The sequence below is a fragment of the Zosterops lateralis genome, assembly GCF_965231275.1.
Source record: "Zosterops lateralis genome assembly, chromosome: 2".
Classification (NCBI taxonomy): domain Eukaryota; kingdom Metazoa; phylum Chordata; class Aves; order Passeriformes; family Zosteropidae; genus Zosterops; species Zosterops lateralis.
In genome coordinates, this window is record NC_139763.1 from 31169410 (window position 1) to 31241498 (window position 72089).

The 72089-nt window shown below is 41.4% G+C and overlaps 3 protein-coding genes across 3 annotated transcripts; 1 reads left to right on the top strand and 2 right to left on the bottom strand.

The window, feature by feature from the left end:
• Window positions 1-34526: 34526 nt before the first annotated feature.
• Window positions 34527-40831, bottom strand: PDCL3 (phosducin like 3). The gene is made up of 6 exons (XM_083884730.1): window positions 40776-40831; window positions 39317-39446; window positions 38120-38210; window positions 37329-37472; window positions 36260-36468; window positions 34527-34928 (listed from the first exon to the last, which is right to left on the bottom strand). The coding sequence occupies exons 1-6, from the start codon at window positions 40779-40781 to the stop codon at window positions 34786-34788; spliced, it is 723 nt and encodes a 240-aa protein (XP_083740856.1). The 5' UTR covers window positions 40782-40831; the 3' UTR covers window positions 34527-34785.
• A 3422-nt stretch (window positions 40832-44253) lies between these two features.
• On the top strand, window positions 44254-44673 carry LOC310906161 (histone H2A-like; the record flags this gene model as incomplete). Its single annotated transcript, XM_083855223.1, has 1 exon — window positions 44254-44673. One exon carries the CDS (start codon window positions 44254-44256, stop codon window positions 44671-44673), a length of 420 nt encoding a protein of 139 aa, XP_083711349.1.
• Window positions 44674-52714: 8041 nt separating this feature from the next.
• On the bottom strand, window positions 52715-58371 carry NMS (neuromedin S; the record flags this gene model as incomplete). Its single annotated transcript, XM_083855224.1, has 7 exons — window positions 52715-52753; window positions 53735-53776; window positions 54147-54182; window positions 56644-56703; window positions 57804-57854; window positions 58126-58181; window positions 58299-58371. The coding sequence occupies 7 exons, from the start codon at window positions 58369-58371 to the stop codon at window positions 52715-52717; spliced, it is 357 nt and encodes a 118-aa protein (XP_083711350.1).
• Between the last annotated feature and the right edge of the window lie 13718 nt (window positions 58372-72089).

The following is a 72089-nucleotide window of genomic DNA, read 5'->3' on the forward strand; positions in this document are numbered from 1 at the left end:
GAAAACACTGCACACCTTCTCCTTGGAACAAAGGTGTTTAGTAGTCCTGCAAGGTCACCAGAGAAAGCAAAGAGCTCTGCTTTGTCACAGAACCATAGAATCACAGAATGGTTTGGGTTGGACGGTACTTTAAAGACCACCAAGTTCCAGCCTCCCTCCTATGGGCAGGGACAGCTTCTACTAAAACAGGTTTCTCAAAGCCCCATCCAACTTGGACTTGTGAAATTTGTTTTTCTCCCGGGTCTTCACCTGGAGCTCTGGGGCTCAGCTTGCCTTGAATGTGAGAGCTGTGCAAAAGTACCCTGATTTCATGAAGCACATGCTGGCTTTTCAGAATACTGCACTGAACTCTGGTCTAATAATCATCTAGCCTGACAGGGCTCCTTAGATGAGGAACTTCCAAAAGAGGCTCAGAGCGAGGGTTTGAGCTGAAAGCATTTTAGCCTCAAAGAAATAGAATTTCAAAAGACTGAATTACTGTATGATAATACCAAACATCTTCCTCTTAGGCAGAAATCTGGGAGCAATCAGGATGGATCTGCTATGCCAGTTGTTTCTGCAGAGCACAGCAGTGTTGCTGTCTCCTTGTAAGCAGGATGAAAGGCAGAGGAAGGGCTCATGTGAAGTTGGGACCCCACCAGTTGGATGCCAGCCTGCTGTTCAGCCCTAGTCCACTGCTACAGGGAAAATCCTCACAGCTGGTGGCCCAGCCATGGGTGAATCTGGCTCATCTCCTGAGTCCATACAGTTTTTTTTGGCCCTTGATACTCAGGTCTACTTCCTAAGGAAGCATTAAGTTGCCTGAGTTTGTATGAACACAGAATCCCAACATCTTGTTCATTACAGGGACGTAATCGAGGAGGCAAAGTAGGGCACCCATACTGGTAATTTATTTTTATCATCACTTCCCTAATTTTTTCTCCCTGGCAAGACTTTCTTGAGCATCTAGTTATTCTCTGACAGTGAGAGTGATAATAGAAGGATTTCTTTTTTTTTTTAAGTATGGTGCTATTCAAGATCAGAAGACTTCACATCATAAAATATCATTAAAGTGTGAATTCAAGGTTGGGAAAGATGAGGCCTTTACAAGACTAATGCAATTAATTCTGCTCATTAACTACAGACTCAAAATACATACACAGAGGCTGATCTCACTTCGGTTGTGGAGAGTTAGATCTGAAAAATTATTCTTTGCCAGTGGATTTCCCAGTGGCATGGAAAGCTCCTTCCCTGTATTACATACTGGTGAACATAAAGTTCATTGCAGGAGGAATGCTATATGCTCTAAATCTTTTGGTGTGCAGTAACATCTTGTCAAAATAAGAAGCTTAAAGAAATTAAGGTCCGATACTAAATAATTTCAGTAATTGAAATGTGTTAGATTGAAAGTGGGTTTCTTTGCCATTTTTAAAAATGTAATCCTTCTCACTCTGCAATCCGTCTCAGCACTTGAATTCTGGAAGGCCTCAGTTCTTTACAGTTTACCAGAGCTAATACCAACCTCCGTCCTTGCTTTCTTTTCACAGAGGAATTCTCACAGTGGGATATTTCCAATATAACAGAACTTTGATGTAAAAAAGCAATTTATTTTTCCAGCAGCTCTCAGTATTCCCTTTGCTATAGCTGGAGGTATAGCAATATCACCCTCATAATCAGCCTCTTCTTTCTATTTGGTGCTACAAGAAAGCCTATGCTTGTGTTTGCCCACTATCATTAAATGAACGTGTTTGTGTGCATGTGAGAGAAAGAAGAGGAGAGCAGAGAAATAAACATCCGTCCTACCAGTATACAACCTTATTTGCTGTGCCCTGGGGAGCTTTCCTTCTCTCCTTTCCTCTTTGCATACAGTCACACTGCTTTCCTTATCCCTTCCGTGATTACTCGTATTGTGTTCCTACAACTCTCTGGGAGACAGCTCCTTGGGACAGGGACATTGTCCTATAAACCAAAAAACATAATGTCACCACCATAAAGTAGCCATTCTGCAAACAGTCAAAGCAACGAAGCCTGATCTCCTATGGACATGAGGGGGAGGTGAGAAGGGGAGGGAGGCAAGAGTAAATAAAGAAGCTCTTAGTTCTGCCCTGCAGAGGGGAGAGAAGAGATGGGTGGATTTAGCAAAACAAACTCACAGAAAGATGTCAGAGCTCACTCAAATTACTCACTGAAGCTGATGATCACCAGAAACTTGATTCAGTGCAATGTATTTGGAGTTCTGCCTTGCTTGCACCAAAAATGCTGTCCTCAGTTTACTTTTTTCATTGCTTGAATGCATCTCTTCAATGCTTGTTTCATAGATTTTTGTTTCCATCTTATGGTTTTAGTGTCTATTAGAAATACAGCCTTGAGGCAAACTTTCTCACAGTAGTGCCTTACTTTGTTGTATGCTGCAGTACACGTAGTTGGCTCTGACAGCATTAGTTTTGCACTGGTACACTGTCAAACTGGCTGCAAGAAGTATTGTGAAAAAAATAAACCATCTGCTAAGTGAAAATAACATCCTGATTTGGGTTTTTATGCAACTATTTAACTCCATTTAAATATCCTCTTTTCCCACATATGAGTTTTGAAACCAAAATTTTACTGCAGCACTTGCATTTGACCTGACTGTCAATATGAGTCCAACTGATAACTGCTTAATGTGCTGTTCAAGCTCCCTCTCAGCCCTTCTCTGAACTACTCAAAACTCAAGCAAAGTCATGATCTGACTGGTTTCTTGGGCCATTCTTTAATCAAAACTCCCCGAGAAAATACATTTTGTTTGGATAATCTTAGAGGTCTTCTCCAACGTACCTAATTTTATTATTTCATCCTGAGGATGCAAACTCAGATGAATGTGAAAGTTCCTCAAGACCCAGGGGTTCTTTTAGTAAAGTTAGACCAAATATTCCTATTTAGTAATGACCCTAAGAATCAAGGAATTTTGCAGTGAAAGCTATACACTTCTTATACTGTATGAACAACTTAAACAGCTTCAACAGCTTCAAATTTGTGTCTGATTCAGCCTTCACCCAAAGTATTGGAGCCTAAATGCATCAAGCATAGAAACATTTCAGCCTGGGGCACTGGGAGCGTATCTCTAAAGGCAGATTAGATGGGAAGAACCAAGTGGTCTGCAGAGTTCTTTTAAAATATTATTATTATCATTAATTATTTTATTATTATTATTTGGTATGTGCAAAAACAAATGCAGATGTATTGCCTGCTAGGGAAAATAGTGTAACAGGTGATTCCATGCTTGCAACCCATGGCTTTTATGTGTTTGAGGCTGGTTTATAGGTCCTCCAAAGGTAAGAATTGCTCACAAGACACCACCACCTCCAAAGAAGGAAGGACTAGGATTCTTGTTATTTTCAGTTGTTCTTTTCCATTTAACAAGCAGTGAAGAGACATGATCACCATCCCAGAGTGGCTGAAGAGCAACAGGCAGCTGTAAATATAAACAAGCCTTTACATCTTGGCTGTTGGGTCAGAGTCAGTGTGGGCCAAGTAATATCCTTGATACCTTTTCTCTCTTTTCCTAGGAAGGTGTATATTTATGCAATGGGTGTAGTGGAGAATACTTCTCATTTCTCATGTATTCTTTTCTCTGGTCGCTGTAATGTTGCTCATTATTTCTTCTCACTTCACTGGAATTCTCCAGCTGGCAGAAATGTAATGAGAAATATACTCCTGTGAGGGCATTAAATAAGGAAAAAAGATTGTTTTCAGAAGGATGTCGTAGATGAGATCCTGAAACCATGTTTGCATAGCTTTTAATATTTTTGTCATATTGTTTATCCTTAGTGAAGTGTAAAACTGAAGCACATCAGTGTTGCCTGGGAATCAGTATGAGGCAGCTAAGACAATTTGTTAGTATGCACTTTTTCTCTTACAGCACTTGTATGTATTTGTGTATGGAAAAGTACAGTGAACTTTTAAAAACTGTACAATTATTTAATTGTACTGATAACATATTTTTCTTTGGAAAGAAGGAAGCATGTTTCAAACTTATATAATGACTGTCACTTGTGTCTCTTTTACTATAAGTCATTGTTCATGCTGTTCCACTGACAAAATCATTATATTTTTAAAGGTAATGTAAAATTGACAAAAGTTAATGTATGTCTCTGTATTCCTCTCTCTCTTCTTTTTACCTTAGCAAAATACTGTTTGCCATGTCTCATATCCAAAATATTTTTAGAAACATAAACAAGACCATTAACTTAAAACTGCTGTTACAAATTGTGGTTGGTTCATTTTCTTGGCTAAACTCAGGTATTAAATTGGTGTTACAGCTAGAATTACAACTGAACACAGAAATGCATAGCTAAGCCCTATTAAGTTCCTGTAAGAATGAAATAAACCTGAAATAAATAAATACTGTAATGTTGCTTGATTTTTATGTTCATTTTGTTAAGTCTCTGCTTGCACAAATGCAGAACTCTACTTCAGTCTGGTTTTAGTTTTCAGTCTGCTGGTTTATTTGGATCAAATACTGGTGAAAATCTCTTGGCTAACAATCCCAGACTCACAAAGATCAGATTCTGGATCCTCTAACAGCAGTGGGAATTTTGTCATTTAGCCTCACAGAATCCAAATTTTGTGGTTTTGCAAAACAGCACCCATTTAATAGCTATGCTGTCTTTCCACGTGGTATCTTGCTTGCTTTCCATCTTCCTCTCTATTAGTTGATCTCAAAATCATGAACCTGCTTCAGAAACACTACATGACTCTAGGTTGCCTCCTCTTGGTAAGAGTTTTGTACCCTGATGAATCATGGAAACATGCTTGCTATGACTGGGAGACTGACCCACCAGTTTTTGCATTGACTCCATAATTTCATTTTCAGCAAACTGGAAAGTTGAAATGGTGACCAAGTTGGAAAAATGTTTGTGGCTCCTCAAGCCTCTTTTTGAACATGCCAGAGTTGACACACAATTTCAGCTTGTGTGTTCACACTTGTCCTTGCAGCAGGATGTCCTTCTGGGAGCATCCTGGCAGGCATGGTAGGGATGGTGCTGGCTGTTAGATCAGCTGCAGCTGGAAGTTTCACTGAGGAATGTTTGCACCAGCCACCTTTGGGTGTTGAACTGTGCTGCTTGAGATAGGTGCTCCTTGAGCCTCCCTGCGTGGCAAAGACAGGAGTTGAACCTATGGTAAAAAGTTCTGTGGACCCACAAATATGGTCCTTCAGAGTAAAACAGTCAGTTCAGAGGCCACTTCTCCAAATTTAACAATTTTATCTCAGATTAGGCCTGGTCAGTCTTGCATGCATGCTCTTGTGGCTGTACTGCACTGTGAGTACCCTCCTAGAGTGCCTCTCCCAGTTTGGTTTCATCTGGAAGCTAAGTTGCTCTGCCGTGAAAACCAGTGTTTTAAATGGAGACAATTGGGATAGTCCCTCCTGAAGTGCACTCCTGATCTGAACTGAAATACCAGTGTAGCTCATCCAAAGTCTCTGCAAAAACTCACATCTCCTCTGAGCTGCTCTCTGGAAGTGCACTGGCTAAAGAGGAACATAAAAGAAACTATGCCTAAATGTCACTGGCCCAAGCTGGCGTGGGCTGTCCTTCCTCTTTTCCTTTCCTTCCATGTCCTGGCATCCCCCACATCCCTTAGATCATTCTTCCATTTCAGCTCTTTGTAAATGAAGAAACAGTTTTAGTTATTGTTTTGGAAGGCTTCTCCTGTCATCCATAGTCTATATTTTGTGGTGTGTATATCTGGTATCCAGCTTTTCCAAGTTTCAGTGATATATTGTAATTAGGTTGTACGGTAAAAGTTTGGGAATTAAATTACACAAAACTCACTTTTAGCTCTTGATTTTTCTGGCAAAGTTACGATGAGAAATCAAAGTTTCCATTTCCCAATTTAGAAAAAAGGATGATCAAGTAAGAGCTCAGAAAAAGAGTGTCTGAATTATTTCAATTTTTTTCCTATGGAAAATTGGAGAAGGAGTTGGATATTTGGGACACAAATACCAATTCATTGTGTACTGTCCTCATTTTCCCCATGCAAAGTGCAGTTGGGAAGAAAAGCTCTAGTGGGCTCATATGCTAATTTTTCTCATTGCCTCTTTAACTTGCACAGATTTTTCAAATATTGACTAGGCTTTGAACCTGACCTACTTAAGGCACTGGATATAGTTTTCACTTAAACAAACGCCCCTTCAGATCATGTCAGTATTATAAAGGGGCCTTGCAGCTACTGTGAATGTTGAGAATATCAGCATCTTAATACTCCTTTATACTACTAGACATATTGTGAGGGAAGTCAGCTGTCCTGTGCTTCTCAAGGCTTACACGGCTTTCAGTGGTGTTCCTCAGGACCAGTTTATGCTAATTGCTATGAACTTGAATTTATTCTCAAGCCTGGACCTGCTGATCACCTCTAGTTGAATCCCTCAGATCAACCTTCATCTTGAGCTGCGCCTGAAGCAGGAAACTCTTTCTTGAGGCAGGGTCAGAGGCTGAGGAGCCTCTGTGTCCTTTCCTTGCCTGCAGCAGCAAACTCACAACTCATCTTCCTTCTGCACTTCATCTCTCTTCTCTGCTGCCTAGCATTTGGCCTGCATTATTTACTCTTGATTGTTCAGAGAGGCATTTTGTGCTTTTCATACAATCTTCCCAGGCTTCTGATTATGCTCCATGGGCAAAGAAGCAAAATACAATTTAAAGTCAGCCTGGTGAGAAAACTCAAAGGCATCTGCTGACAGAAAGAAAGAAAGAAAAATGATACAGTGTTGTGGCTTGCATGGATTTTTGAAATGGAGACTTGCATACATTTTTGATATATAAAATTCTTTTCCTTCTACACAGTTTCACAAAGAATGTTCTTACTGTCAAGAATATTCTCAACTCACCTGAGAAGAACAAAATTAATGACCTTGGCAATCTAACATTTTCACTCACCCAAGAAGAAAAAAGCATATTTTTTCTACTTCTTCAAAATCAAAGTACTTCAGTCTAAAAAGCAAGGAGAATTTTAATGTAATAATAATAAAAGTAATATTTTACCTTTGCCCAACCAAGATTTCTGCAATGAAAATAAACATCATCTAGGAAGGTGGAGTACAAATGGGGCAGGGAGGGTGGGAAGAGACAGAGCTTTACCCTCTGCGAGTGCAGGGGTGGTTTGAGGGCTGGGAGATTGCAAAGGAAAGGAAACTCGGAGAGCCAAGGAGGGCTGTAGAAGCGGGACCTGTGCATCGGCCCCGCTGCAGAGGAAGGAGGGAGGTGGCTGTCATACAGCTCTGGCTCTCAGCTGGGCAGTGGGGAAGGGTAAAGGAGAGCTGCGGGAGAGCTGATGGACAAATTTATCTGGGGACCGGGCCATGCTGAGGAGTGACTGGCCAGCAAAAGATAGAGCAGCTCAGCAAGGGAGGTGGAGCCCGGTATCCCGATCTTCTGCGGCTCCTCAGTGCTTCTCCCAGCTGCTCAGACCGGCCCTCGCTCCCTGCAGGTCCCTCCCCAGCCGAGGTGCTGCGGTCCCGCGGGTGCCCTGCAGGGGCAGGTCCCGCAGTGCTCCAGCGGCTGTCCCGGTGCCCGCAGGGAGGGACAGCACGGCCACCGGGCCCCCGCCGCCAGGCTGTGCCCAGAGCCTGCAAACAGCAGCCGAGTGCTGTTTAATTCTTAAACTCATGCGTACTCTTACCAGATTCTTTTATTCAGCCTGATGAAAAATATTCCGTTTGATGTTTTCACAGACAGCATCTTAAGGCGTTACTTTGACTTCTCCTCTAGCGCTGCCCTTTCCGGAGTCATTATTACTCATTAGGTATATTGTGCAGAAAGCAAAGTAGGTCACGGATGAAAAGCCCCATCTTAGCAAGAGGCACCGGTATAGCACAAAGCTATTTTCAACTTTCATGAGATAAAAAATGTTTTCTGTAGGATGAAAGCTGTCACTGCCAGCTTACAATTGAATGCCAAGTATGTAAAAACTTCCATTTTGGATTCCCAGGCTTTCATATGTTAAATGCATTGTTTTAGAAATTCATTTCAAAGATAATTCCCACTATATAACCCACACTGAATTACACATACCAGCAGGGTATGTGCTGAGGACAGGTACTCAGCTGGTGTAAATCACTGTCAGCTCCATCAAGACGGGGCCATTTCAACGCATGAGGATTGTCCTCAAGGCTCCAAAGGGGGAGCAGTAGAGGAGGTGATCTCGGTGGGCACTGGGAGGCAGGATGGCCTGGAGCTTGAGCACTGGAAAAGCCCCCCATAGACCTGCCTGTCTGTGCATGGCACTGAAAGGGAGAGTTGGCACCTGCAGTCTGGGGTGGCTTCTAAAGCCAAGATGACAACTTCAGTTGCAGCACCCAAATGCACATCATTCTGCCATCATTATTGCTTTGTACTCTGACTCATTAGTTAAAACAAAGGCTTAATTTTTGTTTGACTGCTCCTCCAACTTTTATTTTTCATAATCACTTTATACTGTAATTACTTTATACTTTATACTTTTATGTAACTAGTTTCATAGTTGGAGATGTCAAATAAATACAAAGTCAGACTTCCTGGAATGATCCTTAATCTCTTTAAATTGTTGGGTGTCTCTCTTCTGGCTCTCAATTTAACAAAACAGCCAGCAAATTCTTTGTTTTATCCAGTTTCTAGTAGGACTTAAACTCTGTGTTTAAGTAGTAATTAGACTCTACTCATAGTATGTCCCTTCATCAACAGAATATGTCTAAAGTACTTTCAATTGCTAGAGAGGTTACCTTAATATAATTATACTTTCAAGTTATTACTGCGTAAAATAAGTTGACATATATGGCAACAGAAATGTTGCTAAATATGTTTTGCTGGTATAATCAACTTACTCTACTGATTTGAATCTATTGATATTTTCATTAAATTCTGTACATTACATTTGAAATGAAATCTTATTTTTCTCTTTAAAAAAATAATTGTTCAAAACTAAAATGTAAAATATAATAACATAAGGGAAATCTAAATTTATTTTCATATATTAGAATAATATCAATTACAATAAAAGTAACAAACTATATGATTGCAGCTGTGGTTTTAAAAAAAGACACCCTTCAACTAGGGAAAGTTATTTAGTAAACACTTGGAAATAGGGTTTGCTACAGTCACAAATAATTTTTTAATCAGAGATAACTTCTATTGTAAGTACAAATGGAACATTTTCTGCTTTACATTTTTTTCAAGTAGCTCTGGTCAAGGACTAGGTCATTTAAATTGAAAGCCAAGTACTCACTTAAAAAAAACAAAAACACTCCTAGTGAGTAAAAAACTAATGTGAAAGGATAAAAATTACTAGTTTTAAGATAATCAAAAGGCGAGTGGCCATAAATAATCAATTTAATTAGACAAACAGAAATGTTACCTCCTCTGTTTATTAAAAGTGTTTAGTTGCTTAAAATGCTATAGCATGTTCACTTTGGAGAAGACAGACAGTGCATCTAAGTTAGCTTTGCTGAGATCATTCAAAGAATAACAAAGTGTTGATTTCCCATCTTTTAATTAATTCCATTTTCAATTTAAATTGTAAGTAAGAAAGAATAATAATCTAATAAATAAGAGATGCTTTGTTTGGCATTTCAAAATTAAGTAACTCACAAATTAGGATATGAAAAGATGTTTGTAAACCATAACTGTGCAGATAATTTGATGTGGATTTGCTCACCTTCTAGTATTGAAAAAAAAAAAAAGCTCATCAATTATTGATTACAGGCTTTTGTGGGGGGAAAATATTCTGAAAGTATTAAGTTAAAACAAGCAGCAAAAAAGGATTAGCCATTTTCCGCTAATCATTGCAATCATAATTAGAAACAATTGATTTTTTATTTGGATTCAAACCAGTACCTATGACATGTAGGTATCCACTAGTTTATTATACAACTCTTTCAAGACATACAGAAGTAATTATCTGCTATGAAATCCAGCACTGAGGACCATGCATGGAACCAGGAGGCTTGGCCTCCATTCCTCCTGCTATAGACGTGCTCTCAGTACCAAGTGGATTATTTAATCCTTCAAAGAATCACAAGCTGTCCTGGCCAGTACAAGACTTTCAAGTCTGTGATCTCAGTAGGCACCCAGAACCACCTTGACACTGAGTAGAGTTGTTCTAATGTATACAGTGACCTGCTGATGCTGCATGCACCTATTGGCTTATTAAATCACTTGTAATTTCAGAAAAGTTTAAGCTAAACCAGGCAGGACAATATATAGAATGTGTCTGTCTTGATGTGGGTTTTTTTTAAATTATGCTATATCTGCATTTATGTTTTCCAGTTGCCCAGAAAAGATACAATGCCAGTCAAAAGGAGAGTTGAACAAGTGCAAGGAAATCAATGTAAGATAAATAAGAAATCTTAGCTCCAAATTTCTGTGCTTGCCTATATGTATTTTTGATACCTCCAACCACCAAAGGACTTTTGTTTGTCAGATGTTTCTGAGAACTAACTATCATGAAGGATTTCCAAGTTGCAGCAGATTTCTTAACCACTGACTGTGAATTTCCTGAAATGGGCTTTTCAAGGTGGGGGAGAAGCACAAAACTGATGCCAGAAGAAAGGTAAGAGAGATGGAAAAACTTGGTGCCAAAATAAAATAGCACAAAGCAAGAAATTCGGATTAAGTTAACAATATGGAAAAAAAACCCCAACAACTAAATAAAGAACAAACCAAAACCACCCAAGTGCTTGATTCCTTGATCAGAAGACAAAAATGAGTAAAACATCCAGATTTGTTTTAGAAAAAAACCCTTGGGTCTATACAAAGAAAGGTTAATGAAGTAAAGAGAAACAGATTCAGAAAGCCTGAAGGCAAAGGCTGCCATTGGTGCATCTCCTTTGGCATGGCTAGAGGAGGCAAAAGAGACTGGACAAGCAGCAGACAGGGATTCAGGGATGCAGAAGGTTTGCCAGCAGGGCACTGAGGAGCTCAGGATGGCATCCTCCACACACGGCCAAGGGAACAGGACTCGTTTTCCCTGCCCATCACATGTTCCTCACCATGTATAAGGGGAAAGCCACAAAGCAGCTAACAGTGCAAGGCCACAGGTGGAAACTCCCAACATTGCATCTATCATGTCTTCTTGGAAAATGAAATGTCAAAAATACTCCAGGCTTTTAGGAGGATGTAGAAAAATGAAAAACATTTTAAGTGATAAGTGACTTGGTCAGTAATAGAATAAGACCATAAGAGTTTCTGAAAATTATTTGCAGTAGACTCAAGCACACAGAAATTGTAATATATGTTGCTCTTTGAGTGTGAAACACATCTATGTAATGTGATTTGTGAGGTCCACACAATATGAGGGGATGAATGTATTTCAGTCTCTGAGATGTCCTCAGATCTGCATTTTGGCTTGCAGTGCTTGAACTACAATGCCTTTTTAGAGAAAATGATGTGCATGGAGTGTATCGAATGGATGACTGTGCTAAACCTCTTCCTTTTCAGCAGGTCAGGGTTTATTTCCTGTCAGGTTTGCATTAATGACCCACTGACCTACTTTTCTGATCCACCTGGCAGAATTCTGCATCCCTGAAATCTGAGACTTTGTCTGCTTCAAAGATTTGTTTTGCTTAGGTTTTGTGACAGAAACCATTAGGAGAGTGACACTGCAGATAAAAATGAAATGTGCTCTGCTCTTTGGTATCGCGTGTGTATTTTTATTTAATTGTGTAAGTGTTATCCATCATGATAGAATTGTCTGCTCTTTTTTTTTTTTTTTTTTAATGGCTCTGTGTTTTATAAGGTTTTCTTCTCCTTCCTTCATATTACAAAGAAAAAATGAGCTGTGCACATTTATCCAGTGATTTCTAACCAGTGCTGTTTCTTCGCCTGCTCTAGAGCAAGAGTAAGTGAAAAGGCAGGCATAATGGATCAGTGAGGAAAAGGCATCTTCTGCTTGTCTTAAATCATCTACTTTACAGAGAATCTTAAATTGCTAGAAATAAAAAAAAAAAAGTCCTTGGCAGCTCAACAACTGCATATAAAACAAATCATATTTTTCAGTGATTTGTAAATGTCACCATCTCAGATAACATTTATGCTTTCATAGAAATAGGAACTTAATTTTCCCCATTGATATTATTAACTTACTTTGGTGAATCAGATCACCTACATTAAAACAGAAGCAGCTGGTGACTCAGAACAATGATACGTTTAAAGATCAAGCACAGCATTTGCAAGTACGAAGCAGCATGCAGATGGAACTGCTTCTTTGAACCACCAGACAAAGATTGATCTGTTAAAATCTTGCTAAAAACGGGCACCAAATGCTTGTTGTCAGAAGTGACTGACAGTCCTTGTCCGAAGCTGAAATGAAGTTGGGTTTGCCTATTCATTCAGTGGGTGCACGGTGACAGCCCAGGAGAGAGGGAGGGCTGCGATGGGCTGTGATGTGACAAGCAGATTGCCATTGCTTTGCTGTCCTTTTATAAATTCTCCAGGCTAGGAAAAAAACCAGCAAACCAAAAAAACCCCAACCAAATAAACACCTCTGTTATTACAATACATTGTTTAACATTTCAACCTTTCTGATTTGATCCCTCTCCCTCTGGCTTCGCACTTGTATGGCCTCTCAACACCAGTTCACTACGCAAACCTGTCATGACCATATAGAAAGCCAACCTTGTACAATATAAAAGCCAGAATCTTTATTCCAGCTTGTCAGAAAGGGACTTGAGATTGGAGTTAAAGGAATTCCTAGGAAATACCAAGGCTGCACAGAAAAATTCAGATTCAGTCCAGTGCCATGACCACAACCCTCCCATCTCCTCTTCTCCATGCATGTGCACTTCATTTGTTTAAGAGCTGAAAAACAGTGACTAGAATATGCCCACAACACTTTGTAGGCAGAAGCAGCCTTGCTTTGCCTGTGCTCTAGAGCAGCCAGGTGTATGGTGGGGTGAATGGAAACAGAAGTGGCCATAGTCAGCCTGGCACCAAGCATGGACCCTTCAGCTTGCTGTATCTCAAGGTGCACTGAACTAAGCACTAAACTCATGCAGCTCCAAGGATGATCAGAGCCCTCTCAAGACTTGCTTGTTTTCTCCTACAGACATATCCTTAGTAGGGATATCCCTCCTGGGGCAAAGATTGGTCTTACAATACTCATTTAACTCATTTCCCATATGACAAACTCAAGAAATTAATATTCAAAACACTGTAAAAAGTAGATATCTACCTCAGTCCTAGCAAGTAAGGGGTTGATAGTTGCATGTAAGATGGGCTTTACTTCATTGTAATTTAATTTTTGCTTGACTCATCTCCACTTCAAAATAAAGAGATGCTTCTGGTGACACTGCCAATCTTTTTCATGCAGTTATATATTTACTTTAAAGCAAAAGAGCTCAGAGACTGACACAAATGCATTGAAAATATGAACTGCAAGTCTAACTCACACAAAAATATATGTGTGAATGATGATAGCAAATCCTGCATGCCAGCAGAAGACAGGGTGATGGTAGTATTTCATAATTATACCTAAGTGAAAGGTTCTCTGCTACTTTAGGGGTTGTGGCATCTAATCTGCATTTTCATGAATTAGTGGTTTTCACCATGTGACAAAATCATCTTGATATATTAATGAAAGCAATGTAAAGATATGTCACTGCCAGATTCCAAGCAGGAAAAAAGTGATTATATTTCTCACCATGTATATCCAAACCATTCCAGCTACATGCATATTCCATTTCATCCTAGCATCTCTTACTCATGAAAGCAAAATGAATCAGAGGGTAGACTGTACAGCTATTTGATTTAGTCCCTGCAGATTTCATTGATTTTTGTAACACAATAAGCATTCTTTTCAGCAGTATGTTTTGCTCAAAAGATGTTTATATTGCACTTATTAGACTTCAGAGCTGTTGAGTTCAGAGCTATCTTTTAAGGCAAGTCTGTAGGGGTTTATTTTTATGTTTCTGATTTTAAAGGCTGTCTTGACATGTGGCTGATTTAAGTCTCTTTTTAGGATGCTAGTGTTTAATAAAACAATTTTACAGGTGTCCCTGGATTCAACCATGGCTCTTCCAGAAACCCCTAAGGGTCCAGAGTGACATTAGAAACATGGAGACACACATGATGGCCCTATTTATTTATTTACCTGTGGAGTGTTAGAATCTGTGACCCAAGGAGCAGTCATCAAGGAAAGATACGGAATTGTTGAATGCTTGTGAGCTGACGCAGTTTGAGTATTTATTTGTATTCAGGTGTTCTATGGCTTAAAAAAATGCAGTCTAATAAAAATTTTAGGCATCTGAGATTCTTTTCACAATTTCTATTTGTTCCATCCATTTTAGTCTTCATTGCTTGCATTCATGATCTTTAGGATCAGTAATGGCTTGTTTTCCAAACTAAGCCTGTGTTGAGCTAAAATAAACACACTTTTATAGATGTTCCTTCATAAAAAATAGAAAAGTAGCAAATTCAAAATTTGCACTTGATTTAATGTCCTTGAAGCCACAGAAAATTATATTTGTAAAGAAATAAGTATTTCCTTTCCAAATGGGAGATCCATCCTACACTCCTCTGAGGGGCTCAGTGCCCTCCTTTGACAGCCCTTGAGTGGAAATGGGAGAACTCATAGAATCACAAAACATTCTGAGTCAGAAGAAACCACTAGGATCATCAAGTCCAACTCCTGGCACTGCACAGAACCATCCCCAAGACTCACACCCTGTGCCTGAGAGCACTGTCCAAATGTTTTAACTCTGTCAGGCTTGGTGCTGTGACCACTTCCCTGGGGAGCCTGTTCCAGTGCCCAACCACCCTCTGGGTGAAAAACCTTCTTCTAATATCCAGCCTGAACCTCTTCTGACACAACTTCAGGCCATTCATTTGATTCCTGTAACTGGTCATCACAGAGAAGAGATCAGTGTCTGTACTTCTTCCCCCTTCACTCCTTAGGACTGTCATGAAGTCTCCTCTCAGTTTCCCCTTCTCCAGGCTGAACAAACAAACTGACCTCAGCCACTCCTCATGTGGCTTCTCCTCAAGGCCCTTCACCAATTCCACAGCCCTCCTTTGACACTCTCTAACAGCCTTATATCCTTCTTATGTTGTGGCACCCAGAACTGCCCCCAGCACTTGAGGAGGGGCTGCCCCAGTGCAGAGCAGAGGGCACAATTCCCTCCCTTGCCTGGCTGGCCATGCTGTCCCTGATGTCCCCAGGAGAGGGATGGCCCTCCTGGCTGCCAGGGCACTGCTGGTCATGTTCAGCTTGCCACTGACCAGGAATCCCAGGGGCCTTTCTGGAGGGCTGCTCTCCAGCCTCTTGTCCCCCAGTCTAGCTGTGCATCCAGGGTTGCCCCACCCTGGGAGCAGGATCCAGCACTTGTCATTGTTAAATTTCATGTGGTTGGTGATTGCCCAGCCCTCTAATTTGTTGAGGTCTCTGCAGATTCTCTCTGCCCTGGAAGGAGTCGTCAGCTCCTCCCAGTATAGTATAGTAGGCATACTTACTTAGTAACCCTTTGAGTTCTGTGTCCAAGTAATTGATTAAGATGTTGAAGAGAACTGGTCCCAAGATGGAACCTCACTTGACTGTTCAGCAGCCTGTTGTAGCCCCATTTACTACAACCCTTTGCACCTGACCCATGAGCTGGCATGTCACAGCCTGGCTTGGCATTTTGCAGAAGCAAGCCCTTGGGCCTCTCTTCTCCATGCCTTTTCTTTCACATCTTCAGCCAAAGAGATATCTATAATTTTTGTCACTTTCATTTCCAGTATGTCACTATGGATTATGAAATGTAAGCCACCGTCTGCCCATTTAATGGAGCACATCACTGCGGATAATCTCTCTGGAATGTAAATCAGTTTACTGTTACCTGGTTACTGCTGGTACATGCACAAAATGGAGAGGAGGTGGCTCTAGCAGGCTGTAGCTTTAATATATGGTATTGAGTACCTATCAGACTCCCCTTATTTTAATAGCTGTGCTCAGAACAACACAGAGGTGTGATGAATTCATCTGCATGCAGGGGAATATGTCCATCTGTATTTAGAACATGATGATGACAAGAATCATTCCCACAAGCCTGGTTTGAATGGAAGTTGCCTATCACATCCTTTTTTCTTCCAGAGAAGCAGCTCATGGTCTTTCCAGGAGGCGGCTGAGCAGACTGCCTGAAGGGCAGGAGAGGGCATCTTCCCAGCTGGCAGGAAGGTCAGCCTGGGCCACAAACCTCCATTCCAAACATGGCATCCACCTCCACCAGTCTGAAGGAGCTCATGGCAAACAACACGGTAAGCATGGCATAGACTCTCTCATCCCTGAACTTCACCTCCAAATCGGAGAAAAACATTGCAGAAAGGAGCAAGATCCAAATTAAGCTGCAGCAGCAGCTCTGGGAACAGAAGGTGTGGGGCTGAGGAGAGCATTTGGTGCCGCTCACTTGTCTGACAATGCTGATGCCACTGTAACTTTAAATCAATTGTCACTGAAGGATCCAACATCCATTAAATCAGTTTTTCTCTTACAGACAGACTTTCTCCAATACGGTTTGAGAAAAGCTCTGCCCTTGAACTGGAGGCATTACAATAATGATGCAGACTTGCTTTTGCCCTCACAAAGTGCTGAACACAGAGATATGGGTGTTCAGTTTCCACAGTAAAGGCTTGAGAAAAGGCCCACGTGCACGTGCATACATGAATACAACACACACGTGGTCACAGAGATACTGGCACAAAAAGATACTGAACCTTTTAATAGACATCTCAAAAACTAAATCCTTTCTATTCAAAAAAGCTGGTGGTGTTTTAATGGCAGTATTCAATACACTCTCTACACTTATCCATGTAGAGAAGTGTTTGCTGCCAGAAATGAGGGCATTTCCAAGCAACAAGTGGACTATGTGTTGTTTGTTGTATGTTTTAGCACAGAATTCAATGGGCCTTACAGGGACAACCATGCATCTGACCCCTAATGACACTAAGAAAAGTCCTTGAAGACATTAACCCAAACTCTTTCTGATTTTTGCAGGGTGATGCTTCTTCAGCAGGTTGTGTATTGACCATGCCAAAGTTTTGTATGACTGTCATTTCCTATTGTGTTGCATTCCTAGATGTCGTCCTCAGAGCCCACCAGAAGGAGAAATCCCTATTGCTGAGGAAGTTCCAGGCAGAGGATGAGGAGACGGGACAGAACAAGTTTTCCTTCTTCATTTTGGGGAGAATTCAAGGGCTATCTCACAATGAAACCTAATTTGTCCCTATCTCTGCATAACAGTGTCCTGGACTGCTGATTTAATTAATTAATGAACATTTGACAGTTTGAGAGGTGGGTGCTCTAACCAGATCTTTAATTATTTAGCAACATTTAAAGGCTATTAAGTCCTCTGTTCATAATGGATCATTGCTTTTTATTATGAGCCTTTAACTCACATAATTGATCAGTGACTGATTAGTGGAATTTTATCTTCAAGTGCGAAAATATTTTGCTTTACCTCCTTCTCCTAAGTTTTCAAATTTCCTCTTTTTCTGCCAACAAAATCATTCTACAATAGTTCTGATTTTACTGCCAACATGAAAGAATTCAGAGACTATTTTTTGAATTACACCAGACAACTCATTAAACCTGCAGAGGATCTTTTACATTATCTGTTGGCATGGACATTTTTCCTACAATTGTATCTAAAGATTGTGCATATTGCATTCAGGTTCCCTTCCTTGAAATGCATAAAGTTAAAATAAGAAACATTCTCAACATCTTATTGTGTAAATCCTTCTGACACAGTTTCCACATTTCTGTAGGAGATGAGAACTGATCAGTACAAAGTAGGTCGAGAACTCCTAAGAGACACAGTGACTGCTTTTGATTTTTCTACCTTGAAGTTCAAAGAGCATTAGTAAGTTCATTGAAAGAGGAAGAAATGAGTTATTTAAAGAAATAAGGATTCCACTTTACATGCAGTGACCAGAGAACTTAAGAAAGAGGAGCAGGTCATGAACAAGGTGGCATTTGCCATGAACATGCATGTGTCTGTATGTACTTTCCAAATACTGTTTTGAGAAAACACTACCATTAATTGAGGACGAACTCTTCCTAGCATTAAAATTTGCTCTTTTAATAACAAGTTTGCTCTACTGAGGTTGATATGAAACATAGTGTATAGATGTAGCATATAGAATGAGGATTCTCATCAACTGCATCTTCAAACAATTTACTAGAGCTAAGGACTACACGGACTGAAATTTGGAAAAGACAGCAGCCACTCTATCCTTCAGCTTCTCTAAGCTGAAGTAAGTAGTCTTTCAGCATGGGAACTATATATTTATACAGGAGCTGTACCCAATAAGCCACTTGGCTTTAGAACCAGGCATTGGTACCTAATCCTCTTTCGTCTGCAGCACAGGCATTGCCTACAGGTTTATGGTGTAGAGCAATAGAAATGTTAAAGACTATCATCATGTGAAGAGTTAAAGGATTGGGACTTAGATCATCTGTGGGAGAACTATATCCATCAAGAAGAGTGACATTTTTCACTGTTCTTTTGTTCAAGGGACAAACTAGCTGGGGGAGTTTTAGGGGCATCAGTCTCAGCTGCCACATGAACGTGTGCCAATTCAGGTAATGAGGAAAGAGCTGCACCACCTCAAGGCCCTCCTGGCCACATTGTGGCTGCTTCTGACCCTTGTGAACTGACATTTAGGAGAGAAATCAGAGGAAGGTTAATGTGACAGATGGAGACAAATACCAAGAAATGATGGAGGGCTTATCCCAGAAACACTAGAGCGGTCAATTTAAAAGCTGTTACTTGGATAAATTCCCCTTTCAAGTAGTGAAAGATGTTTGATTAAAGCTATGTAGGTGGCTAAATTCTGTTCTGTACAGCTCTTTCTCTACTAGAGATATACCCTTTGTTTTGTACCAGAGGGCAAGAAAACTTGTCTGCTGAATTAGAGGTAACATGAGTAAAAATTGAGAGTAAATCATTCCAATTTAGCTTGAATTTCTTTACTTTATATATTTTTGTTAAACACTGCATATTATTGCCATATGGAAATTGTTTTTTTCAGGCTCCACACCACTGAAAAGATGTGCTATAACATGACAATGAGCTCTTGCTCACTCATGCTTTCAGTGGTTCACTCAGAAAACAGTCATAGGAGATGGTCTGTCCTTCCTATAGCTCAGGGTGGTGGTGTCTGTCTCTCAGCAAGTCCTGGATTTGCCTCAGGAAATCCCTCTTGTCCTCTTGCTTCATGCTGTGTGTCCATTCACTGCCAGGCAGGTGTGCTTGTATGGTACCTATGGGGCAAATAGGCTTTCTCTGGTGACCCAAGAGCACAACCTGTCTCATGGCACCAGTGGCATGAGCAGGCATCGCCTGTCAGACATAAGCACATAAAGCTGTTGACAGACACAAAGGTACAAAGAGTATTTTTAGAGGCTCCTAAACCTTGCAGTTGTTGAATAATAATAGGAATTAAGAGCAATGCTGCAATAGCTGTGATTGTCTGAGATAAGTGTAAGCCATCATTAATAGTGAGGTAATATTTCTTCCGAGACTCACTGATGCAGCTGGGAGAAAAAAAGACAAAACAAAACACCAAAAAAACCCCCAACAAATTAGCCCAGATGAGCCCCAGACAGCAGAAGCCCTTCCTCTGGTTGTCAGGTTCTGTTTCAGATCTTGATCACAGCCCAACAACTAATCTACTCTTTTCTAACTGAATCAGTGAATGTAAGGAGAGATGCTACTTCTGCTAACAACCCTCATCTAGCTAAAGTGAAGAAATCAGATTTGCAGCTCTGGGATAGGCTGTTTGTGAATAGCTCTGATTCTTTTTCCTGCTGTGCAGTGACCTCAGTCAACACGAAGTGCATAGCTCTGGCTCACTAACCTGTGAGTCTAATTGGTATTCTGTAAAAGTCCTCACAATGCCTTTTAGTTAAAGCAAATGTCAGAAAACACAAACTCCTTTCTTTGTGAAAATTCCTCCAAAGGAAATAGCAAGGACCCCACCACACAAACACTACCTCTCAGCACAGGCTGCACATCCAAGCACTTAATTTGGACTTTTGAAAGAAGGGCTGTGCAATACAAGCTTCAAGATGTTTACTTTCCTAAGTCTCTTTCTGGCCAAGAAGAATGACTTAATTCACAGGGTGGTCCAAGCTTTGTTTTGTGTTCCTGGAGCCCAGATGCCCATTTGGTGACTCCCCTCGTGAACTATGTGGACACAGCACCTCCCTGAGCTGAGGGTTTGGCTGCACTTAAGCACAGTAGAAACATGAGGAATTGCTGGACTTCCCCCAAGGTGCAAACAGCTGCTCTCCATCACCTCCCATCCCACCACACAGTCACGGCAGAGGCACAAATAAGACAGATGGAGTCAGCCCACAGGCTGGATTTGGCCTCCAGCTGGAGCTGTCTGACTTCATAGCTTGGAGCTAGTTAAGCTAAGGATTGATTACTGGCACTTTTTTTCTCTAATGACATTAATATCATCTGCGAAAAGCATGACAGTTTTGCTCTGATGGTTACTGTGTGTCTTACCTAACCTCAGATTCCTGCAAGTTCGGTGTTGTAGCCTGAAGTGGTCACTCAAGGCTCCCTGTATAGCTGATGCAAGGAAATGGGCATCTCCAGAGGGCCAGTACTCTTATCTGTCTCTGCCATCTCTTATTCTGTTTTTCCTACAAAGGGAGTAAAAGTCTGGCTGGCTCAGGCTTAAACACTTTAGCTTTTAGAAACCAAACTTAAGGTAGATGAATCTCCCACTCATTGAGGCAAATTAACTAGAAAGTCTCACTTGCCCCTTTCTCCAAAAACTACCCTCTCAGAAAGCTGGTAAATAAGTAGGATCCTCACTCAAAAAATCTTTCTGACCTATATGTGCAACAATAGACATTAGAGTCACTGGAATATGGTGATTTTCTGGCCTGTTTCTGGGACAGCCCTATTTTCCTGTATTCAGGAGCTTTCCTTTTATAAGGGTAGCAAGCCAGATCTTCTTTTTCCATCTCCTTTAAATAAGGAAGCAGGATGTTCAGTGAGCATGGGGATCCCTATGGCCCATGTAGTCCCTCAGCAGTCCATCACTTGCCAAGCAGGTCTGCAGTGCACCCCAGCAGAGGGGCCCACTCCTCCCAAGTCTTGTCATAGACCCTCCAAAACACTTCCCCCACCTGAGAGCTTCTTTTCAGCAATTTCAGTGGAAAAAACTGTAGAGAAACCCTGCTCACCTCAGTACTTCTATTTTTCCCCTGTTGACAAGAGAGCTTTCAGATGGTGGACAGGTATTGAATTTCTGTGTGCCTGAGCCATGTGCAGTGCAAAGCAAGGTTAATAGATTTTATGGCCAGGGGGAGTATTCTGATCACCTCATCCAACCTCCAGCATCACACAGGCCAGAGGCAGGAGCTGTAATTACACCAAGTTTCCAGTAGAAATGAAAGAACACACTCTGGACCTAATTGTTCTGCCAATCACATCACCCCACAAGTCCCCAGATTCTTTGACCCTCAGTAATTTTGCTGAGGAGAGTTTATAATCACAAGGTGTCTCAACATGCAGCTTGCATCGTGTGAGAAAGAAGACTGACGTGTTCAGCTTCAGAAAAGGAGGAGAAGAAATCCACATGTATCTTCCTGCAAGTGGAGTTTTTCATTTGCTTTTTTCTCCACACAAAGCTAAAAATGCAAAAGGTAGCTTTCTCCTTCCCTGACAGCTCTTTACAGCTCTTTACAGCTGTGCTACACTCTCTCCATCCGAGCAAGGCGGAAGGGCAGCGTTTCTTCTCCTGCCTGGCTGCAATGCAATTAATAGTGGCTGTTGGCCCCTTGACCTCTTGTCTGGTGATGTGTTTCCAAATGCATTTCTATGTAGTTCCAGGACACAAATACCCTCTAAGACAAACTCAGAAGACCTACTTTGAAAAGTATCTAGAGGGTGAGGAAACAGTTACCAGACAGATTTATTGCTGAGTTTTCCTTCTGTTCAGATATGTTAATAAAATGCCATTCTGGTATAAGGAAACTTGGACCAGATAGTGTTTAGACACGATTGCAATTATTCCTTGGAGTAGGCCTCATGTAAGCTTCTGCATTAATGAGGGATCATCTCTATTTGCACCAGTTCGCCAGAAGCACGACCAGCAAGCAATTAAATTCTAACAAGCACAAGGCTTGCAAGAAGACTCTCCTTGCACACAGACAAAGGTTGCTTGGGCTTGAAACCAAGCAGGGGGATGTAACTCTTTTTCTCACCCAGCCAGTCCCTGATAGATATGGATTTTTTTTCCAGTTAATACAGTGGCATGCCCTTATCAATTGCTATGTCATCAAGTCCTATGGAATGTGTAAATTCTCCCTCTGCTGGAGTGTAATCCTATTTGGCAGAGCATTACAAGGGCTGTACCAAGAGTGATTGAGAGGTCATAACAGAGAAACAGGAGAGGACTTTTGCCAGGGTGTTTTCAGCTGCAGGGGCCAACTTGGCAATCTTCTTATCATCTCTTTCCATTTCCATCCTCTGACATTCCAGCACAGTGCTTAGCCACCATTTAGAGCAGGTGTAACACTCCTTTCTGGATTGCCTCGATAATAGTCTCTAAACCACCTTTGGCAGTGCCAGGCTCCCTGAAGAAGGCAGGAAGTCTGCCTTCCTCACTTGGATGATCTGGGAAGAGATGAGCTTTCTGGAGAGCAATACTGCTCCAAGTGCCCCTGGGTACATCAGTGGCTCAGAGAGGCCAAGTGCAGTCCAGTACTGAAACATACAAACTCTCCCCTTTACATGGTGTTGTTTCTGTGTTTCTTTTTAATGTTTTAATATGATATGCCTAGTAAATCTTGAAAGGATGACTTTTAAAGTTTCTAAGATATAGAAAAGCATTAATAAAAACTTTATTATTTTCTTTTTAAACTTGCTGCCTTACCAGTAGCTGAATTTCCAGGTGAATTACTTTCCTATAAAATGTCATATTAATAATAAGGCCCATAACTCCCAAAGTCATCTGTTCCTTTCTTTTGTCCAAGAGGAGCAGTTACTTAATTTGGTTTTAAAGACTCCCAGTGGGGTCCATGGCATGTCTCCCCAGATGATCCTGTCCAGTGCTTCATTTTCCATCCTGTTGGAAAGCTTTTACATAATGCCTAACTTAAGCTATTCTTGCTGCAATATGAACCCATTATTTCTTTCGCTTTTCACAAAGGAGAAGAAATTTTTCCTCTTCTCTCAGCAGCAGTCTTTTGCATATTTGAGGAATATTATCATTCTCCCTTCCCCCATCCTTAATCTTCTTTCCTTTAAGAAAAGCAACCCAAATGGAGTAATTCTTTCTGGTAGGTCATGATTTCAAGACTCTGATCCTTCCTGCAGCTCCTTTCTGGATTCACTCCAGCTAGGCCATGTCTCTCTGGGATGCAGTGCCCAGTGCTACACAAAGTACTCCAGCTGAGACATTATCTCTGCTGAGTAAAACAGACAAGATGGTGTATGAGTTTCCTGTGCTACATTTAGTAATTTCCAGAGAATCTACTTTTCCACACAGGGTAATAAACTGTCCCTTTGATCCTGATCCAAGCAGACTTTCTTACTAAAAATCTAGGAGAGAGAGAAATTAATAGAAATCAAAAGTACTTTGAATATGTCTAGGAAAAGAAAACATTCTTAATCCTGTGCACGGTGCACAAGATCCTCTTACAGAAACAAATATTTGCTGAAATTACCAGCAGAACAGGTTCAGGAAGTTAAAATAAGGAGGCTTAGCTGCTAGTGAGGAATGAGGTCTTGTGTTTTCCCAGTGATCTTTGGTAAAGAGCAACCCTTAGCCTCGGTATTCATGGTCCTCAAAGTCACCACTGTTTTGGAGAACCCTGGTATATAGCACACATATCAAACTAAGCACACATCCAACGTAGTTGTTCCTTCTGTTTGAAAAGACTAGCTTAGGATCTAGCTTTTCTTCCCTTATACTTGTGTACTCCTAATGATCCTCATCAACAATAAGAGTTAACACATCCAAAACTCAAAACAGTGCCATTTCAATAGGGATGAGGTTTTACCAGAGACCCTTGCACAGCAGCATAGTGAGCTGTTTCAGCTATGGTAAAATGAGGACCAAATCCACCCCACTTGGCAAGTGCTCCAGGGCCCCCACATAAAGCCTGCATGACCCCCAGTCTCCTCTCCTGTGGAGGCAATACTGGCACAGTGTCCCTGGTGCTGCTCAGACATGTTGATAGAGGCAGTGCTGCTGAGTCTCAGGGCAGTGATCAGCCCAACCCATGTCTGCCCCACCATCCCCTGCCTCCAGCCTGAGCTGCTGGCACCCACAGCCAGATACAGGTTTCTGCCAGCAGCCTCCTGACGTGGTCAGCTCAGAGCCTGGAGCCCTGCGTGTCCCTCTGCAGTTTGTGAATGTCACCTTTTAGCAGAGATTATTAGTAGGCTTTATCTGACTGACAAGCACTTGTGTTTCGCCTCGAATCTTCGAAGGCAGCAGGCAAGGGGGCAAAGAGCATTAATAGAATTCTTCAATGTCATTTTAATAGGATCACTGCTTTGTGCTAGCTATTTTTTCCCCTCTTTATCTTTTTCTGTCCTCTGCAAGGCTCTGTGTTAATGCCCTCTGGTGATACTGAATTCTTTCCAAGTTTCTCAAAAAAAAAAAAAGAAAAAAAAAAGGTCCCACCAACATTAATTATTGTTCCAGGAGGATACCTTCCCTTAAAGATGCAAGGTTTCTCTGAAGCCGTCTGTCTGGATTTTCTTCCCTTGGGACAAAGAGAACAGTTAGAACTCAGTATTTCCATAAGGAAAACCGCAGCTCGTGTAGATAATACAGATGACCCACTTGCCCTGGGAAGGGAAGCACCGTCTCATGTGCGGTATGTTCCATATGCTATCCATCCACCTTCCTCAGTTAATGAGGCTCAGACTTCTTCATGCTGGTCAAGATAAATATAAAGCTCCCTAACCCTGAAATCACCATAGTGAGGTTGCCATGGCAAAAAAAAAAAAAAAAAAAAAAAAAAAAAAAGTTCAGTCCACCACTGATTATGCTAAAACCTGATACAAAGAGAGACACTAACAGTGCATTGAGACATGGAAACATGCCTGTGATGTTCTCCAAATTACCATGATCTTGGTACAGTTTAGACTTTATAAAACATCCTGTTCTGTTCATTTTTATAACAAGATACATTGGGATTCTGCCTTATGGGAAGATGTTCTGAGAACAGGGCTGGGATATTGGAGCTTCCGGAACATCTAACTGAAGTATTGATGTTGAGACATGATAGAAGCAGAAATACACTACTTGTATTAATGTTTTGTGACCTGACCTGCAAAAAAAAAGGATATCTCATCCAAAATTTAGATTCCTAACTCCACATTTCAGTTCTACTGTTGATAACCAGGCAGCTTAATTACCTCCCAGAGTGATTACGAGGCTGGGTTATTTAAGGTTTGAAAAGCTCTATGGAGGTTCTAATAACTGAATGTCAATCACATACAGGAATAGAGATGTATTGGTGCTCTGCCTGTGGGCACACACAGGCTTGTATGGGCACTGCACGCACCCAAACCCAGAAATTTCCTGACCCACTGTGGACATCCATGTCATGCATATGCCCTTGGAGAGCCCTTCAGCTCCATGTGAACAACATAAATTGCGTATTGTGCCTACTGCAGATGAGAAAACGAAGCTTAGAAACCTAAACTGTAGAATTTCACTTGGGCAGGGCTCTGAAGAAGAAGTGGACAGTCCATTTCAAGGAACTTCAGTTACACCTTGGTAAAATGTTTTTTTAATTCTTTCTGAGTGACTATCCACAATCCAAGCAATAAACAAAGACACAGAATCCCGAAATCTCACAGAACAACAATACAGCTCTGTAAAGCACAGCATTAGGTCCTAAGACTTGAGAGACCACACATCCTCCCTTGACTGTAAGATATGATGTCTACCCTGTCACCCTCATTATTAATGGGATGCTGTGTGCTCCAGGAGTTCTAGTTGGGTTCTCTTTGCCCATTTCTTAGTGTGCCCAGCCAGAGTCCAGCTCTCATTTCTAGACTTTATTTCCAGGTTTTATTTCTACCCTCATCATACTTAATTATGGTCTTTAGCCATAAAAAATGGGGTTTGACTTCATCTGTAAACAAAGTTTCAAAGCAATACTGTTATGAAAAAATGTGTCTTCAATAAGATCAGAGGAAGTGAATCCATGAAGGGAAGCTGAATCACCACCTGTAGCAGAGAGCTGGGAAAAAAGCGTTATAAGAGGTATCATATTAGGCACAAAATCACTCCTGGTCTGCTCATGAGAGATAGACACAGAAAAGCTCCTCAAACAATCATGCACCACTGCTCATGCAGATGGATGGTGCTTAACCCTCAATTACTGAGCAATGCACAGGACTGCACCTTGATGTGCCCTCACCAAGTCTAGCTATTAGTTTTTGCTGGAGGAGATGGCAGATTCTGCTGCTCTCCTGCAGTCCTCTCGAGTGGCTCGGCACAGCTCCCTCAGGGAGCAGAGCTGCAGTGGATGGGCAGCAGCGGCGGGCTGTGGCATCATCCCCGCAGGTGGCTCAGCTGTCGGGAGACTGGGGGAGCGCTGCTGCTCCACGGCACTGCCTGCTCAGGGGGCCGATGTCTGCAGGGACCAGGAAGGCATCTCATGCCTCCTGCCAGGGAGTCTCTCCACCGGGGTGGCACCCACCTACCCCGAGTGGAACCTGCAGTGCCAAGCCAGGGACTCTTCTGGGTCTGATTGGAAAATCAAAGATCCTTGAAGGGACCCTCACATATTTGCCTGATCAATTTGGATTGCTATTTATGAATATTCTTTGCAATCAAAACCATTATTCAATACAACCCTTTTTTGTTGTTTTTAAGTTTCTGGGTCTTTCTTAACACCACTAGCCCTCAGATTCATAACCCAAGTTGGTTTTCTCAACCATTAACAGCATTAATTAACAGCATTCACTGGAGCTGTTAGACAAGTTTACATGTGCCTGCAGTAAAACACATTTGAACACACAAATGGCATGCGTATCTCACTCTCTGTATCCACAGAGTAGTACTGAACACAATTGAACTCTGTTCAGTAGAGTAGAACTCTGTTCACAGAGTAGAACTGGACACCTTAAGTATTGCCACTGGTATTTTACCGAAGCCCGATTATGTCTCGAAGTACACAGGCAGACTTTAGCACGGAAGGAAAGGTCCTTTCCGTGGAGAACACTGCCATCTAGTGCACAATTGCATTCACTTAGTGCCCGACCTGCTTCTGAGAGATGATACTGCAGAACTTGCTCACCCTTCTTGCCTCTCATGAAAACTCCAGCAGAGTTCAAGCCCTTGAATGGAGAAGTATCCCTAAACAGCATCAGCTGTTCCAATCCTCAAGAAATGATAACAAGATCTGAACTGCTTTCTGGGCTAGCACATTTTTCCTTTTTTCTGTCTAGGAATTTCATTAAGCATATTTAATGGAAAAAGCCAGCTGTATTGCAAGGAAATCAATAAAATGGAAAACCAGGACTGATAAAGTTGTACAGAAGCTTTTGTTCTCTAAGAAATGGAATAGCAGCATTTATTCACAGACTATCTGCATGTGCTGGAAGCCATGCAGACTCACAGTAAGTACAGCAACAACAGAGAACTCCTTTGCAGAAAAACCTGGCACAGATGGACAAACACACAAACCAATGACTACTCTAGTTTAGCAATTGCCCTCACACAGTGCTTCAGGGTTCACTACAGACATGAATTACAGAAAACCTTGAAATACCAATATATGGTCAGTAAACAGTAGCATTCTCCTGGTGAGGAATATGAGACCCAGAGAAGCTACGTTTTTTATGTAGGGAAGAGCTGCCACAGCTACAACAGAAGCCAATCCCTTTTCCATGCCTCATCCATTAATTTGTCCTCCCTGAAACACAGAGCAATGTATCACAGCAGCCTGGGAGTCCTTCTGCAGAGGTATGTGACAGATTACCCCCCCCCATTATTCTCAGGATTTCCACACTATGTTGCCATCCACAGTCTTTCAATCATCTCCTTCATGCAGGAAGGTCTGCTCCAAGTAAGTTTTTGTCTCCCTGCCAGCAAAGCTGAAGGGTGAGCCAGTGACTCCAAGCATTCCCTGGATTCTGGTGGACCTGAGTACCCCACCAGCTGCTTGCTCTCTGCGAGGGTTCCATTCTTCCTCACTCTGGTTTGTATATGCTCCCCTTTTGATGGGGTAATGGAGTGAAATGCACCAACACTGGATGGGGACAATGCAACTCCTCTGTCACTGCATGGAGGTGCCCCATTCCAAGGGGTCCTTTGTACCAAGGAAAACTGCTTGGGCCTTTCAAGGGGACCTCTGTGGAGGAAAGTTGAGACTGCAAAAACTCTCAACTTTCCTCTTGCCTGTATCAAGCTAAGCACCTGGATCTCCAGGGCACTATCTGCATTTCAGAACAAGGTGCATGATGCACAACGCAGAGTCTGGTTTCTTGGATAACTCTGTAAGGAAATCCCACATGTTTAACACAGATTTGAGTGACAGTTACAGCTGGTGTGGCTTTGATGATAAAGAAAGATTTTCCCCTGGCTGAAGCCCAGAGTGACAGAAGCATGCTGGTATTTTAGCTGGGAGAATGTCCATGTGCTCACTGGTTATCCTAACACCAGGAGAAGAAGAGGACAGGTGTTTGTGTGTTTTGCAGAGGGGCCACCAAAAACCGTTGGTCACTGTTTTGTCACCAGGAGATGCCTGAGGTTTTAAAGCCTGAAATGTCAGCTACTCATCAGTAAAAGGACAGAGATAGTTTTTTTCTCCTTCTCCCTTTTCTAGCTGCATTCAACATGGGACTGCTACTGATAAACCAGTGATGAGATTGTTACCCAACAGTATTTAAAATGAAGCAGATATCTCTTCTATAATACAACACAAATGCATAGGGCAACAGCTAACTTTGAAAATTACAGAGTAGTAGTGTTTTTGAACCGAAAATGCCATTTGACATCGTAATGTAGAGAGAAAGTCTATATCACCCACTGGGCTGGATCTGTAACATGTGCCAAATGCCATGATGCCACTAGTGCTTACTATGTCTTGTAAAACTGTCTATAAACACTGCCTCTCACCTGAAAGATTCATAGCTTTTCCCGAGCTTATGCTAAAGACAGCTTATTAGCAGGCAAATAATACAGTGATCTTTTTTCCTGGCTTGAATTGCACATAATTATTTTTTTACCAATCAATTTTACTGTCTGACTTCTGCTCTTAGTGGTGCTCATTTGCTCACCCCCAACATTTCTCTGTGGATCAGTGTGCACCTTTACCTTTTTTATTCCTATACATGAAGTAAGGGAGGAAGTTTTTCATGGGTCTGCATGAAATTTCCTGTCATTTAATGCTGCCATCCACTCTGCTACCCTGCAGTCTCTAGCTACATACACATACACAAAGCCCATCTTTTGAGAACAGTGCTTCTCTCAGTCTACCTCAACACCAAATATTCCTGAATCTTCATCATAATGCAAGTTCTAAAATTTTTCTTTATTATCTTCTTCACCTTTACCCTTCTTCTCAGGAAATGGTCAAACTTCTCTTTTAAGCTTCCCATCTGAGCTCATTTTATCCTGCCTGTACCTCTTGCCCTTCATCTCTTCCACTGTTTCAAGGGCTCTCACTTTCACTTTTGTCTCATGAGGAGAAGGAAGACAAGAAAAATACTTCTTCAAGCTCTTCCAAGATAAGACCTTTGATCTGGACTTGGTTCGCATCCCATTCCTCAGGACTATTAAATTTTCTAGATTGACATAATCAGACTGAATGACCAGACAGGAAACCCAAGTCCACATTTTGCATATTCTCCAGGTTTTGCTACATCCCACAAAACTTTGCACTCTTTTATCACCCACACTTTCTTGTTAAAAGACTGTAGTCAATGCCTTAATGTTGTGGCAATCTTTGCAAGTGTCTGTTACTGGGCTTTTCTGCCTTGGAGGCAGCCTTCACAATGTCTCTTCTAATCACCTCAGGCCAACAGGAGGTAATAGTCGACTTGGAGGATCCAGGATATCCCTACTTTCAGCTTAACAGAAATCATCTGCCCATGGACAGATGACTAATGAAGTTTCCAACACCCCAAATGGTCTGTATTACTTCACAGAAGGATAAGCTGCAGTCATGCAAGAAGGAGTTCAGTACCTGTCTTTGCTGCCCTCCTTGTAAATGAAAGTATTCCCAGGATATCGAAGGGAGAGGGATCAGGATGACACATTCTATATAGCATGAGTCAGCTTCTGTGGGGGTATAGGCAATGGCTATCTGAAAATCCAAGACTTGTTCTCACTAGCAAATGCTGTAACTTTTGCCTTTAAAAGAATCAGCTTTGTGTTTGATGGCATACTGGAATGACTTTTTATAAAGACATATTGCAGCAGTGGCTTACAAATATGCATAATTACATACATCCCATTGTCCATTAATAACTTTTATATGGACTGTTCTGTCTTAGATCATATCATTTCTTCCTTACTTAACATTTGAAGTGTTAAATAGAAACAATTTCAGAATTACTGGGTATTTTTTCTCACTTTTTAATAAGATCTCAGTTTTCCTCAGTCAGCTCTGTAAATCCAAATTAATATGACGAAGTCCTGAAAAATTTGGCATGTTGTCAAGAGATGAAATTTTTAACATGGTATATGAAAACAAGTCATATTGTTCATCAGTCTCCCACAGAGGCCTAGAGAAAGTCTCTTGCTGAGAGTCTCTTGCTGCTTGATTTTCATTTTTTTTATGGTTCTGCTTTCTACAGGAGGGAAGGAAACTTTTTCCTGCATCACAAGAGCCATCTGCAAATAGAGACCTAAGAAGTTCAATACTTCTTTTTAATTCTATGAAGAGCTAAATACATCAATAAAATACTTTATGCCTCCTACAACCCTTTGATGACTGAATTAACTAAATGAGATTGAAATGAGGAGTGATTTATAATGGGCTGTAATAAGAAATGAGTTTAACTGCCTTCCGAACAATTGACAGGGAATATGTTAGTTTTAGCAATGAGAGGGAAGCATTCTCCTTTGATCTCAGTGAGAGTAAAGTTTCTTTAGACATGATCCAATCCCAACAAATACGCAGCAAAATGTTCATGTAACAGTTAAGGGATTTTACCCCTTTGCAAAAGAGCTACTCCAAACCGAGCTACTGACATTTCTGTTAGAAGTTTCCTTTCTCATTGCTTGTGAAGTAGATTAACTTCCTCAGATTTCCAGAGCATAAAGACAGATTATTCTAAACTTGAGTCTTTAAAACAGGAACAAAAAGTGCACCTTAACTTTCATGAGAATCACTGTAGATCAGAACAACTTTTTTCATGAACTCTACAAATACTAGCGTTCAGTCATCAGACTAAGTTGTGGCTTAGCATTATGTGCCCATCCTGTGCACTGATCCAACAGAGCTAGATGCACACACCCAGCTTTCTCATAGCGAGTCATCTCACCTAAGTTAAATTACTCCTAGCAACAAGGCCAAAAAAACATCCACCTGAGCATATTTGGGGAAGGAGGTGATAGGATAGCCACAGGGAGGAGGCAGCAGAGGCTGAGCTGAGCCCTGGAAAAGTAGGACCTGGCCAAAACAGGTATAGCACAGCCATTCCAAGGACCCTCCTTCATTACACCTTCTGCAGCAACAGAAGCCTGCAGATGCTTCTACTTAGGTACAGGTCCCTGACTGTGAGACCTGGAGAACTGGCAGCTCACCGTGGCTTTGGCCTGCTTGCACAACACATGGCTCTCCCTCTGCATGTGAAATCAATGTAAAACACTGCCCTGCAAATTTGGTGAGTCCACATTGTGAATAAAAGATTTTGGGGGGAAAAGAACAATCAGAATGGTAACTTATCCAGATCAGGGCAGCCTGCCATGAACATAATGTAACTGCTCACATGGCCTGACTAAGCAACAGACTTCAGACTTGCACCATGAAGAGAGGTTTTTTTATTACTAGAGGTGCACTCACATTGCACACAAAAAACTCCAGAGTAACTGTCCACTAATGGCAAACCACCTGCCCCCATATCTGGCCCAGGGTTACTTTTCCCCCTCCCACCACCCACTGGCACAGCTACAGTGTGGGATGAGTCAGGGATGCTCTCACAGCAGTATGCTGGCCAGTAACTCATACAAGCCTCAGCACTGTTTACAGGATCACTGCCTCTGATTTCTCCCATGACAGCTGACAGAAAGACCCTTCTCACGCCGATGAAAAGTGAGCATCGATCTGACACTAACTGTTGACAGGCTGCAAAAATATTGATAGTGCATTTAGCAACAGTGCCCCAAGCCTTGGCAAATGAGAGCTCATGCTCTCCAGTTATTTTTTCCCATTATATTGCCCCTTTTTGCAATGTATATTAATTGGCTATTTTGGTTTGCTATTTAGCAGCCAGCTTCCTTTTAAGCTAAACTCATTCCCTTAGCTGTGCTTCCACGGCTCCTGCTCTGCCAAAAGGTTAAACAGACCTCATTATCTGTTTCCTGCAGAGACCTAATTTCTACAAAAGGCCTTGAGCATGGCAATGATTGGCAGGAAAAATAATAACATTACAAAAAGCTGTTTTCACACCTAGCCAAAGAGTGAGAAGCATAGATACCATTTGAAATGATGCTCCATGTGGGTCTCATCAGCTGGGCAGGATATTCAGCATCTTCTGGTTTGTGATGATTCTCACATCTGGCCCTTTCAGCATGGCATCCTCCAGTGGCAACCTCCAATACTTCAGCAGATTAGGCAGTTGAGGATAAAAGATGGAGGTCAAAATGTCTCCATTTCTCCTGAACTGCTGTTCCAAAACTGCAAGGCAGCCCCTGCCGTAGGCCTGACAGCAGGGAGCAGGCACTCTTCCCTCTCTCCTAGGTAGAGTTGTGTCCTGCATAAACCTCCAAGCAGACCAGGTTGCCTTCTTTTCAAGCAAAGACAAAACTTCTACCTGGGGGTGCCACAGTTATCATTTCCAGGCACAAGATACCTGGCTCCCCACAGCGACACAGCCCTGGCCCTCCTCAGCCTTCTCAGTGGTCCAAGAGCTCACAAACCCCACTAGACCACACACAAAAGGGAAAGGCAGCTATGGTTTTAAGACCCTGCTGGAAGAACAGACTGTGAAGGAAAGTCTGAAGTCCCGCCTTTCCATTTTATTCACCTCTAACTTCTCTAGTTTCCTCCAAAAGGAATGCAATCCATGTGATCAGAGGTCACTCAGAAGCACAATTCAATGTGAACAAACAAAAGATAAGCAAAATATGCAGTGTAGGCTTATACAGGGAGGAAGAGTTGTCCTCTTCCTAGACTGTATGAAATTTTAGGTGAGCACAGTGAAGCATCAAGCCTGATAGCATTTGAGATAGTCCCGTGTCATGAGAAGAGTGCTGCTATATAATAATATTCAGGATTTATCAGCTTCCATTGTGCTGCATTTGGCTCACTTGCACAGGATTAATATTTTAGCTATTCTGCCAAAAAACACACAAGAGAAAAGAGAGGAGACAAGTGAGACTCAAACCACCATTCACATCTCAAAGAGGAAGCTCTCCATCGGGATCTTACAACCTCACCTGAAGGAACAGTAGTTGCTCTTTGGACTACACACTGCTTTTGCTCAGAGTGCAGGAGTCATGCTTGCAAGTCATTACAAACTAATAAAAAAATATTAAAATATCACTGCTTATTGAGTATTGCATTCTGTACCATCCACCCACAGAATCCATCAGCAATAAAACAAAATGTCATTGGGGCAGCCTCATTAGCAAAAGCTCTTGGACATCCTTAGCCTGACAGTAGACCAAGTGACAGTGTAGGTGGACATTAAATGCAACCCAAAACAATCAAGCAGCTCCAAGTGTCAGATCTATTATCATGGTAGTATTTAAGTTTATGCTCTTCTAAGGCTTCAGTTATTACTACTGTAGCTGGAAAATGGAAGTCTTTAATATAGCAAGATGTCAGTTCCTCAAACATCATCCTCCCTCCCATTTGGCAATGGCACTATTGTAGGAACACCTGACTTCTGATGTGGTTGCAGAAATCAGCAATTTCACACTTGAGCACCACTATCTGGAATTTTATTCTACAATTAGCAGGCAAGATGGTGCAGGAAGCTCAGCCCTGGTGAAAAGGCAGAATAGTACTGCTAACTCTAAAGTGCAGCTCTGGACTCAGCAGGCCTCAGGAGAGGCTGGCCATCCCCAAGGCCTCTCTCAAGACGCCCGGAATCCCAGCTCATAGCCTCATGTTGTCCCTCTGGTGCCAGCACATCTCTGCAGAGGAGCACATAACACCTCCAGAAGCGCCCGCATCGCGCGTACCCTCCCACGATGGTGAAGTCCAGGCTGTCAGAGGTCTGAGCACAGTGGGCTAAGAGATGGCCCATTTAAGTGCCATAAGTAATTATTTAAGACCAGCTATTTAGATTTGATTTGTACAATTTAAGCTTGTTAAAAACAGTGCACCTGAAGACCACTTCATTTTTCAAACTTTTTAAGAAGTAGCAATTTACTATGAAAATAATAACAAGAGACCTGTTTCTACTCATGTCTATATTTTAAAACTTTTGAGTAATATTTACTCAGGCTTTGCTATACAAAATGTCTTTCAGCATCTTAAGTGAAGCTGCAAGTTTTAAAAAACAGAAATGTTTTTTGTTTCTAGAGGTTTCTAGAATGAATGTCTTGAAAGGCTACCCTTCTGGGGCTCAGCAAGGCCTTGAGGAGTGTTGCCAGTGCTTGAGGTGGGAACACTGGCTGCAAGGGCACTGCATCAATCCGGTTGCAGTTGCAGGAATTAGTCATCCTCTGAGTCACTCTCTCCTCTGGCTGGGACACAAGCCCTGATTGAGGACATGAGCTGGTCCTGGATCTGCTTCCTGGGGTTCTCTTCGAGGTCTGTCTTGATGGCACCAGACTCAGAAATCTTCCACTCCAACTCTGTACCATGCAAAACAAAAGCCATGAATGTAGGAGAGCAAACTGAAGAAAGCGCACCCTTAGCTCCCCAGATGGCTTTCCTTATCACCCTACCACCAACCACCACCAGCACACCAGGGTCCTCCTCCTCTTCTTTTATATCCATATCCAAGCTCTTTCCCCATTTACCACACTTGCTCCAGCCAAGCCCTCCTTTCCCAGTCTCTAGTACTGGTACAGGTCTCAGCCCAGGGCACAAAGGTCAGGGTACTGCTCTGACCCACCAGTGACATCCCCAGTGCCACCCTGCTCACTTTGCAACCAAGAGTGCAAAGGAGGTGACAGATACAGAGCAGCAGCTTTAGAGGCAAGTCTCCCAGTGAAAGTGAATTCTACCTCCTTCTAACCACATAAGGGCAGAAGACATGTTTGCACATCTATTGCCAGTGAAGGAATGCTGCTCATACATTGCAGCTGTTTCCATCATATACTGAGCATATCATAAGCAGAAAAGGTAGAGAATAAATTTAATACAGGGAAAAAAAATGTGGAAATTTAATTTACACATATGAATTACAGGTATTTTACAGGGATGTACCGTGTAAATAGAATTCGCCCCTTTGCCTCTACATCACACACTAAATATTAGTTCCTTAAGACAGTAAATAGACTTCACCACAGGCAGTAGGCCCAAATTGGACTGGATCACTTCCCAGAAGTGGTAGAAAGTCAATACAACACATTCACTTGAAACCTTTCTCCTACTCCTGCTGATAATCCTATCATCAAATCTAATTTCTTTCACATGTTACAGAATAATGAACACAACCTCACACTTTCTTTAATTTCCAGTGGCAGGCACCTATGCTTAGGGGAGAAGGAAGGAAGACACAAGAAAAGTGCAGAAATTTCAGTACACAGCTTTCTGTGATGACTGAATTAAGCCGACTCAGTCAGGGACAACAGACAAGCATATGCCATAATGTTAAAAATGAAACAAGGAGCCCTACAATCCAGTAGGCAAGTGCACAGATTATCATGTCACTGCAGGCAAGGGCTGTCTTTCATGTCCAAGACACCCCAAGAACATGCATGGACACTGTTTACCCTCTAATACATCCAGCAAAATTTGTTTCACCAAACACAGGGCATAAATACTTGCACACACAAGACAAATATCCAGATGTTGGCCTATCACTGCTTTAACAAGATACCCATGTGGTTGAGCCACAAGGGTGAAAAAAACCATCTAGTATCAGTTTCAGTACCTCCCTTCTCCTCCTAAGCCTCATTTCTCTCATCCCCAGCAAGTTTTGCTTTTCCCTTGGAAGAGCAGAGATGCAGACACTCACCATCCCTGGTCAGGTTCATGCCACCAAACACCAAAGGCCCAATGAACTGAGCCTTGATGTCTCCCTCCAGGTACACAAATATCGTGGGCAGGTTCTTATCAGGATAGTTGGGAATGCAGGTGGTGGAGATCGCTTTGATGAATTTCACATCCCTGAACTTCTTTGCAAGCCCACTCATATGTTGATTTATTAAGGCACAGAGTGGAATTCTGTAAAAAACAGCAACAGACACACATAAGGAGAAAACAAGAGACAATTTAAAAAGTAAATGGCTCAAAAAGAAAGGTCAGAAATATCAGATGGATGACTTTCTAGAAAGACAAAAGTACCAGAAGCAACTTCTGAATACTTCTGTTGTCCAGTATTCCAGCACACAAAGGAGATGAGCACCACTGGAGATTTTGGTGTATGGTGGGATTTTTGTCTTAATATATTAGTAATGCAATCTTCCTCTCTACCCCTTTATATTCAGGGAAACTGGCTCATGAATTTAAGATACTTAGAAATTGCATGAGCAGGGGCAAAATAAAAAACAAAGCTGCTCCTGGAAGAAGGCATGTAAATGATGATCAACACCTATGAGGCAATTAGAGACAAAGAACAACAGCAAATATTTATAACCCTTCCAAAAAAAATTCTAGCAACGAAACAGACCTTTTTGACAAGGTTTTCTATCATGGTGACAGGACTGGAAACCTTGCTCACTCTATTTGTATGCCACTAGAAAGCAAGCTAAATACACATTGATCCTTCCTATTCACAGCCCCTTGCATTTAATGCAAAATAATCTCCAAAGCTTGGATATTTCAGTGACAGCAGCTAACTCTATGGGTGCTGTATGGTACACATCTTGCTGTGTTGTAGAGATGTATAAAAAAGCCACTTCATGGTAACATCCTTCTAGAATGAAGTTCAGCAGTCTTGACTCAACAGTATTGAAATTACTAATTTGTTTTTATTTCTTATAACTCCAGAATCAGTCTTTAGTTCCACAACAACTACACATTTACCTTGGAGCATTTTCAGCTATTGACAGTGCAAGGTTTAATGGTTAAAAACAAATTCTTACCCTTGTTTGTAGAGGTGTAAGACTACCCATATACCTTTTCCAGCTTTTGTAACCTCTTGAACGTAATCTTTTCCCGAAATCTCCAGAACTTCCCCGAATTTATTCTTCATTTGAGCTGCCTTCATTTCTGCTAACCTTTGCTGCCTGAATAGCCAGAAATGAAAAAGACATCTTGTGAATAGCTGCATTTTTTTGACAAACCATCACTTGAAGGAGCTGGTTGAAACCTAAACTTCAGAGACAAATTACAAACTTCTTCTAACCCCAGAGCAATAAAAGCAAAATGACACAGTAGACGCTCTTGTATTTGCAGCATAGGCTAAAACCACCAACATGCAAGAAGTACAGCTGTTTCATGAAATGCTTTTTTTGCTTATTTCTGGCTTCACCAGACGTTTCTTCTATGGATAACACACTACCAAACTAAATGGCAAAAGCCATGAGAGAGGTTACAAGATAGAGGGAAACCAACACTAGTTATGCAAATCTGCAGCACCTTAATCTCATTCACACAAAAATTAGGAAATACTGGAGGTGATTTTCAAAGCTCTCAGGATCCCCAGCCATACACTCAGCAGGTGCAGCTTATCTCTGCAAAGCTCTGCAAAGGATACTGAATTCAAACGCTGTTATCCTTTTAAAGATACTTAGAAGCTCCACAAGAGACCAGAAACACAACCTCCTTTTTCCATCATCTTAAAAACATCCTTTCTCTTTAACAATATCTAAAAGCAGATAAAAGAAAGACCCTCCAATTAGCATTAAAGCTAAATTCTGCAAGCTGCTCTGACCTGTACATTTCAATAGCTCTCTCATCTTCCTCATTAAATTCATCTTCATTCTCTTCTAGCTCTTCCAGAGTCATGTCCTCATAAGTTTTCACTAGAATGGAAGAAACATTAAATCAACTGAAATCTCATTCCAGGATTAAAATTCATCAACTTTTATCAGTCCAACAGATTTTATTTACTCTAAAGATAGATCAATAGGAAGGATGGGGTGGATTTTTTAAAATATTATATTAGAATAATAGAATAGCTTGGGTTTAAAGGGACCTTAAAGATTACCCAATTCCAACCCTTCCTGCCAAGGGCAGGGACACCTTCCACGAGACCAGGTTGCTCAAAGGCCCATAAAACCTGGCCTTGAACACTTCCAGCGAAGGGACATCCACAACTTCTCTGGGGAATCTGCTCCAGTGCTTCACAACCCTCACAGCAAAGAATTTCTTCTTAACATCTAATCTAAGCCTACTCTCCTCCACCTTAAAGCCATTCCCCCTTGTCCTATCCATCACTATGTGGTCTCATGAAGCTAGAATTGCCCTTAGGAGTTGGGACTTCAGTGATCCTTGTGGGTCCCTTCAAACTCAGGATGTTCTTTCGTTCTATTCTATGACTCTAAAGAGTCCCTCCCCAGCTCTTTTGTCAGCCCCTTTGGCACTGGAAGCTGCTACAGTTCTCCCCCAAGCCTTCTCTTCTCCAGGCTGAGCAGCCCCAGCTTTCTCAACCTGTCATTATTATTCCTACTGAATTTTTAGGAAGTGTTATGTGCTTTAGATATACAGATGGAAAGAATATGATGGAAAAGGCCTCTGAGCTGAAGGCTGACTAGACCAGCACCCAACTACCTACACGAGCTTTCAAGTTCAGCAGCTGCAGCACAGACATGCACATTCACCTGGCAGACTCCCTTTGCACAGTAAATGTCTCAGTTTTCAAACATTTCCATAAAAATACAGAGCTGACACAAAGAACAAAGCTTTCCTGTGCTGGAGGAGTCCATGTGTTCAGGAATGTATTTGTCTGATACCATTAACACCTGATCAGCCTCAACAGATGAAACTTTAGTATCTCTACCGACCTGGAAAATGACACATTGTTTTACAGACGTACAAACATTGCTGCTGGCCATTTCTTTGAAAAAGCTTCCCCCAGGAGCCATTCCAAGGCTTGTTCTGCTGCTGCCTGAGTTGGCTGGTCACTCACCCAAAGACTTCTGAAGGATGGCAAACTGCTCCTCTTCCTTTGCCCGTTCCTTTTCCTCCAGGTTTTCCTTTGGAGGAAGGATGCCTTTCTTGCGCAGAATGTCATTCCACTCTGTGTCTTTATTTGGATCCTAGAAGAGAATAACAAATAGATGATATCTCCTCAAGGGAAACTTTACCACTTCCAGAACTTAACACAGTTGCTAAACTGGTAAGTGGATGGATGGTGCCAGAAAGTCACAGTGCAAATCCTCCTGAGGCCGATGCTTCTTTCCAGCCCCACGCCTGCAGTACCCAGACACGCAGTACCCTGAAAATCAGTACCCTGACTTTGTTTTATTCCATCCTGCTGATAGCACATACAGGAGGACTCGGCTGGGTACCAAAGTTTGAAGTATTGTAACCACTACTGCATCTCTCACAAAGTGCAACAAAAGGAGAGGGTATTAGCTGGGTGACAGGGAAGTGTGCTAGCCAGGGAGCTTCCTTACAGACCCTCAGCGCGACAGGCCACCAATGGTCACTGCATCAAGAAGCACTAGTGACAAGACACACACAGACATAAACCTTACAGACCTAGCTCTCAGTACACGGCAAGTCTCCTTGTTAGATTCAAGTCAGAGTGACTATATTAGTGCTTAGAGAAAAGCAAGTCATCTCTGTCAGCAAGCCCATTGCTATGGATTCAGATCCAAATCTATAGTTAGACTATTACTGAGATTTTACTGTAAAACAGTTGCAATAATCCTACAAAACAAGGCCAGTACACCCCCGCATATTGTTGAAAATCTCAATACAAGATTTCCTATTTAGCAGGCAATTCTATTTTTTAAAATACAAGAAATCTCTGCGATAAGCACCCACAAATTGCGCTTCCTTGATATTTTGGCCTAGGTCCACTTCGGAAACAGAACCCACCTCCTGCTTTGCTATAGCTTGTATCAGTACACCTCACACTAGGTCTGTTCACAGCCATATAACCATATCCCTTCCCAGACTAAACCCCAGAACTTATGGACTATCGGGGACAGGTGGGGGGCAGAGAGGGAGAAGAAGGAAATAAAGAAAAAGAGCAATGTAGCTCAGCAAACATAACACCATATATATATTTTTCCCCTGTCTCTGATCGCCTTCACCTTCTCCCTCGACCCCGCATTTACTATCATTTACTAACACACCGATGCACTGCCTGAAACGCCCATCCGCTCACTATAGTAGTGAAATAAGTACTGTAGTTGCAGAAAAAAAGCAACAAACTGCCACAAACCCAGCCATGGAGCTGCCGGACAACCCCGAGTACCAGCCCCCCGCCCCGGGAGAGCGGCACGGAGCCGGGCCGGCCCCCTCGGCCTGTCCCGGGCCCTGTGCCGCGGAGGGCGGCCCGCGGCTGTGGGGCGGCCCCAGCGCTCGGCCCGGCCGGGCTCGGCCCCCGCCGGGTGTGGGGACACGGCGCTGCTCACCTGCATGGTGCCGGGGTGCCGGGGCCGGGCCCGGGCTGGGGCGCTGGGCAAGGCCGGGCAGGGCCGGGCAGGGCCGGGCAGGGCCGGTCCCGGCGTGCGCGGCGCGGCGGAGGAGGCGGCGCTCCCGGCGGGGCGGGCACGGCGCTGCTGCCTCTGCACAGCCGAATATGGACGGTCCCGGCCGCCTCGGCCCGCACGGGCCCTGGGGAGGGGCCGCGGAGTGTTGGGGCTGAAAGGCGCCCTAAGGATCGCAAATCCCGTGCCCGGTGCAGGACACCTTCCAGTAAAGCAGGTTGCTCCAGCCCCATCCAGCCGTGCTTGGGCAGGGAGTTGGACGGATGGCTCACTGTGGTCCCTTCCAGGCTTTTTCTGTGATTCCCCGTAACTTTTCCTTCCACTTCACTAAGCCTTTTTTAAAATCTGTTTGCATTTCATACTCTGCTTTGTTTCCCCACTGGTTTATCGTCTTATTTTCTTTCCCTGATCTGTTGTTTGGTTTTGGGGGTTTTTTTGTTGGTTTTTTTTTTGGCCTTTTTTAAAAGCAGCAATCAAGCCTATATTGTCTATTCTTATTAGGCGTAATCAGCTGTACTTGTATTGTTGTTATGATCCAATCACAGCCAACTGATATTAACAGAAATTTGTCTCTTGATAGTTACTTTTATTTTAGTTTTGAGTCTGTGTTAAAGTATCACTCACAAAGCACTGAGAAGTGTGTTGAATATGGTGACCCCAATCCATTTGGGATCACACCCCATTCCATACAACAGCCCCCTAGGTCTGCCCTTTCAAAGAACTGAGCAGATCTTTTCAGCTTGCTTCCCAAAGACACAGAGCAGAGGGAAGAAGACCTGCTCCTGCCTCCCTTCCTCTCCTTTTATGCTCTAGCCTAATGGATAGCATACCCACCTAAATCTCAGTCCCCATAAAAGAGCCCTAAAGGACCTGCCAGCAGGCTGTAAGAGTGTGTTTGGCATGTGGAGGAAGGACTGTCTCGGCTCTGGCAAGGGCCTGAAATGAAAATTTAGAAGTCCCATTTCCACATGTTATAAGGTCATAGGCATCTCCTAAACAGCCAGTTACTCTGCAGTGGGCTGGCCACTTTCCCCATGCTAAGTCCGGGTTACTGAAGGGAAGGCACGGCCACCTTTTCTGCTTCCGCATTAGAAGAAACAGATGGCTGTGCTTTGAGAGGACATCAGTCTTTATGGTGAGCATTTGGATGTGCAAAGGGCACCCCATACTGGTTGTTCAATGCCCCGAGGTGGCAGGAAACTCAGCCTCACTCAGCTTAGACTAAATGCTCATCCTTGTAGGAAAAGTGAGTGAGTGCCACACATACAGGTGCTGTGAGGCTCTGACCCATAGTTGGTGTCTGGCAGGCAGAACCAAAGGCTGAACTGTTCATGACAGTGTTGTTGTCTGAGTATTTTGCCAGAGCCTGGGTTTCCAGGAGTACCCTCTGCTTTAAATAGTCATCTTCTGTGGCTGAAATACTGTTCACACCCATGGCTCATGTATAATGCTGGTTGGAAACTACTTTGAATGGCAGAAAACAAACATAGAAAGAGCATGAGGAGGAAGCGAGCACTCATTTCTTTAAAGGGTGCTCAAAAATATTCCTTTGCCTGAGGTGAGATTTTTGCCCAGGTGAACTAAGAGGAACTAGCTAAGCACTCAGCACCAAAACCACAGTAAACTCAGCCCTATCTGGGACAGAGTTACCAGAAGAGGGGGCAGAAGCCTAAATCTTAGGAGCAGCCCCATCACATCACTTGGTGGGACTCAGACACAATGCGAACCAAGCATTACTCTGCCCAGGACACATCTAAAGCAAAACACAGTTTCCCCCTCCCCCCGAACTAAAATATATATTTACAAAGCCCATTTTCTCTATGTACTTTTTTATCAAGCTTCAGCAGGGAGGAGTGTTTTTAGCATACAGACAGAAATATTCCAGCCAGAGTGGATGAGAACTGGCAGTATCATAGTGAGACTGAAATGTAGCTATGGTTTGGCCCTTGGAGACAGTCTGCCTCCTTCCCCTTCACCCCAACAAATTTGCTTCTGAGCAGCTGTAATGTATTTCTTTATTTTGCCCCAAATCAGGGGTTAGGTGAAGGAAGATGAAGCACGTGCGTAAATGACTGATTAATTATCCAGGTGACCTGCTGAGGAGGAGACAAAGTTGCTAATAAAAAGGTTCTGGGCCTGGAGTAGAGGTATTGTGTGGTTTGTCTGTGGTTGAGTGCAGGTTGCAGCAAGGTGCAGACTAGGACAAAATAAGATTTTTTGAAGGTAATGTATTTATTTTATTTATAATGTATTGTGGGTGATTTGGGGTTGTGGGCTTCGGTTTTGTTTTGGTTTTTTTGGTTTGTTTTTTGGTTTTTTTTTTTTTTTTTTTTTGTAAGTTAGGTGCCTCTATTGCCCAGTATGACTGTACTGTGAGTTAACTTAGAAAAAATGTTGTCTTGTAATAGGGATAAGGAGCTATAAGGGCTTGGTTTGCTTGGATTTTGTTAGGGGCTGGGATTTTTTTTAATGTTTACTTTTTTTCACCTTCTTCTCAAAGCTTATTCAGTTTTTTCTTAAATAGTTAAACCTCTCTGTAAAACTCCTACATATTAATGTAGTGATGGGTGTTCCTGTGTGTTGCAAACAGCTGGGCTGGAAGTTAACTGTCCTATTTACTTAAAGACTAGAAGTGTTATTTAATTGAGTAGGTTTGCTACTCTACTTCAGAGTAGAATAAGAATATTCTAGCTGGGCTGAATTTCCTTCATCATTAAAAAGTAGATGGTAATTTCTGTTCTTTAGTCTGCATTGTGCTCATCCAAATCAATTCATCCTTTTCCTGGTACAGAAGATCTCCAGAAGTGTTCCCATAAAAGTCAGAGAATACCACTTGGGAAGTTAATTTAAAGCTCTGTATGAAAATGCTCTGGAGTATTTTGGGCATAACAAGCTGTGGGCTGCAAGAATTTTTCCATTTTTAGATGTAAAATGGAGGAAAGTTGTAACCTGATAGTAGAAGAAGTTGTAATGCAGATTGTTCTTGGAAGAAGAGACAGGCCTTAAATTAGCTGTGAGGTAACACTTGTGGTGTTAAAAAAAAAATCTTGCCTGAAGACCCAATGTGCCTTGATACCAAATACTTTCTTAGCAGCAGAGAATAGCTTCTCTTCTTTTGAGCCCTTCATATCTAGCGTCAATAACCCTTGCCAGGCTTTGCAATGAGATCCTTCTCCTAAAAGGCAGGCTGTAAAAGGGTAATAACAGTTAAAATTTTAGCTCTGCTCTTGATGAACTGTGGTGTGTGGTGAGCTCTTTTCTCAAGAAAAGAATGAACTTTCTCCTTGATGTGGAAGAGCAGAACTGACCTTGCTGTTGCTTCCTCTTGCTATCCATTAGCTGTAGTCCAAGCACCCAAGTATTTTGAAGACCTCCAGCCCTCTGTGTCTGCTTGCCTGTCAGAATGTCTGGACATGGAAAAAACCAAGCAGTGTCTGGCAACCCTGGAAGTGCCTTAAAGAGAAGCAAATCAGCCAAGGCAGGTCTGCAGTTCCCTGTGGGTCGTATCTATAGGCTCCTCAGAAGAGGGAAGTATGCTCATAGGATTGGTTCTGCAGCTGCCATCTACCTGGCTGCCGTGATGGAGTACATGGCAGCTGAGGTCCTGGAGCTGGCAGGGAATGCTGCACAGGAAAACAAGAAGACGAGGATTTTGCCCAGGCACATTCAGCTGGCTGTGAGCAATGATGATGAGCTGAACAAGTTCTTTGCCTGTGTGACCATTCCTCAAGGTGGGGTTATGCCAAATATCCGTCCTCAGCTCCTTCCGAAGAAAACTGTTGGAAATGTTGCTTCTTCTCAAGACTATGGTGGTGGCCAATGAAACTTGCTTTTTCTGGGTCCGTGCCCTTATGGATGATGGGGCTCAATACCACTAATTTGTATGTGTTTACTACTTTGTCAAGCATTTTTGCCTGCTAATTCTAAGGCATTTTTAAAGTGTGTAATAAAGTTTCTAGAATACGACACTGATCTCCTTTTTTCTCATGGATGGAAGAACAGAAAAAATAAAATTAAAAAAATAGCCTAGCATGCCACCTGAATAACTTTTTAAAAAGTCCAGTACACACTTACTTTTGAAAATGTTGCAGGTAAGCATTGTGAAACAGGAAGAGAAGTCAAGACCCAGTGCTATTCTTGTGGACTTTTCTTCCATCTAGCACAGATTCATGGTGCAATTAGTTCAGTGCCTCAGAGGTTGTTTAACTGTTTTAGATGTTAGTAACCCTGTGTCTTTTAAAGCCTTATTGCTCATGAAACTGTAGTGAGCATCTTCTCCTTAGACTGGTCCATCATTAGACTAAGTCTCTTTTAGGACAAAAAATGCAGAAACTTGTGGAACCATGTCTTCTCTCTTAACACAGATGACAAATTCAATGTTTTTTCATTGTACAAAGTTCTCAAGAACTTGAGAAGGTGTCTACCCCTCTTCTCCCCTCCAAAGTCTGTTGGTTTTCCTCTATGGATCTATAATTTTTAATAGTCATTTTTATATCAAAAAACCCCAAAAAGCTCTTCCATATTCAGGGGCGTTTAACTTACTTTGACTGAAATTAACAAGCAGCAGGTCCTCTCAAAGGAAACTTGCCCTGGTATCTGCTTTATAGCTTGTCCTTCCTCAGAGCCTATTCACTGCCTTTTTCCTCTGTATCAGGACACTCTGTGCTGGGGCAACAGGAGGAGGAAAGGGTCAAGTAGAAGTTGTTGAGAGAAGTATTTCTGAAGTGGTGAGAAACTGTGAAATGTGAGAATGGAGATGAAAATGCTGTAAAAATAGAATGAAAGAGAGATACAGACCATGAAGGATAGGGCAGCGTAAATGTCAGCAGGAAGCAAATGTAAAATTTGTGTGAGGTAGCATTTCACAATAGAATCAAGCAAAGAATAATTCCCTTTGTGGCAGGAAGAACTGGATGTTACTCTTTTGTTTACACTATAAAGTTTATCAAGCAAGAGCATTTCTAGCTCTTCTGGCTGTGCATTTATACCTGCTGTCCCATTATTTGCACAACAGCACTACTGATATTTTCTAGACGTTCTTTCTTCCGCAACACTTGTTAAAAGTTAATGCAGCTCATTAAGCTTTGAACCAGCCCTGGTAAGGGGCCACCAACAGATCAAATGTTCTGCTGCTGAAGAGGAAATAAGAGGAAATAAACACAGTTATGGCACTTCACTGCTGCCTTACAACACATCAGCAGTGAAATTATAGATCCTCAGAAACCTGGGAGTAGAACAATCATAAAAGTTGGTTTGTTATGGGGGTTGGTTTTGTTTGTTGCTTTTGTTTTTTGGGGTTGTTTTGGTTTTGTGTTTGTTTTTTGTTTGTTTTTGGTTTTTTTTTTGGGGGGGGGGTGGTTTGGTTTGTTTTTTTTTTCTTAGAGGCGTTGCCACTCTGAGAGGGGAAAAATGCCAATCTCGGTTTTGGCACCCGGTTTTCAAAACACATTCTGAGGAGTACTTAAATAGCACTGGAGTAGCACTAATTGCACTGATAAATAATGATGCATTCATGTAATCAGAAGATAAGTTTTTTTCAAGAATAAAGTCTCTTATTTGAATATAAGGTAAACTCTCAACAAATATTACTGGTCTCATGTGGTCATTCATGCCATTATTTGTTCTAACGTAGGCATTGGGAACAAGTTCAGACAAATATTCAGACAATGAACACCTGGCTTCCTTGGAAAGTTGGGGTTGGATCCAGGTTGATTAATAGGCACTCTGGGTGATTTTGAACAGAAATGCACAGGGTATCATAGCCAAACACTCAGGCTAAGTGACCATACCCTTTTTCCACAAAGGGGGAAGATAGGTGTTATCTTAGTAGTGAAGATGCTTAGCTTCATACCCACAGGTTTGCCCCGTTCAATAAAGTGCTTGGTAAGTATGGAAATCATACCCCTAGGTCATTCTAATGAAATTTTGATAAAAACTTTCGTTCATGTAGCACAGTATAGGACAGCCTCTGCAAACATACAATAGAAATAATTTTACTTGTTCTCTTGATCACCAAAGTGCTCATTTACTCTGATGAAAGGAGACATTAATTGCATGGTACTTTTGCACGTAACTAGTTCTCATGTTTTATGCTCTTGGTTTCAACTTAGCTCAGTCACCTGTAGCAGAGGCTGGTATGTGACTAAGTTACAAATCAAAGCAAAAAAACCCATTCAAAACACAGCTCCTCTGGCATCTCTCTTGTTACCAATGCTGCAAAACGCATTTATCTTGATGTGGTGTTACTTTCCTAACTCAGTTATGCCATGGCATCAGGGCGTCAAGGAAAATAGATGTCTTCAATAACACCCATTAGAGAATGCGTGTACATGGTACTCCACAATTCAATGAAGTGGTGGGCAGATGGAAGCTTGGGGGTGAAATGATGCCTGGAAAAACTCTTCTTCTTTTACCTGTCTAGAGGACTGGATACTGTTGACAGATGTTTCAGTTGCGCAGAGTGCTTGTAGTTCACCCTGCACTGAGATTTATGTGTTTATAAGCTTGATATCTTCCGTCACCTTCACTTTCTTTGTAAGGAGAGGAAACATCCCAAGTTATGGCCTCGGAGAGTCTTGTCTTGATGAGCACAAGGGCTGAACTCATTCACTACCTGAGCTGGTCAAGCCCAACGCACGGTAGAGAAGGGTAGGGCCCAGAGTGCCTCTGCTTTGAACATCCCAAGTTTGATGCTGGCGTTGCCCTCTGCTGACGGGTTCCAATATTGCAATTCCTAAACACCGTTGTCCCCTTGGAAATCAAGTGCTGCTCTTTTGAAAGTCACAGAGTACTGAATTTGGGTTATAATCCGAGATTATACATAGTCCGTGGAACTATGCAGACTATACAGAGATGTGAAAATGAAGGAAAATATGTCATATAAGACTACTGATAATCAAAGGCTATTTTTGGTGGTTTTTCATGTAGCAGAGTCTCTGGTGAAGCTCCTGGAGAGGCCGTGCTGCCTAGCAGGGTAGGTGGCTATGGCACATCAGTTCACAGCAGAGTCATGAGAGAAAATATGACTTTGGTGCTATATTGAATGAGGCTCCTGAATTTTGCTTCTTTTTGGATGAATCACATATGGTTGCCTCTGGGTGCTCTGAGGTCAGTTAACACATGTTCTACATTTTTGCATTTTCTGCTGGAAGTTCTAGTCCATGTTTAGGTATTTTTCTGGTTGATGTTTAGACAGCTGTACTCCAGAAGCCTGTATTTATGTGTACACATCTTTCAGTGTCATAATCCAGCAGTTACTATTTGAATGGCTGTGTAGTAATCCCTGGGTGCAGAAGCTTTGTAGTAAATATATCCAGAATACTTTTCCATCAAGTTTGCCTTATGTTGTCATTAAGATTTCCTCTACTGATCTTTCAGCAGGTTGAGGGCTAACAGGGAGGTGGTGTTTGGTGTGCAAGGTTCTTTGCACCAGAGAAATGTCAAAATTTTAGATGACGATTCATAACCTGCTATAAAATCAGTCACATTTTTGTTTTTGTACACTGGAAAAAGTTGATCCAGAAATGACTGAAGTAAACTTAGTGGCTCCTGCTAGTTGTTCAGTGCAGAAATCTATCAGAACAATAAAGACTGTTTATGCAGTCCAGCCCAGTGAAAGATATGTTTCTACCCTGTTTAATAAGGCAGAGGGATGGCAGTTGCAATATAGGAGTTGTCTGGAACAGGTAAGTAAGTCTTAAGAGTGATCTCCACATAAGAAACCAGTAGACATCCTGGGATCACAGCTCAACTCTAAAATCCCAGCAAATAAGTAAACACAGGCATTGATGAATGCTGTCAAGGAATGGTGAATTTAAAATGAAGCGTTTTATCATTCCTCTCTTCACACTTGCCTTCTTGCAAATCAACCCCACTTCATTCAGAGTTCCAACTTTCCTTGACCTCTGCCTTTCTCTTTGCTGGCTTTTCCCCTCTTTCTTCTCCTGTATTGCTCTACATGAAGTCTTAACTATATTCAGCAATGCTACACCTCCTATGTAGCAGTGTCTACAGTTTCCTATTTATTCCACATTGTATTTTGTTGTGTTCTCCTCAACACTATATTTGACTCAAAAGGGGAGTTACTCATCCCCTTTCCTGCAAAGTTGCAATTGATTATTCTTCACTATGTGCAATCACTTCCTTTCATCCTCAGTGTGCTATACATATTTTTTTCCATATGTATCTTTGGCAAGGTCATTCTGAACACTGACTTTATCCTGCAGCATTGCCATCCCTCCCAGCTTGCCGTCACCTGAAGATTTAGTAAGTGAGCTCTTCCCTGTGGGAGCTGAGAAGGGAGTGAGGCTGTCCAAGGCACAAGATCACGAAGGGACCAGAGAGAGGGAAGTAAAACACCAAGAAGGTTTTCCTCTTGTGCTTCGTGCTCTCTTTGGTGAGCAGCATGTCGTGAGGCCGGGCTGCACTTGCTCCCCTGCAGACGAGTGCATTTCCAGGTCCCTCGCTGTGCGCTCTGCCGAGCAGCGCCTTGCTGAGCCCAGCTCCAGCAGGCCAGGCTTTTAAGGTCCTAGGCCAGCCTGAAGTGAATTTTGACTCAAGTTAAGCGGCACGAAGGTGTGCACTCCTGAACATTCCTGCCTTTCCAAGAGTTCAGGAAGCTATTCTTAACCACATGCTCTAAGCCTTGGCAACTGGTTTCAGGAGTTAAGTACTACAAGAATTTCCCCTTTGCAGCTGAAACACGTTGCTTCTCAGTGTAATTGAACATCCCTCCTTGCAGCTTTTCATGATGAGGATGGATAAGTACCCATGAGGATGGATAAGTACCCATTTTACTCTTCTAAACACACTCAATACTTTGTATATCTTGTCTTGAAACTCTTTGATTTGTCTCTTCTCTGCCTGACAGTGAGAACTGAGCTTTCACCTCTTTTTCTTGCAAAAATATTTCTGTGCTTCTAATTGTTGTCACCTGTGTCTGCAGTCCTGAATTTCTGCTGTGAGTTTTGCAGTGAGATATTCAGAAAGAGTTTCAGGCCAGAGATGACCTTTGCATTTCTCTATTAGTAATTTCTCCTGTTCACAGGTGATATTTGAATTGCTCCAGAGAGCAAGGATTTTCACTGAGCAATGAACAAGCTCTTCTGTGCTTCTTACAGAGGAGCCATAGTTACTACAGATAGAGGGGTTCTCACCTGCAAATTACCGCCTATTTATCAACGTTATTTAAATTTCAAGGCTCAAATAGATGTTATTCTTGAAACCTCCTGTGGGTGAAGGAAGCCTTTACTGACTGTGAGAGCACGAGTTGCCTGTGGTACAGTACTGCTTCAGTTTAACCTCAACCATCTTGTTTACTTCCCCCAGCAGGATGGGGAGGTAATTGAAAGGGTAAAAGTGAGCAAAGCTATCGGCTGAGATAAAGACAGTTTAATAGGTAAGGAAAAGCAGAACAAGGAATTCATTCACTGCTTTACTGCTTTGCCATCTCCAGAAAAGTCAGGCTCCATCACGCCTAATTGTGACTTGGGAAGACAAACACCATCACTCTGAAGAGGTGTATCTGTGTGTCTGTCCCTTTCTCCTCCCCAACTTTGATTGCAGAGCATGATGGCATATAGTGAAGGGATATCCCTTCAGCAGTTGTGTCAGCTGTCCCGGCTGTGTCACCTCCCAACTGCTTGTGCACCCCCAGCCACCTCACTGGTGGGGTGGGAAACAGGTCTTGAGATTGTGCAAGCCCTGCTCAGCAATAGCTAAAATATCCTTGTGTTGTCAATGCTGTTTTGGTCACAGCTCTAAAACACAGCATCATAAAAGCTGCTATGAAGAAAATTAACTCTATCCCAGCCAATACCAGTACAAATACTGATGTAGAACTGAGCAAAATTTGATACTTTTCAGCTTTGGTCTCTGAAATGAAACAAGACAGAAGTGCCATCACAGTGCTTTTGTAACCATTATCTCTAATTTATTTGCATTGCCAGAGTGCATCCACACCACTTGTATTTGGCTTAGTTGTTCCTTCCAGAGGGACATCCTATCTGGTTCCAGATACCTGAGAAGCCAGAGGAGCTAGCATCCCTTTGGTAGTCTTTCCAAGGGCTAATAATTTCCTACAGGATTTGACAACACACTGAACAACAGAGATCGCCTTGATAACCCTCATATACACTGGAGGGTCTATTGGATTCTCCTGAAGGCATCCTCCTCCGGGCTAGACCAGCCCAGTTGCCCTTGCATCTCCTCAAGGACGAGTGATAGAGTTCTCACCACCTTGGAGGTCATCTTCACTTTTTCCATGGCCTTCCTGTATTCTGAGGCTCCAAACTGAGTACTCTGCCTTAGATGCAGTCAACAATTGCCAAACAATTCATCCTTTCCCTCTAATGGCCAGCCAAACTTCTGTTAACACCACCCAAACTGGGAACTTATCCAGATAAAACCCCACAAAAAATCCCACAAAACATCAAAACACAGGTATCTCGGGGTTTGTTTTTAAAGACAAAGGTGTCTCCAAATCTGGTTCACATGCAGCTGTGCCAGCATAACCAAAAGAGTACTATGCCATAGTAGCTAAAGAGGAGGGATAACAAAGGGCTTGAGGAAATCAATGCTATGTTCAGGAATTGCAGCCTCATTGTGTCCTCAATTTTACTTTGCAGCCCCAGACCCTCAATTTTATAAGGAAGTAACTGCTTAGTACTTAAAGTTTTGTCCCTGTAAACATCTCCACTTACCAAAATACTCCATATAGTGCAAGCACAATCAGCTGCACTACATTTTCAAATGTATGATTTCAGGAAAAAAAGGGCAGATGTTCAGAATATTTCTCAAAAGTGCCTCATTTGTGCTTTATGATAGCCAGTAAGTCAAGGCTGAAAAAAATACATCATCTGATCAAATAACATCCATATGTAGCAGCAGTACTTGTTCCTCTCCTTTCAAAGTGCTTTGGATTCATGAATTATCACGTTCAAGCATTTAGTTACTCAAAATAAATCATTAAAATGTCCATGATGATTTTTAGTGTTGTTCAGGATGCCTATTCTGAAATAATTGGGAAATATATTATCTAGTCAAAAGAACAAGCTTATCATTTATGACCCTATTAAAGAAGATGTTATAAAATTCACTCTTGCATTTCAAAATTGTTGATATTGAGATGATTGATTTCCTTTGATTACAGCTGGCATGAGGCAATGCTACACTATAGCCTAAGGAAGCCTAGCATGGGCTTAAATAAAAAAAGGACAACAAAAATAATTACTGATTGCAAATTTATTACATGGAACAGCAAATTCCAGACAACTGAGTCACATAACAGACAGCCAGTGCAATAGGAAGTCTCTTTCCTTTTTGTAAACCAAGTCACCAAGCTGGTAAATGAATCCATGAACATCACATTCCACGGTATTCTGAAACAAATTAACACAGTATTATATTTTATTTTGAGATGTTGATCTGAATATGGCTTTGTACTCAGTTCTGTACATCTGGTTCTTTTCAAAGCTAGAAATTAAATAGTTTCAGATTCTAAAACTAGAAAATTTAGGTATTTGAAAGTTTAGAAAAGCACACAAATCTGTTATTTGTATTCAAACATGAATCTTTTCTTCTCACGCAGTTCTCTTTCTACCATGTTGTAACCTTGCTGACCTTATTTTAGAGTATGGAAGCAAGACGAAGAAAACCATCCCTCTGTCGAGGGAGACTTAGTCTGCAGACTTAGTCTGCACTCTAAGTCTCTGAGCATGAAAAAACCTTACATTTCTGTCAAGACAACTCTTAGTGGCCCTATGAAATGTGTGTATCTAGGTTTGTAATGCTTCCCAGTACCTTATTTTGTCATAAGGCTCATCATTAGTGAAAAGGCAGAAGAAATTCTTAACACTTTTGGTTGCCTACTTACCACTGCCTTCAATAGTTCTTCCATTTCGAGGCTGAAAAACATAATAATTAGATGATTGTAAAGCAATAGATATAGACTTATAAGCACACCAAAATACATCCCCACCATGCAGACAGGATACTGTATAAACTGCTGCAAGATTTTCTTTAAAGCAACATGTCAAATACCAGGAGGATCCATGCAGGGTGGGTTATGCCTTTGAATATGAGAAATTTTCATTCAGCCTCTGCCCAAAAAGCTAAACATTCTGGCTTTAATTATTCTCGTTCAGGATTGGGTCTAAATTCATTGGGGTAGTATAGGCACATGCCTAAGAAACAGCATGTAAATGCCAGCACTGAAAGAACCTAGATGAACACACTTGAAATAACAAATAACTTGAAATTAAGCATAAATGACAGCTGAATGGTACTCTGATTACCTAACATAACCTACTTTACAGTATTTTTAATTTATTTTTTTTTAACGTGTTGAAGATATTCCTAAAAATTAGTTTGGTGCTAATCAGAGTGTGTCTAACCCAGCACACTGGGCATTAGACTATATCATAGCTCAGCAAGCCAATGGGTGAAAAATGTGAGAGAAATTAGGATAATTTTGCTTTGGCTTTTCACTGTTATGCAGTGTGACTTTGCTTCCTGAGCAGACCTCTCAGACCAGGTGGACACTCAGCTGAGGCACATGTTTGATCTAATTTATTTAGCATCAGTGCACCTTGACAGTCTCAGAGATATAGGCCACATGGATGATTTGGCTCAAGATAAAACATTTGCAGAGGCAAATCTTCAAACAAAAGTAAGTGTTTAATCCACCAGTACCCCAGATCTCATTATCTTGTCGTCTTTTAGTCAAACCAGAGCTTTTTGAGCAAATGGCTCCCTAGCTTTCAAGCAAGGGATATTTGGCCTCTATTCAAAACAACTGCAGCAAGAATTTGTGAAACAGCTGCCCATCTATGAACATATAAGAATGTCTGAGATTCAAAATCTTTAAAACAAAGAGATTCATATACCCTGAAAAGGAAGAAAGGCCGCCCCAGATTTCCATGACTGTCCTAGAAAATCAAACACAAACAATAACAAAATATTTTAAACTCATTTCCATAGATCTGTTGCCAGTATCAGAATATCGGTAATCTGTGGCCCTTTTCAGCAGCATGCAAACAAGATGTTGATAGTCCCCATTGCCCATTCATTTGGAATGCTGATTAAAAATAATGCCTGAAGGACTAGGTTACCATAATTAAAGATTCACAGTGTTTAGAAAAGATATAAAAGAAAGCTTTACACGTAGGGTGTAAGCAGGGTCAGCACAGATCACTTCCCAACCACTGAAAAACGCAAGCTGACTTTAAAAGAAACAAGGAAAGGGTCATACTTCCCTATCCACTGCTACTGCCACTGCTTGTCTTCACATTCACATACCTTCTTTGTAAACTTTGCAGAAGCAATCTGTGATTCCTGCAAGTGGACACTGTAATTAATGAAGATGCCGGCACATTTTGGTTTGTTATGGTGACCCTCTATTACTGATGAGGTTGGTACACTTGGTGTGAGAAGAGCGATAACCTTACACTTATCACAGACAGGTGTAAGAACAGCAGCAAACTGATTTTTTTTACAGATTGATGTGAAGTCTTGCCTGGAAGTTACTCTGTTCATTACCATCATTCAATACAGGCTCCCCCTGCTTTGTACAGCAAAGAGCAGCCTTGCTCTGCGGGGTGAAGCAGAGCTCAGCCTGGAGCTCCACTCCTCAGGCTTGAATTGTACTGACAGCTCTTACCTTGTTAAAATGGGGCTGCTCTTTGCCTTTCAGACTGCCCTTGGTTTTAACCCAGGAAAGATTGCAGAGTTTAAGCCTTCTCCTGCACTCTTTATCCTTCAGAAAATGGCTCATTTTTCTACTCAGCCTTACTGCAAGGAATAAAAATTTTGCCCATGACTTTCTGTGAGGAGACTAAATTCAACATATGATCCAGCCCTGAACCTGCCGCCTGGTTTGGGAGCCCTCCTGCCCATGACACAGCTGCCAGGTTGTATGTTCCCAGCCAGCCAGGAATGGGATGACTGTGTGCCGCAGCCACAGTTGTATCAGTGAGTGGGTTTAGTTACCTGGAGTGGGCTTGAAAAACAAACACATGTAATGGGCAAGAATGTGAAGACAGGGTGAGAACACAGGAAAGCATGTGGATGGGAAACTGCAGAGAAGGAATTTAAAAGACAAGCAAGAAACAGGGAATCATGGTTCAGAGTATGAGAAGAGGATTTCTTTGGTTCAAGCTGCAAGACAACAATTTATAGAGCAGCTGACATCAACTTACAGGGCTATAAACTTACAGGGCTACTAGGGAAGGAAAGAATGCTTGTTCAATCAATGTGCTTTAAAGGATGCAAAGGAGGAGACAATATGAATGTATGTCTACAGAGAGACAATATGGATGCTACCTTTGTTCTGATATGATTATTACACAGCAAACAAAGATAGAGATTGGCTCATGATTCAGCAGTTTCAACTATCCTAATTAATTTATAACAGGTGAGAGATTCCTATGTGGAAGAAATATTGTAAAATTGAGCTTCTAAATACCTTTGGGGTGGAAATTTCCAAAACACAGTGAAGTGATTGGACATTGATAGGATAATGTAGAAAGTTAAATTCAGCTAACAGTAGGATTTCATAACCGTTTCCTTGGGTTCACTACATACAGACTCATGTTTGTAGTATCTTCTCAAGATTCCTTGTGGGCTAAGAAAGTAGAAATTCATGTAATATGAGATTTGATTAGCTGGGTAAAACTTCACATAGTTCTTTTCCCATATTTCCCATATTTATTTTATCAGCTGCTTTACTCAGACCACACCTAGAAATCTTATTTCAGATGTGTAGCCCATATTTTTTGAAAGGGTATTGTATGAGATTCAGCTTCCAGTCTTGAGGGCACATAATGTTTTGCAAAGTTAGTAACTAAAATGGTAACCAGGAATAGGACTCTGTTCAAAGCAATCAGATGATTCTGGATATTCCTTCATTGGTTAAGCTGTGGAAGCATAAGAGTCAATAGTGAATTCACAAACATTTATTAGACATTTAAAACTGAAATGCTAGAATTTTTTATACAATCAGCTTCAGTATTATGGACTTTTGTGACTGCTTCAGAAAAGCATGCTTGGAATTGTAATAAATTAAAGACACTGGCAAGAAGAGATATTGAAATGCATTTCAAAATACTTTCTATTATTGTCTTGAAGGATCTGCTCCTGATTTGAAACAACAGAGGACTCGGCTTCCACAAATAAATTGGCCTTTTTAGCATATACCCAGGGGCTGAGTGAATTTTATGGAAAAGGCTCTTAATGAAATGGTGATAATAAAAAAGTGAAATAAAGCAGAACCAACATTGAGGTGGGTCCTTATATGACTGCACCAACAAAAAAGAGCTATACTCAATAACTCCTCAACTTAATCTCTTTACTCTGAATCAGAATCACAAAATAAACCCAAATGCAAATAGAGTATTAAAATGAGGAAAGCAACTCATACACCTCCATGTTCAGCATAATCTAAGGTATACTATTGATCCAATGTTATGTATATTTTTAGTGTATTTAACCCTGTGTTATTCAAAACTGAGAGTCAGGTTAAAATACTGACTGACTGTAAGTGGACGTTTTGGTTCTTGAGCTCTGAATTGGTGAAAAACAGCAGTTTCATACAAATAATTTAAAATAACTCGGAATTACATGCAAACTACTAACAAGAAGAAAATCTTTTATATACCCTCCTACATCTCTTAAACCATTACAGTATTAGATTATACATTATTGTTTGGAGAGAAATGTCAAAAAGTTGGTCGTGGAGTGGTTGCTTTCTAAGTTTAAGAAGGGAGTGTTTGAAATAGAACAAGCAATTATACCTTACCTCATTTTTATGCATGCTGTTGAATATGGAATAACAGAGATCCAAAACAGTGCTGGACATCTGAAAAAAAAAAAAATAAAACAAACAATACTTTAATACATTTACTGGGAGAACATGGTGTAAATGGTTTGATAGAAAACAGCCTTGATTCTGATCCCAGATCAATTTAGATTGAGCACAGTTCACTAAAAACACTCTGAGCAGGGGAAAACCTACTGATGCTATTATGAGCTGAAAAATTACTCTTTTGTTTGAGAGGAGACTACACACAATACAACTGTCGTCAATACAGTCTGGAGCTATAAAGAGATCGAAATCAACCTCTTGTATTTAAAATACATTTTTCTATGCTAATTTTTCTAGAGATGGGTTTGGTTTGTGGCATGATCAATCTATGCTCATTTCACCTACAAGCCTTTCTGACAATCAACACTATAATCTTTAATCATATACTGAAATACACTGTCCCATACTCATTGCCACAGGACAGGGATTTGCTTATGCATGCAATCACATTAGATGAGAACTACAGCTTCAAAGGAAGTGAGGGGTAAGACACTTGAAAAACAGGCTCCGGGAAGTGTTTTCTACAAGTTTTGGTTCACAAAACCTTAACATTTCAGAAAGAAAAAAATAAGCACAAAATGTTCAAAAATTCCAAATACTTCCTGATCCTGCAAATATTTTCCTCCCTGCTTTGGAAATGGCCTTTGGGCTCGATATTAAATGCAGTGCAGCTGATCTTTCACATACTGACTTTTTCTTTTTAAGTGTTTGTAAGCCTTGAGCCAGCAGAAATGATCTGTGAAAACTTCCCCTTGCCCCACTCTCCTCTGAGCACCCCAGAAAAAACCATCCACCCACCAAGCACCAAGCCAGGACCAAACAGGACCTTTAAATCGGCAGAACTGTCCAGCACTTCTTGCTTCAGTATTAGCTACTACTGGCATGGCAAGAAAGGGAAAAAAAAAGTGCTGTTCTTTAGGTCTGCATTAGCTTCACAAGGAGGAGGGCACATACACCAACAAACTGGCTCTGATTTCCAGAGCTGCTGGAGGCAGCCACCTGCAGACATCGATGCTCCAGGTTATACAGGACAATTAGTATGTCTGGAAGAGAGATTGATCAGCAGATCAAACACATTACAGGAGTCAAGTTACCTGGGGTTGATCGGACATCTCCATCCACTCACTGAAACACAGTGCCAGTTGCTTTTAAAAGTAAAGAACAGACATTAACAGTGTGTCTATCATACCTTCCGACCCGTGTTTTTGCTCGGGAAGTTGTGACTGGCTTGTTATTATCCCGTCCATCTTTAGCTCACCCAGACGTCCTATTCTGCACCCTGCTACACTCCACAGCCCTGCCCGGACCTGTTCCTTCCTCATTTCCCTGCCACAGACGAGCCTCGTTTCGCACCTTCCCCGTCCCTGCCCTACCTGTCCAGCTCGCATCGCTGTCAGCCGGCGGTGACAGACGTACCTCGTTTGGGGGCAGCTCCACACCGTCCCGGTGGCGCGAGAAAGGCTGCGGGAACCCTGCGGGACGGGACACGGCTGTGTTGGGATGCTACGGAGCCCGGCCAGGCTCTAGAGGAGCCGACCCTTCCCACGGGTCCCCTGGCGTTCCCGCCGCCCCCCTGTGCCGGGACGTACCTGAGCCCCGCGGGAGGGCGCAGAGGCAGCAGGCGGCCAGGAGCCAGGGCAGGGCGGGCGGCGGCGAGGGCATGGCGGGGCGGGGATGGCCGAGCGGACCGGAGCCTTTATGGGACCCGCCGAGCCCCCCGTGGAGCCGCCGAGCCAATGGGCGCCGGGGCGGTCCCGAGCGCCGCTCCCGCTGTCGCTGTCGCTGTCGCTGTCGGTGTCGCTGCCGGACAAGCGCCGCCGCCCCCGCGCCCCGCGGCTCGGCCCGCTCTGACAGAAACCAGCACAGGGACCCCGTTCTTCACCCCCGAGAACCCGCCGTCAAAACTGCTTCTCTAGAAGGGATGACCGAGAGAAAAAAGAGTGAGAGAAGAAGATGTTCTGCCTGGTCAAGTGACGGAGCAACGGAAAACTCAGTTTTGTAGTAGGGCTTGCTGAATGTTTGGAAATTGTTTCTCCTGATTCTCCTCATGGCAGCTCGGGAAATAAAGTTTGCTTTCTAATTAGAAGGGTTGTGAACTTTCATATTGAACAAGTCCCATTTTACTACATTTACTTTCACATGAAATTAAGAAAGTCATCCACCTCTTAATTCTTTCATAGTAGGTACAGCTATAGAAAAGATATAGATCTGCTCTCAACAGAAAGTGATTCTCTTTTCTTCCTGATTTAATCATTGAGTTTAACTGTGGAAAACTCCTGGTTTTCTCTGTGCAAGTTCTAAGAGCAATGCTTTCTAATCAGATCACAGACTTAGAAAGGGAGAGTCCGCCCGAAATCTTTTATTTAATAGACTTTGGGCCTGCTGAAGCAAATACATATTCAGTTGTCCAACTTCTAACACAGCAGGCTTGGAACTACATAATCCCTTCCAATCCTAACTATTCTATGATTCTGTGTATTAGATGTGCTTGGGAAACAATGGCTCCAGTGTGGGATATGAGACATAAAAGGCTGCAAAAGGTATTATTGTCACAGCATCCCACCTCATCTCATAATGTCCCTCAATGGCTGTGCTGCACACTAAAAGGATGATGGCAGGACTGTTCCTGATGGCAAGACTGTGGGAGCATCTCAGAACAGTCAGGGAGGAGACACACCTGCTTTCTCACAAAGAAAAGGGGAGCCAGACTTCTTTGACTTTGTCAGCTACACAGCTGTGTGTCCTGAGCATGTAAAAAGGCACTGGAGCACCCGAGTGACCCCAGCACCATTAGTTCACCCTTTGTTCCTTCCCCTGGGAAAGATGGCTGTCTTTGCCTCATCACAGCCTTTTGGGGGCAATAATCTGAGTGGGGAGATGTCAGGGAAGGTCAGACATTGCTGGAGTAGACACTCAGTGGCCAGATTCTCTCTGTCTTAAGTGGAATAGGAGTTTCAAGACAGGATAGAATTCAAAGAGATTTGTCCCTCTCACTAATATATATAATTTTTATCCTCTGTGTGTGCTAAAGCGGATTGCAGCAAGTTTTGTGATGATGGTTTCTTAGAGCAAATCTGCCCAGGCTTTCATTAACAAGAAGATGCAGCATTCCAGGAAGCTCATAGCTCCTTTTTGCAGAGGCCCTGCTTTCTACCCAAGCCCATGAAATCCTGGAGTGAAAGGAGTGAAAGGACTCTCTGTGCTTGTTAAATTTGGTCATAAAAGGAGGATGGTGTTTTATTTTTGACAGCAGAAAGAAGCAGGTTTGTGTTTGATGTAATTTATTTAAGCCAATGTAGTCACAGAAATGTGAAAGCAGAGCCCCACTAAGTGTGAGCTGGTTTTATCAGAGATAGACAGTAAAATGAAGGAAGGTAAAGATACTCTGAAAGATTGCACATTTTCATATTAACTATCTTATTTCTGTCTTTCAACACTTTTACCAAACTGAAAATTATTGTGTGCACCAGCAGTGTTTCTCATCCCCTGCTTGTCACAGATCTTGCGTCCAAATCACTACCATGCTGCAGAAACTAGGGATCTTAGAGAGCCATTATAGATTCACTACTTGCTCTTAATATTTTTAATACTTACATATGAGATACCAATCCTTTTAAATCCTAATAATTTGCTATCTTTTTACAAGAGAATATTATTAAATTATGACCAGATTGCTAGTGATAGTTCACTGTGACGGGATATGGTTCTCTGGCTTTCCCTATTTTGTGAAAAAGCACAGTCTTGTGCTTTCTGCCTGTTATATGGTAGCCTCTTTCAACTTTTTTAAACATACTTGAATTTAGGAGTGAGATTTTTTTTTTTTGTTATAGCACGTCATCATGCTGGGTGGGTAAAATCTACTTCTACCTTACATAAAATACTGGATGTTACCTGAACCTTTCCTTCCTCCTTGTCATGCACAATAAACCATCTGCTGATTTATTTCCCTTTACCAGGGAGTACCCTAAGTGTACTTTGTGCTTTCTTTCAGTAAATTTTGCCTACAGTGAAGCCCATGGAGCTATTCATTTGCATCAAGTCAGGCTTAATACTTGAAGATGGGAAAAATTAACTCATTCAAGCTCCACTAAAAAAAAATCACAACTTATCTCCTAACTGAAAATAGTATTTTATCACAGCTGTGCAGCATGAGAGAAGAATGGGGAAAGTGTTGAAAACTAAAATTTCAGATCTATGAGGGTGATATATTGTGAACACATTCAGCTTCCTTAAATCAGAACTTTCTTTGCTGCTGGATGTTTCCTTTCAAAAGTGTTAGCTAAGGTGCCATCAATTGATATATCAACAGCAAGCCACATTAATGAGCCATACTTTTACTGCATAAATAAAATTCCTGGTTTAAGGTCCTGGGCTCTCTGCATGAAGGGAGAAAAATAGGGTGACTTTCAGTGCCCTCAGTGATTGAGAAGGAAGTTAAAAATTAAGTTTTAGCGAGGGGTCGAGGGTTTCTCATGAGAAACAAGAGAGTTTTTTATTGTGAGTAAGGAGTGTTGGCATATATTTAGCAACAGCAATATTATGACATCCATAATTTTAGAACAAAACATGGTATAATTGGGAAATGAATAAGAAGAAAATTTGGCGTCAATGGGCAGAAAAAGGTGAAGGGCTGGTTTCCTTTTTGTAAATGATTTCTGCAATGAAATCAGTAGTTATTGCAGACAGCAAGGACAGAGTGCAAAATGTCACCGTTGAGCAGTTCCTGAGTGCATCCCAACTCATCCAAGCTGCTTCTGCTTGCTCATGCCTCTCTGCCTCTGCAGCTCAGCAGTACTTCGTACAAAGCCTTATCCTGCTCTGAGGGCTTTCAATACCTCACCCATGACCTGTTTGGAAAGATGAGGAAAGCTGCAGAAAATGGAGGGTATTTATTACACAAACCTGCCACAGAGCCTGCAGACAGCTCTCATTACTCATTTTCTATTACATATGACAGTGCCTACTTATGTTGAATACAAGGCTGTGTTTGATGTGGTTTTTGTTAACATTCGTTTACCTTTTCAGCACAAACAAGTGGTCCAAACATTGGGAGCTTGCCTCATTTTTGTTTTCACATGGGCAAGGCTCTACTTGGCACTCAGAGCTGTGTGCCCAAACTTTGCTTTACCAGCACATATCACACTATTGTAAAACTGACATCTGCTATAGGTGCTGATTTGGTTGTCAGAATGTCAAGTAAGTACAGAATAGTCAATTTTATGCTTTTGGTTGTGGTTGGCTTGCTATACTTTACAGCTACAAAGCCACAGTCATAATTTTGATTAGGCCAGTAAGTAAATATTTCAAGCGGATCAGTTAAAAGCATGTCCCACTGGGCAGGAGTTCAAAGACAAGAGCTAACCAAGAACATCAAAATGGAGGACAGATGCTAATGGTCAAGTTAGGAGACTAGACCAGGAATCTGAATATTTACATTCTTTTGGATCTTTCATTGGCTTATTTTTTGGGAAATGTCATTTTATATCCACTATATTCAGCCAGAGAAGAGTAAATTCCTCTGAAATGGACTAATTTGCACCTACCATGTTGTGTGTATGGAAACAGTGCTGTAGCAATGGGCAGTATTTGGCTACAGTTGGATAAAGGATCAATATAATTTCTAGATTTTGAGACATTTGAAAAGATCCTTAACCTGGAGCTCTGACTTGGCTTAATTTTATTTGGTATTGCCCAGCTGGACAGGGATGTTCTTTTGCTTAGGCAACTGGTGAGATAATTCAATCAATATCTGCAGTTGAGCTTTCATCAAGGATTTGTCCAGAATGATTTGTTCCTGGCATCTTAGGCCTGCCATAAATTTCCAGGTGGCCTCTGAGTCAAATGCTGGAGTGGCTGACACATACTTCACACCACCAGCTGAACAAATTTGATTTTAATAGCTGAATTATAATGCTGACACTCATTCATCCACGCCTCCTAAATCTAAATTATTTAATCTGTACTTTTAATTGTCTGTGGGTATAGCTATATGTAAATCATAATTTTGTGTTTATAGAGGGATCACCACAGTCTGTGGATACATTACACTGATTACTGGAGTATAGGATCTAGATTAACATGTGTACTGTACATCTCAGATTTCTGAGATACCCAAATCCTACGTCTCCATTACTATACAAGAAGACAGTAGCTGAAAATAAATGTTTGTCTCACTGACAAACTGTTTGTCAAGAACTGACTACAGGGCAAGCCAATCCCAGACCATTTTTACTACCTGACCATATTTCCTTGAAGAGCACTCATGCTAAACCCACCAGCCAGAGAGGAGATATCACCAGACTGTGTTAATCCATTCCAGTATCATATGACCCATCAACCCCATGCTGGTGATATGACCCATCATTTGCCTGACTTTATACACAAAAACCAACTCATCTGGGAAGCTGAGTGCTTAAATAATTGGCACTCAGGCCTCCAGACATTCCAACTTATGTGTCACTTATGAGGCGCACTTATGTCATTTATGTGAGGAGCAGAGAGCTTAACCCAAAGCTCTGATTCTCTTAGCCCTGCTTACCAGCACTTAATCCTGACAGACATCTGAGTTGAGTGCCATTCAAAATGAGTAGGTACTCAAACACTGTCACTTGTAATTGCTGAGGATATCTGTATTTTTCTTCTTAAGTAATTTGACTTACTTAATATGAAAGCAATTAATTTTTCTCATTCTGTTTCAAGTCAACTATATCTTTACAGAGTATTGCTGGTATTGAAAATGAAGTGATTGCTTCTTTGACATATTAAATGTCATTTCTATGAACTGTTGTATGCCTTCTGGTTCCTGACTTAAGCTGTAAGACTTAAGATAACTTTTATGCTGTCCTTTAGCCAAAGTAGTTATGGCTTGATGTTCACTGGCCTATTTTTTTATTTCATTAGATTATATCACTCCACAAAAGCTTTACTGTAGCAAAATGCAAAACTTTTCAGCTGTTAGAGCATTTTATTGGCCTGAAAATACTGGAATTGTAAGTTTCATACAAACGGCCACTCCTGGGTCTAGCAATCAGACCAGACTGCAAATCAACAATAAACTAAGAGCAATTAATACTAATTCTACTACTTGGATTAGGGTCCAAACCTGTCTGTCAGTAGTGATGCCTTGTCCATAGCCTCTACTGAGAATTGCTCAGAAGCTGTTTCTCTCCACACCTGAGTCCTAGAGCTCTTTGTTCACAGAACAAACACATCTTTTCTCTATGGCAAAAGATCTGCCTTGTCTGCCTGTAAGCAGCTGTCCAGAAGAATCACAGGCAAACAAAAGGCAGGATTTCCTTTGAAGGAACTGTTTTACAGTTGAATGTCTTTTAAAAGCCTTTAATCTCCTTCTCAAATAAATTTGAGTGAGGTTTTTTTGTTAATTGTTATCCTTTCCCAAAGGTCTGCTTGCAGAAGCACGGCAGCATTTGTTATAAATGCAGAATTAATTTGTATCTATTAGTATGCTATTTACATAATATCTTCTTGAGTTTAGTTGCTTCATGTGGGCCAAACCTTGAACTAAGAAAGCTCTCCCTGCTTGGGGAAGGACCCCATGAATGAGCCGTTCTGCTCACTTGATCTCTGCTCTGGGAACTGTGTGTTGCTCAGCCCTTTCCAGGCCCAACAGGGGCCAAAGTTCCAGTCCAAGATCTAGACACACCATCAGATATAAATTTATAGAAAAAGATCTCCCATAATATGATGAACCAGCCAGACAAGACAAATGAGGGAGAATGATAACATGGTGGCAGGAATACAGACATTTTGGAGTTCCTATCCTCTGTATTTGCTTTCTCTCCTTAATAAGTATTTCTTGACAGCAAAATATTGTGCGGGGGAATGCTTTTTTGGACCACCCTCAACAAAATAGCCTGGTGAGACAGGAAGTCGAGTGTCAACAACACACACAAGTGGAACACCAGAAACTGCCTGAGAAGACGTTTGCCCAAACTGGTGCTGCTTATAGAGGAGGAAGACCATCACCAGGATTTAACAGTAAGGAAATTTAAGTATTTTGAAACAAACTGAACTTGAAAAGAACTGCAAAAGATGCATCAAAAATTTCAACAGAGGGTGGGGCCCTGGTGATGGTAACAGAACAAGCATGGGTAACTGCAGCACCCATGTAGAAGTGAGAAGAGAGCTTAGTGCTTTTACCTGACTTAATTGTTGAAGAAGGACGAAAAGCCAAAAGAGGCAGCTGCATCAGCAGTTATATCAGGTACCTTTCTCCTAAGTACATATCACTGGGGAGATATGTCACTGGGGACACAGTGGGACCACATCTCATAATTCATTAATATAAAAAGATACAGTGCAATAACTGGCAAATCCTGTTTGGTTTATCACTGTAAACCTCAGAGATTTATGATGGCCAGAGGCATGTGACTATCATGAAGTCATATGAAACTGGGGATTATGTTATGTTTATTTCACTGGATGAATAGTCCTGAGACAGGAGAATTAATTGCATGCAATTCAAATTTTCTTTTTCTTTCGATTGACAGTTATCATATTCCCAGTTGGCAATAGGCTATCTAAAGAAGATAGTGTTTAATGGAATAGTGAGGAATGATGTAAAGTTAAAATCAATTAATCTATGACAATTTACAGTAAGATATATGAGTACAACATAAATGAAGCCAATAAAGACAATGATAAAGCTTCAGGAGGCACAATGCAGTTACAAAATCAATTTCTAGAGAGTATATTAAATTTATTTCCAAAATCCAAGCTATATTTGAAAAATATTTTAAACCCCCTCTGTTCTACATGAGAAACATATTTGGGTATCCAATTTCTGCTGATTTTACATCAAAAAAATACACATTCACTTTACAGTGTAGTCTGGCAGGTTCTAGCAATTGCTGAGATTTTGGCATACAACAGTGATGCTGCTGCAGTTCCTGGTCTTACTTTCAACTCTGTAAGGCAGGCTTGAAGTAACTTTTGTACCAAACTACCATTTATCAAGTACTTTTTAAAAGCAGCTTTGTTTTTGCCATGGAATCAATAATGTACTTCACTTATCCAGTTGTAAAATCCTAGTGAAGAAAAGAGATTTTTCCTGTGTGAAGGAGCTGGATGAGATGAAATACGTGGGCAAAGGCTTAAGGATAATCTCATAATGACTACAGAGTGACAATTAAAAAAAAAAAAAAAAAAGGGAGCAAGAAAGAGAGAAATCAAGCAGAGCTCCCTGCCTTCTGCTTCTGTTTGGAGAAAACAGCCAAAATGAATTTTCCCATTTTCCCATTCTAACTCCAGCAATATCTAGAGAACAGCAGAAGCTGATACAACCCAATAACTTTTGTAACAGGAGCACATTTAGACAACTAAATGTCTAAATTTAGACAGTACAAGGCACAATGTGGTACCATGAGTTATCCAAGAGAATGAGGCTCAGTGTGTTGCTGTTGTTTATCATCTCTGAAGGACAAAATAATCTGCCCTCTTTGCAGAGGCTGAATCAATGGGTCACTCCTCAGTGACAGAGTCTCCTTAATGAAGGGAGTGCTCAACAAAGATGTGTAAATTAGGAAATAGGGATGTTGCAGCAAAGTACACGCTAACTGCTCTTGTAGGTGGTTTGTTTTTTTTTTTTTTCAAACCAGGAAAGCCCACTAGTTAAATGATGTAAAATATAAAAGGACAGAATGTCTAGAGGGAATTGGTAAGTGGGTGGATGGATGGCAGCCTCCTTCTTTTCTGGGGATACAACTTAAAACAAAGATAGTGTTGCTGTGGAAATATGCCTGCCTGAGTGGTGTGATGCTTCCAAATGCAGGGCTGGGGTGTTCCTTACACGAAAAAAAGAAATAGTTGTAATTCTTAAAGATTATTGTGAGCAGAGCCCGAAGGTGAACAGAGGATCTAGTGCCCTGCAGCAAGAGCTGACAGCCTAAGGGAAAGGTTTGGCTCTGAATGGCCAAAAAAGATTGTATTTAATAAGAATTTATGATGTTATATTGTAAGATGGGAATGCTTAATACAGCTGATATTGGCTACTCACAATATTTTTAAAGGAACTGAGGGAAAGGTCTGTAGGATCTGTGCTACAAAATGGTGTCTTTTACTACTGAACCAATGTACTTTTTATGGTTGCATTTAGCGCACACTTGAAAACCACATCTTGGCTTGGCTTACTCTTTTTCATTTAATTTCATCATTTTGAGCTTAGAGTAGATTTTGCAATTTAGAGCAACATCACTTGAAAAAATACATGATGATACTTTCTTAAACACTGTGATGGATATAAAGCATTAAACAATGACATTTTTCTTTGGTTGAAGTATAAAGCTGGCACTTTCAATATTGCCTTTATCAAATACCAATTGCAATAATAACAGGTGAATTATTAATTTAACTGTATGCTTTATAACTAAGTATCTTAAAATACTTGTCAGAGACTGTCTGTGAAGGTGAATTTCATCTTGTTAACCTTCTTTTATTCAAGTTGAATACATAGTAAGAAGATGTAAAATCATTCTCCCTCTTTTTAAATGAAGAAATTCTGGAGATAAAACATAATGCTTTTCATGGTGGATCTATCATGGCTGGTCCTGACATAAAATGTGATGAATGACTGGTGGTCACACAATTTCAAAACATCAACTCCTCTTTGGGTGAGCTGAATAAATTGAGAGGCTAGTTGGTAACCATCAGTTATAGTTTGGGAGATGTCAAAGTTTTATATTAAATGTTGAAGTCATCTTATACTCTCAAGCCTTTTCCTTGTAGTGAAGCTGAAAGCAATGCCACTAAACTTTCCATATTTACCTTACCTCTCATATTTTCAAGACTCTTTTTGGTCATGGTTGCCATAAGTGGTTAAACTACACTTATTTTAGAAATGGGCATTTTCAAATAAAAAAATCTTCCATGGGATCATCACCTTACGGAGAACAAGATCTTATTGTTGCAGTGCAAGACTGGCTGTGCCCTAATATCTTGGGAAACAGGCTGAAGGAAATAAAATTTGCGTCAGAGAATCAAGGTAAATCTTGTGGGCTTGATGTTTCTGTTTTCAAGGGCAAGAACGTTCAACATGAATTTCAGTGACTGAAGAATTCATCTCACCTCAGGGTTGCAAATCCAAAGGCCACATTCTTTAAAACAATCCAACTTCTCCCTCTTATTCTTCCTCCCATCCTTTTTCTGTCTACAAGGTGACTGGGGAAGTTCCTTGTCCCTTTTATTATTTTTCATATTTGTAGCATGTGAATATGCATGGTAAGTTAAAGGACATGTGGTAATATAGCTAACAGCTCACATTCAGAAAGGAAGCAAAAAAACCCATCCCCCAAAACCACAAACAATTTTCAGCTTGTGTTTCTCTTCTTTTTGGGGGGTCAGGGAATTTTTTTTTTTTCTTTTTTGTTTGTTTTAAAGAGTCAAAGAAGCTATGGAGTAGGCTCCAGATTCTGTAAAATGATGGGGTCTTAGTCTCCACTGAAAACAGTCACACATAAATAGCTCCAAAATTATTCTTGGATGAGGACCATACCCCCAGAGGAGCATACTGAGGTATGGCACAGGGGCCACACCATGCAGGAGGACGTGGACCCTCCCTGGGGAATCACTCCCTGTGGCCAGAGCACAACATGCCTTTGCCGTGCCTTGGTCAGGAGGATATATGAAGAGCTATGAAGTTTTATCACTCACAGACTTGCCCTCCCAAATTTGGATTGTAGCACAATGCCTGTCATTTTAGGATAACCCTTTTAGACTTACATCTTGAATTTCTGGCACAAACACTTTTTTCTTGCCTTCACAAGAGTGGTGCAGCTCCTAGTTAATTACTAAGCTATAAGGATATAGGAAACAAATGTTCAAATTCCTCCTGATAGATACCACATCTGCCACCTCCCAAGAGCCAGCCCTAAACAGCAAGTTATAAATTATTTGAAGCACTCAATGTCCCTGTGAAAGCTGTTCCACTTAATGTAAAACATTCTAATCCTACATACATTCATTAGGAAATGGGATCCAGTTTCTGTGCCTGCCTCCACCTCTCTTCCTTTTTTTTTTAATTTCACATTTCTATTACCCAAGTCACCCCTTAGGCTCACTTGGGTGTTTCTGCTTACCCCAAAACTGGTCAGTTTTCTAACATGGGGATAATCAAGCAGAAAACAGCAGCTCTCCCAACTCTTGCTTACAGCAGCACTACTGGTATCAGATAGCTCAGGAATTGTGTCTTCTGCTTAGCATGCTGTCCTTAGGTGTTTTTTCAATATTTTAGAGTGTAATCTCAAACACTGGTTGAGAGCCTCCACTCAATAATCCTGTTTCAGAAACAATGACAAAAAAAAACCCCACCTAAAAACCTGCCTTACTTCTCTGTCTGAGCCTAGAGCAACTCTGGTGCTCTCTATCTGTGCAATGCCAATCATCTTGCAGCTCCTCTCGAGTCAAGACACAGCACTGGCAGGTGCGTGGGTACCTGCAGCTTGCCTGCATTGGAGCCTAAGTCACAGATGTAACCGTGAGCACTGTACCTGCAGGGTCACAGCAACTTTATCACCTGGAAATAGCCTGGAAATAATTTGTCCCTTGGGGAATGCAGCAGGTGAATTTAAGACTCAGCTGCTTGCCAGTTTGACTCTGCCAGCTGAATCCAGCTGTCTGATTTGGGCCGTGGGGAAAGGGGAGGGTTACAAGAGGATAGTAGGTCACTTTGCAATACAATAACTTGTTTTGAACACTAAGTGATTAAGTCAATTGTCTTAATTTCTCTACTTTGGAAAACACCCGTAACTAGGACTTAAAATTCAATCGTTATGTCTGATTTTTATTTAAAGAATTGACTTATCTTGCTACATTGACTTGATAATTTGCTGATTGGCTGCACTCATTTTATGACCCATATAATTAAATTTGAATCATTAGGTTCAATTTTAATTGACATTGATTTCATAATTAAATGTAGTTCTTAGCTACTCTAGTCCAGTCCTAGCAGCACATTTGGTTCTTTACCATTTATAAACTTCACAAATCTGTTTTCCCTTTTCAGACTACCAACTCAGACTAAATGTCTGAAGAATATAAGATAAATTAGATGGTTCAGCTAATGACCTACTTACCTCAATCTAAACTTTTTGTCTCCTTCTCAAAGGGCAATCAAATGATGTAATGATATGCAAAGATTTAAGAATTCCAAGTCACTCATCATGAGGTAAAACTTGCTTCCAACCCAAAATAAAAAGTGAACTTAATCTTCAAGTTAACACATTTCATTTGCTACTTACAGATCTGACTTTAACCCTACTACAGTCAGCTTGATTTTGCTATAGAAATTAGCTCTAAGTCCCCCCAGTCCCTCCATACACCTCAATCTTTCCAAGGCAAGAGCTGTTTTTGAAGTGCACTTTATGCTTTGTTAAAGTTACTTTATAAAAACAAAACAATCCAGGAAACACATCCTTCTTTATATATATTTACGCTGTATTAGTAAGTCCTGCATCTGTATGAGGCTGTACCTCCCTGAATTCATTGGCCTGCCTTTTTTTTTAAATTTTATTTCCACAGTGTCTCTTAATAATGTAGAGGCCACAAAGTATTCCATGTGTTCTATCTTGTATCAACCCAAACCATATTTAAATATGCTCCCTTAAGTTCCAGAGAGAGACAGAATCTGGTAATGAAGATCACATGCTAATAAATGTATTACATACCAAAGGTGCCATGTCTGACCTGTAAATCAAGGTACTCATACACAAGAGAGCTCCTCTGATGATCAGTCATGCCTCAAAAATGCAGTCATGAAGCATATAGATGATTTCACTAATAATGGCACTGCACTCGGAAAAGCATGTCTTCCTGTTGATTTAAATAAGATTTAATGTGAGTACATGATGCTGAGCAGGTGACTTGCCTTAAGGTCAGCTCTTATGGAAACAAAGCATGACTAAAAAGGGCTACCAAGACTAATCCTAGTAACTAGGGTTGGATTAAAACCTGAAATAACAGCAAAAAAGAAAAAAAAACCACAAAAAAACCAAAAAACCCCAGCATAAGTTTAACAATATGGACAAGCCTAGGCTTCTGCTGAATAGGATGACCTTGGAAGGTCAAGGAAAGTGAAGGTTATTTCAGTGTGATTAGGCTGGATGTGTTCAAATGTAAACTGCACTATGGGTGATTACTTATCTTGTCCAAGGCAGGGGCTCATTTAAACATTTTAGTATGCTTAAATTCTATTTAGGTTTAACTTATACTAAGGGCAGTCAAAACAGCCTTGCCACTGACAGATAACAACTTCTTAAAATGCTTGAAGGAGCCACACTTGGTCTTCCCTAACTGGCCAAGCTGCAAATGTGGATCTTTCGTAAAACCCTTCCAGGAGAAATGTCAAATCTGGAATAAAGATACACAAGAGTCATTCGGGCATACAGCCCTTTTTTAGTGGCATAAACATTGAACATGCTATTAAGATGATCTTTTTAGGTTTAGGTCAACGTCTTCACAGAAAAAAAAAAAAAAAAAAAAAAAAAAAAAAAAAAAAAAAAAAAAAAAAAAAGGGTACATCACTTCCATTGGCTTTAGCATCATCTATCTGAGAAAAACACTCTAGAATATTCCAGAGAGAGCAGGGTGACTTTTCACCAGCTCAATTATCCTTTACATTGCTCTGGCAATGTAAAAATTCTCTAGTATAAAAAGAACCCAGACTCGCACATTGATTTTGCTGCCTATTTAAAGCACTAAACCCCACTACAGCTTAGCATTATTAACAGCAAGAATCCTGTTGGCCTGAACTAGTGAGTGTATAATCCAACAGTACAGTTGCCTATGCAACACATTCTTCAACTTCATCAGACACTTTCAGGCCCGATTACTGACAACAAAGCTTATTAACTGGGCTTAATTTGGAAAATTGGTCTCTTTTGTCCTGGATTAATTATTATACATGTCAGTAACAACACACTTGAAAGGTTAAAATTCCTAGGTTGAGCCTGATAATCTGGCAGGAATTGATTCCATAGCTGGAGACTGCTTATTAATAAATCTGTGTGTAGCTGCAACTGTAGTCATCACTGAAACCTGAAGAAAGGAGCAGCTTTCCAGCCTGTGCAAGACTCAGACTGGTGACAGCCACAGATTTCCAATGTGCTTTGCCAAAAAGGTAACTGTCACAATCATCATTTCTACTCCGCAGGCAGAGAGGAAAGGATGCATAAGCATGTGGTGTCCCAAGGTGCTGATACATACAAACACAGTCAGGCAGAGAATTGGGTTTCTGATAACTGGCTTTTGGCTACTGGTTCAGTGGAGACCAGCAGCCATCAGCATAGCACATGGTTGCTAACACATTTGCATTAGCCTGTTCTACTCCATAGGCTGGCCATAATATCTGTACCAAAGAGAGAATCCTT

Excerpts from the sequence above, each read along its gene's own strand:
- PDCL3 (XM_083884730.1), bottom strand. Across the intron at positions 38,211-39,316 it reads CATCCTTCAGAAGTCTTTGG|TGAAAACTTATGAGGACATG; the intron begins GTGAGTGACCAG and ends CTTCCATTCTAG. Across the intron at positions 34,929-36,259 it reads CATGAACCTGACCAGGGATG|AGTTGGAGTGGAAGATTTCT; the intron begins GTGAGTGTCTGC and ends TGCATGGTACAG.